Genomic DNA, 61,136 nt, shown 5'->3' on the forward strand with positions numbered 1-61,136 from the left:
CCAACCATCTGTCATCCCCTTCTCCTCCTGCCTTCAATCTTCCCAGCACTGGGGTCTTTTCAAATGAGTCAAGGCTTCTCATGAGGTGGCCAAAGTATTGGAGTTTCAGCTTCAGCATCTGTCCTTCCAATGAACACCCAGGACTGATTTCCTTTAGGATGCACTGGTTGGATGTCCTTGCAGTTCAAGGGACTCTCAAGAGTCTTCTCCAAAACCACAGTTCAGAAGCATCAATTCTTCAGTGCTCAGCTTTCTTTATAGTCCAACTCTCACATCCATAAGTGACTACTGGAAAAACCATAGCTCTGATTGGACGGACCTTTGTTGGCAAAGTAATGTCTCTGCTTTTTAGTACACTGTCCAGGTTGGTCACAGCTTTCCTCCTGAGGAGCAGGCGTCTTTTAATTTCATGGCCGCAATCACCATGCAGCCACAGGGTCTTTTCCAATGAGTCAGTTCTTCGCATCAGGCGGCCAAAGTATTGCAGCTTCAGCTTCAGCATCAGTCTTTCCAATGAATCTTCAGGACTGATTTCTTTTAGGATCACAGACGAGACAGAAATGCTTAAGAATTCTCCCACAAAAAAAAAAAAAAAAAGAATTCTCCCACAAGAGGGAGCAAGCAGAGTGGAGCAGGTGTAGGGAGAGAAAGACAGGAAACCCCAGGAATCACCACCACCGTCAAAGAGAATAATACTCCAGCTGGAGGGAACCACCACAGACTGAAGGACAAGTCTGCTCCTTCAAATGTGAGAGCACTGATGAAAGACTACAAAAACACCCATAAAAATCAGGCAGATGTGCCATCACAAATAAAAACACTGCGTTTCCAATAAGCTACAACCTGGATGAGCCTGGCGGCCATTATGCTAGTGAAGGCAGTTCCACAGGAAATGACGCAGACCGGAAGGTTCCACTGAGTGAAGCCCCTGGAGGGTCAGGTTAAGAGAGCAGAGTGGGGGTCGCCAGGAACTGCAGAGCAGCAAGGGGGAATTTCAGTCTAATGTGTACAGTTTCAGCTTTGTGAGATGAAAAAAAGGTCAAGAGATTGGTTATACAAACTATGAATGTGCTTAACACTTTTTTTTTGGTCCTTAACAGTTTTGAACTGGACACTTAAAATGGTTAAAGTGGTAAATTTTATATTGTGTGTATTTTAGCACAATAAAGGCCATCTCAGAACTACCCTTGAGGGGAACCACAGAAGAGTCAGGGCTGATAGCTGCACTGCAGGTGTTTCCTCCCGACCCCATCTCCACCCCAACAACCTGGGGTGAGGACTGTCTTCTGTGCTCAGGACTCCCCGCTTCAGTTCTTGGAGATGTCTCAGCTCCAGCCACGCACGGCTTAACCTCAGCCTCCCTGACTGCCCCAGTGCTCCAGGCTCTGCTCCAAGGATTCAGTAAGTCTCGGGTCACCCTCTTCTGTGGGAGACTGGGCGCTGAGTTCACATCCTCCCAAGGAGACCTCTGCAACCCCAGAGTGCAGGGGTTAGCCCAGCTCCAGCCTGAGGGTGGAGAGACTCGTTTTCTAGATGAAAGTGTCTGTACTCTGTGTGTGTGTGTGTGTGTGTGTGTGTGTGTGTGTGTAAGGGAAGGTGCGGGAGATTAGATCAGTGCTGTGAGACTCTAAGACAATTTTACTCATGTTCAAATAATATTAGAGATTAATTACCCTTCAGTATGGGTTATGATGTGGGCCACTGATTTCAGGCTCCTGTATTCTTCTGGCCTTTGGAATGTATGGGTTCCTCCTCTTCTGTAGATATTCAGGTAACTGTAAGGGACTGAACACCCACAGATTTAGGTTTGTGTGGAGGACCAATGCTTGCTGACTTATAGTCAGTCCCCTTTGGGTTTGCTACACCCAGTAACTGTGTGAAGCTTGTGCTATTACTTATGATGGGCAGCAATTTTTTAAATGGTGATAAAATACACATAACATAACATTAACCAACTTAACTGTTTTAAGTGTACAGTCCAAAAATGTTAAGTATATTTACACGGTTGTGCAGCCAGTCCCTGGAACACGTTCTCCTGTGTCCCCATTGAACGATAACTCCCCAGTTCCCCCTTTACCTCAGCCCCTGGCCAACCACCATTCCACATTTGTCTCCACGGCTTTGACTCTTTCAGTACTTCATAGAAGTGGAATCATGCGATATTTGTATTTTTGTGACTGGCTTATGTCATTCAGCATAATGTCCTCAAATTACCTCCACATGGTAGCATGCGTCAGAAGTTCCTGCCTTTTTAAGTCTTAGTAATATTCCACTTGGGTATAGACCACCTTGTGTTTATGCAGTCCTTCCTGGATGAATGTTTGTGATGCTTCCAGCTTTCAACTTTCCAACTTGCCAGAAGAATCCTGTGGTTAGAGGAGTCTGGCAGGCTACAGTCAATGGGGTCACAAAGAGTCGGATACAATATGGGTGACTTTAATTTTCAACTTTCAGCTCCTATGAATAATGCTGCTGTGACCCTGGGTGTACAAATATCTCTTTGAGAATCTATTTTCATTTCTTTTGGGTGTACTTACTGAAGTGGAATTGCTGGATTGTTGCAAATTATTTTTAACTTTGGAGCAACCACCATGTGTTATCCAGAGCAGGTGCACCATTTGACATGCACAAGGGCTCATCAGCAGAATTTAAACAAGAGGAAAACATGGGTCTAGAGAACTAAATGACTTCCTCAAGGGCACAAAGTGTTGGCAGAACTAAGATTCTAATCAGAGCTTCCTGGCTCTTTGAATGCTTGCTCTGAACCAAAGTGCTAAACTTGGACTTTGGAGTAACAGTGGTGGAAGCCACCTGGCAGGTGACTTCTGTTAATTGGGTCAGTCGAGCCTCGCAGAGCCCTGTGGTGAGGTGTATTTCATGCCTCAAAGAGCAGGAAACAGGGTCCTGCCATTGCTGATTCAGAATGGAGACTAGACCTCTCTCCCTCCAGGCAGGTTTTTTTTGGAGGGGAATATAATTGCTTTACAATGTTGTGTTGGTTTCTGCTTTACAACCACGTGAATTAGCCGTGTGTACACACACATCCCCTTCCTCCTGGACCGCCCCCTCCCTCCCACCCCCTCCCACCCTCTGGGTCCACACAGAGCCCCCAGCCGAGCCCCCTGTGCTAACAGCAGCTTCCCACCAGCTGTCTGTGGTACACGTGGTCGCGTATATGTCAATGCTACTATTTCAGTTTGTTCCCCACCCCTCCCCGCCCTGTGTCCACAAGTCCATTTTCTACATTTGCTTCTCCATTCCTAACCTGTAAATGGATTCATCACTATCATTTTTTCTAAGATTCAATATACTTGCATTAATATACACTCGGTCAGGTCACACAGAGTGAAGTAAATCAGAGACAGGCTGCTCTGGTTTGTGTGTGTGGGCATTGGGGGAGAATGGATACATGAATATGTATGGCTCAGTCCCTTCCCTTTTCACCTGAAACTGTCACAACATTCTTAATCGGCTCTACTCCAATACAAAATAAAAAGAGAAAAGAAAAAAAAGAGGCCACTCTGGTTTGATGATTTGACTGAGCCAGGCTAGAGTCTGTCCCTCCCTACAAATTCCATTTCATTCTGTCCCAAAGCAGAGTTCCAATTTCATGTCAGTCTGCAAACAGTGAAACAGAAAGCTACCAGGTTTCGGGATCCTTGGTGAAGATTGTGTGGAGTGTGAGTTCTCTGATCATCAAACCCCTTAAAGACACTTCGTCCCTATCCAAGAAGGCAGGGAATAATGACAATAATAACCTCCCCTGAATTACACAGGACAGCAGGACAGAGACGGTGTCCTGATTTTGTGCAAAATCAGACCAACTGAGAGGTGTGGGAGTTTGGATGGGAACCAGCAGAGCAGGTTGATTTCAATTAAAAAATCATCATTCTTATCCACTCAGCTTTTACCAATTAAGCAGCTACTGCGTGTGACTGGGACTGTACTGGAATCTTTTGCTTCTGAAGAAGCAGAAAGCTTTGCTTTCTACGTTCTTTTGCTGATCTAATAATTAATTTGACATGGCACAAATTAACAAATTTGATTTGTTAAGTGTGAGAGTCCCATAGAACTCTTTCTGCTTAATTTATTTTTTAATTGGAGGATAGTTACTTTACACTGTTGTGCTGTTTCTGCCATACAACAACTCAATTTAGTCATAATTATACATATATCAGAGAAGGCAATAGCACCTCACTCCAGTACTCTTGCCTGGAAAGTCGCATGGACGGAGGAGCCTGGTAGGCTGCAGTCCATGGGGTCGCTGAGTCGGACACGACTGAGAGACTTCACTTTGGCTTTTTACTTACATGCATTGGAGAAAGAAGTGGCAGCCCACTCCAATATTCTTGCCTGGAGAATCCCAGGGACAGGGGAGGCTGGTGGGCTGCTGTCTATGGGGTGGCACAGAGTCAGACACTGAAGCGACTTAGCAGCATACATATATCCTCCCCCTTGAGCCTCCCTCCCCTCCCCCAACCCACCCTTTAGGTCTCCACAGAGACGGGGCTGAGCCCCCTGTTACATAGCAATTTCTCATCAGCTCTAATTTACACCCGGAGGTGTATGAATGTCAGGGCGACTCTCAATTCGCCCCACCCTCTCCTTCCCCACTAGTCTGTTCTCTGCATCTGCCCCGGGGGGCTCCCAGGCACAGAGGCCTTTCTGTCTTCCGTTTCTTGCAGGCAAGACTCCGGCCGTGATGACCTTCCATGCGTTCCAAAGGGCAGATTTGCACAGTTGCTGATCAAGGGAGGAGCAGCCCCAGAACCAGATGAGATTAAAGGGACCAGAGAAGGTCATCAAGAGTGGGAGAGCTGACCACCACAGGCCCCGGGTCCCCCGAGATGAGATGAAGGGAGTGCAAGCCCTGCTTAGCCCGCAATCTTGTCAGGGACCCCGCCTTGGACCCACAGTTGTAAAAGCCCTGATTAAATTCCCTGCGGTTGAGACACATCACTCTTTTCAGGCAGAAGCCTGGTGTGTCTCCCTTTGCCCAGTAAATAAGAAAGCTGTCCTCTTCTATTTCCCCCAGAATTGGCCTGGGGGTTGATTTGGCATCTGTGTAGAGAGTCTGAGTCTTTGGTAACACTGGAACAGTCCAGTGTGGAAACAGAAACCAGAAAACCGGCCAAAGGCTAACATAGACCGGGAAGGACGGCCCCGTATGAATGATTTACCTGCATGTTTATGGAGCTCCTCCTCATGGGGTGGGGGACCCCACACCCTTTCCCTTTGGGTGTGTAATGGCCTTGCTTCTGTCTTAACTGAACAAACTGTGCTCGTCTGCTTGTTGGGCTGAGTATAATACACATTCTACCTGTTCCTGTTTTTGATTTTTACAGTTTTTGCCTCCGTGAGAAATGCATTTTTCAATGAGGGCAAAAGCTGGGGGGACCTTGTTCTGAGCCTCTAGCCCCTGGTGGACAAGCAGCTAGGATTCCTGGTTTACATCCAGGCCCCCCACCCTCACCCCAGGTCCAATTCCTGGGCAGAGAACGAGGCTCTGGCTTCAAACCACCGCTCACGGCTGACTCTCTCCAAGATCATTGGTGCTGAAACCCGGGATTTCAAGGTAAAGCCGGTCTCCCCAGACTGTTGGCTGGAGACTTCTGAGTCTCTCTCTCTCTCTCCATGAAAACTTGCTCTCACTGTCTGCTTTGTTCTCTTTCCAAGACCCACAGGTTTCGATCAAGATCCGCTCAGTGAAGGAGCCCAAGTTTTGGTTTTTCTCTCTCCCCTCCCCCTCTCTCTCACTCTGCCAAACCACACCCCCAGCATGTCCCTGCCTTCATCAATGTCGCGAGCAAGGCGCTAGGAGCCGTAGCTCACCTCCCACCACCTCCAAGAAATTGCTCCCTGCTACACCCACACTTTATCCCCTGGCCCCACTGCCTTTCTCTAATTTTTTTTTTTTCCCCTGTGATTTCCTTTCCTACTTTACTCAAGAAACAAGATTTCTTTTTCACCTAAACTTTATGTCCCCTTCAGTTTTACCCCAGATGCCAAACAGGGTGATAGACTTGCGGTGCTCCTGCTGTTTAATCTCCCACCGTGGCCGGTGCCCACAAATCCTCTGGGAATCCTCCTGCCTCCAGGCCCTCAGGCCCTCCAGCAAGTCCCCCCTCACTCCAGGCAAGGGACAGCCTGATGGACGGGCCACATTCCAGCAGACCTCATTGCTGCAAAAGACGCCTTTCAGGAAAGTCTTGGCAATGTCTCCCAGGAGGGACTGGCCCTCCAGAGATGTCAGGTCAGGGATCAAAGGTAGAGCAGAGGAAGCTCAAAATCCCACCAAGCACAGGATTTGAGGGAAATCCAGAAAACACTCTGAGCCGCCATCAGGTGCCCCCTAGGAATGCTTCTGGCTTCTCTGGTAGCTTGGACAGTAAAGAATCTCCCTGCGATGCAGAAGACCTGAGTTCAGTACCTGGATTGGGAAGATCCCCTGGAGAAGGGAATGGCAACCCCCTGCAGTATTCTTGCCTGGAGAATCCCATGGAGAGAGCAGCCTGGTGGGCTACAGTCCATGGGGCTGCAGAGAGTCAGACAAGACTGAGCGACTAACACCAACCCTACCAGGAATGCTTCTGGGATGCAGGACTTTATTTCCAAGAGTGCAGTTCTTGGTTGCAGGCTGCTCACCATGGAGAACCCCCTTTCTAATCCAGAGAGGCGGGAAAAGGAAAACTAGGCTTTGCTGTAATGTTGCCTGGCCTTTATTTAAGTTGGGGCATGAAAAAATTTGGTCTCTCACTTTTAATGCTGCTGCTAAGTTGCTTCAGTCGTGGCCGACTCTGTGCGACCCCATAGACGGCAGCCCACCAGGCTCCCCTGTCCCTGGGATTCTCCAGGCAAGAACACTGGAGTGGGTTGCCATTTCCTTCTCCAATGCATGAAAGTGAAAAGTGAAAGTGAAGTCATGTCCGATTCTTTGCGACCCCATGGATTGCAGCCAACCAGGCTCCTCTGTCCATGGGATTTTCCAGGCAAGAGTACTAGAGTGGGTTGCCTTTGCCTTCTCTGCTCGCTTATAATACTATCCTACAATTAGATATGCATTGCCAAAGTATGGGAACATGGATGGAGGTTAACCACCCTACATTATAAACGATCCCCTTTAATCTTCCCCCAAATCTCAGGGGAGAAATCAAGCTTTCCCCACTCCTGCAAGTTCGCTTACTTCTTCAGACTGTTCTGATCAGCCAAATGAAAACAATGGAATACACACACACAGACATATACACCCGTAAACAAAACCAAAACAGCAAAAAGCTAAATAAAGCACAAGAGATAGACCCGGCAAGCAAAGGGAACCAAAATTGATAGACACCAGTTACAAAGAAAATTAACTAAAGCACAAGCTAGAAAATAAAACCATATCAAGGTGCCAGCTGGGAAATAAAGCAACGGAAACAAAATAAACATGGTGAGAAAAAGAAAGAAAAGGAAGAAAAAATAGAAGAAACAAAGTTAAATAGAGGTAGATAAAGATTTATGTATATTAAAGAATAACTACAACAGGAAAATAGCAGTAAGAAAATCCAAAGAATAAATGTAGAAAAATAATAATAATAAAATTTAAAACTTTAAGAATTAAAAAGGAAAACCCCATAGAACCACAGAAGGCCAACACAGAGGCAGAAGTATAAATAGGAAATAAAAAGTGTGATTAAAAAAAACTCTCCCTGGAGGGTAAAAAAATTCTCAAAAGCTTAAGCAGATTTAATAGTACTAATAAAATCAACTACTATAGCAACACAGTCGGGGGTGGGGGGAAGGAAAAAATCCAGAAGTAACTAGAGAACAAAGTTAAAGTATAAGAATAATAAATGCTTTTCTTGGATCTCAGCTGTTAGCATATTTTCTGTTGCTGGGAGTCTCCATGCACCTCGCCTCCCCGGGATGCCCTCCAACACTGCGCTGGTCTCTGGCCCTGCTGCGTGGGCAGCTCAGACTCTAATCTGGTCCTACTCCTGCGTGTTCTTGCCTCCAAGGTCCACAGCTGCCAGAGCTGTGTGTTTTCTTCTTCGGGAGCGCTCGGTGTCCTTTCATATACTCCAGAGACACAGAGTCCGCTCCTTGATCGAGTGGATTCAATCTGCAACTTGTGCAGCAGGTGGGAAGGTTCTGAGTTCTCCTCCTCAGCCGCACTGCCCCTGGGTTTCAGCTGTGGCTTGGTCTCCACCTCTGCCTGTGAGTCGTCCACAGGGCTTTGCTGCTGAGGCTGCCCTGGAGGGCGTGGGTCTGCCCCAGGGAGGACGGGGTGCGGGGGGTGCAGCTGCTGGGGTGGCAGGGCCCGGGGCACCAGGTGCTCAGGGGAACTGGTGGCTAGGGCCGCAGGAAAGGGCTTTTTCTAGCCTCTGGCAGCTCAGCCCCAGTGAGGATCCAGCCTGGGGGTGGCACAGCTGCTTGCATCGTGGGAACTCTGGGGCCGCCGAGTGTGCAGGGACCCCAGCTGTCTCAGCCGAGGGAGCTCTGGTTCTCCCAGGGTCTCGTCCTGGCCTCTGGCAGCTGCAGTCAGAGCGCCTCTGTGGCCCGTCCTTCTCTATGCACCCGGCTCCCTCCCCAGTGAAGGCAGGGAAGGGCCAACCTCTCTCTGGGGACTTCCACTGTCCAGGGCTGACGTGTGGGGACAGAGAGGCTACAGCGATAGCTCCACCACCTGTGAGTGACTCAGCAGGATTGCCCTGCCTCCATCAGTTCAGTTCAGTTCAGTCGCTCAGTCATATCTGACTCTTTGTGACCCAATGAACCGCAGCACACCAGGTCTCCCTGTCCATCACCAACTCCTGGAGTCCACCCAAACCCGTGTCCATTGAGTCGGTGATGCCACCCAACCATCTCATCCTCTGTCATCCCCTTCTCCTCCCACCTTCAATCTTTCCCAGCATCAGGGTCTTTTCCAATGAGTCAGTTCTTCAAATCAGGTGGCCAAAGTATTGGAGTTTCAGCTTCAACATCAGTCCTTCCAATGACTATCCAGAACTGATTTCCTTTTGGGTGGACTGGTTGGATCTTGTTGCAGTCCAAGGAACTCTCAAGCGCTTTCTCCAACACCACAGTTCAAAAGCATCAATGCTTTGGCACTCAGCTTTCTTTATAGTCCAACTCTCACATCCATACATGACTACTGGAAAAACTATAGCCTTGACTGGACGGACCTTTGTTGGCAACGTAATGTCTCTGCTTTTTAGTATGTTGTCGAGGTTGGTCATAACAGGCATTTCCCATTGCCCCACGTCACCTCAGGCCCTCTCCCCACAGTCAACAGCAGACCTCGTCCTGGGATCGCTCCACAATCCCTCTGCTCCAGCTCCCAGCCCTGCACCTTCTAGGGGACTTGCGTCCCTGTCTGTGGTAGTATGGCTGCGGCTAGGATCGTCTGCATGATTCTCATTGCATTCAGACTTCACAGATCAGCTTCCCTCATAGCTCAGTCAGCAAAGAATCTGCCTGCAATACAGGAGAACTGGCTTTGATTCCTGGGTCATCAGGAAGATTCCCCTGGAGAAGGAAATGGCAACCTCCTCTAGTATTCTTGCCTGGGGAATCCCATGGACAGAGGAGCCTGGCAGGCTATAGCAAGAGTCATGCCTTAGTAACTGTACCCCCACCACCACCATCTCAGGTCAGCTGCTTCACCCTCAGCCTCAAGTGCTTCTCCCCTGTCCCCTGAACAGTTTCCTCACCCTCCAAGGGTGCCCACGTGGGGACTGGACCCCTGCTTCAGTCCCCCCACCTGCCAAGGGCATGTCCAGTCCTACTAACTCTCTTTCCCCCTACTTCCTTCACCCCACTGAGTTTTGTGTGGTTCTATATATTCTTCTCCAGTGGCCAGGTGCTCCTGCCTGCTCTCAGCTGCCATTCTGCAAGATCTCCTGTGTCTGAAGGTGTCTTCCTGATGTATCTCTGGAGAGAGACGAACTCCACATCCACCTGCTCCTCTGCCATCTCGTTCCCCCTCATCTGGTCAAACTAAGACCCCCATCTCCCCAGAGGGACGATTCCTGCTGGGACAGCATTTTATCAGCCAGTCTGCCATTCTTATCTGGGCCAATTTGAGCACTATCTGGTCTAAGTTTTAGCTATAAAACTTTCACTAGAGAAGAGAAAGATGACATTTTATTATGACATGGTGTGGCCACAAAATTCTCTGGACTCCAGAGAAAACTAGCTAAGATAAAACTTTTTGAAACTGGGGGCAGGGGAAACCCCAAACAACAAAAACAACCTCCCCAAACAAAAACAAACAAACAAAAACTGGTTCTTTTTGCATGTGCAATTAGAGAAAGCTAGCTTTTAAAATACTTTTATTATTATTTTTTTTTTTTCAGAATTCTGACACTGAGAGAACAAGTCCTGTAGAAGAACATGACTTTCCCTGTGCCTTAAGATCACACTCTCAGGTACATTTCTCTTATCTAGTCTAATAATCTCCAGTTCCTGAGACTGAGGGGGAAATGGAAAGGAAGTCTTTTTAAACTTATCCTTATTAAAACTGTTGTCTATAAACCAGTGAGTTTTATAATACCTGATTCATGACTAAGTTTAGAAAATGAACCCGTAAGATCCCTATCTGGATGTATGCATGTCTCAGTATTTGTCTTTGTTATGGATTTTTGAGATTAATTTGTAAAGGAGCTCTATTAAATTGGCTTAAAGAAAAGTAAGCACTTACAAATCAAACAGTTCTAAAAATAAGAGACATTAAACTTAATGAATTTCAGGTTCATGTGATCTGGGAAATATTCAGTGTTAAATATCAGATATGAAAGTTAAGTCTCAATATGGACTTTAGAGTCTTATTAATCCCTCTTAGTATGTCTTCAGAGGCATTTATATTAAATATAATACTTTTATTGTACCTGAATGGACTGAATGTCATTAAATTAATGCCATGTATGTTACAACTTTTGTCAGCAAAACCTAACTTGGTATAGGATAAAAGCGTTTGAGTGAACACTTTGGATATAATTATGTCTTAGGTTTTCCAGATTTTTGGTAACTTGGAACTACAGAGATTTACTAAATCAAGTCAAATAATAACTTATTAAATGTCTAAATTATTTTTAAGATAAAATACTAGAACATGGATCACTGAACAAATCTACATTTACCTACTTTTGTCTTCTTGGGAGAGCAAAACTAAAAACCTTGGGTTTATTGGACATGCTTTGTATTATGTTGGGAAAAGAAATTGCAAGTTGGGAAAATGCAACCAATGGAATATGCTCTTAAATTTCCCAAACAAAAATTGCTAATATGACCAGTGGTTCACAATTGCTTTCTTCTCTGTTTTCAATATAGGTTAAGGTTTTAAGAGCTGAGGATTCTACTTGAAAGGTACTTAAAGCTACTAGAAGCAATAAAGGAAATATTTTAGAATACAGTAGGAAAGTTGTGGTAAGGGAGATACTGCACATGTGCAGAAAGGCTCCATGGGCATCAAAAAGAGGGGGGCACCATTGCATAACAGGTGATGCCATGGACCCCCAGAGGCTGCTGGGCTGGTATCTGTCTTGGAAAAAAAGTTACACACACATGTTGGTGAGGGTCCTAGAGCAGGACAGGACCTAATTGGGTAACGGTAAAACAAAACTGGAAGAAATGCCCTGTATGAATGATTCAGCTGTCTCTTTTCAAAAACTTGTTTTATTTATCTGTTTATTTTGGCTCTGATGGGTCTTCCCTGCTCTGCAGACTGTTCTCTAGTTGCACAGAGCAGCGGCGAGTCTCCAGTTGCCGCGTTCTGACTTCTCACTGAGGTGACTTCTCTTGCTGTGGACCAGAGGCTCTAGGGCTCCCTGGCCTCCCTAGGTGCTGCGGTTCCTGGGTCTGAGAGCACAGGTTCGATTGTCATGACACATGAGCTTAGCTGCCACATGGCATGTGGGATCTTCCAGGACCAGGGATGGAACCTGTGTCTCTGCTATCGGCAGGTGGATATTTATCACTGAGCCACGAGGGAAGCTTTGATTTAACTGCCTCTTTAAGGGGCTCCACCACTTTAGGGAGGATGCCCACACCCTTTCTCTCCAGGTGTGTATCTCTGCCTTGCTTCTGTCTTAACGAAACAGCTTCTGTCTGTGCTTTCCTGTTTGTTGTGCTGTGTCTCCGATAATACAATTTTTAAAAAAAAAAAATCATTTTGCCTCCTTGAGAAATGCAGTTTTCAATGCAGGCAAGAGCCAGGGAAACCTTGTTTCTAGCCTCTAGCCCCTGGTGGATGGGCGGCTAGGATTCCTGGTTTTCGTCCAGGCCACCCAGGTCCAGTTACTGAGCAGAGAACTAAGACTTTGCTTCCAGCCCCCACTCATGGCTCTCTCTCTCTCTGTCTCTCTCTCTCTGCCTCTCTCTCTGAGATCAACCTCATTCAGTTTCAGAAGATGGGAACTGCAAATGATTGGCAAGCAAATCTTTGCCATTCCATGCTGACAAGTCTTTCAAAGGCAAGAAACTATGTCATAACAGCTCTTTTTTTCTGACATAGGTCCCGTAATCTAAACTATTATGAGCCATGAAGGGAGAGACAAAAGGCTTTTCTTCAGGAGGTAGCATCTTAATTGCCTTCAGTTCAAAACAATCTACAAGACAAAGTGGCACATTTTAGAGTGGAAATTCTGCCCCCCACCCCCACCACTTCTTTTTAAGCAATGCTTCCAGTATATAATAATAATATATTATTTGAAATATATTTAAAGATGCTGAAGCTCCAACACTTTGGGTACCTGATGTGAAGAGCTAACTCATTTGAAAAGACCCTGATGCTGGAAAGATTGAAGGCAGGAGGAGAAGAGGACGACAGAGGGTTGGATGGCATCAGCGACTCGATGGATATGAGTGTGAGCAAACTCTGGGAGATAGTGATGAACAGGAAAGCCTGGCATCCATGCAGTCCATGGAGTTGCAAAGAGTTGGACAAATGTTAGTGACTGAACTGAACTGAACAGATGTTTAAGAAACCATATCTCAGAGACAGGGAACTTGTCAATGTGTCTTTTTTCACCTGCTCCCCATCACTCCCCTGCTCCCTAGAACTGGACTCCCAGTGCCAAGGGCACATGGACTTTCTTGATGGTTTGCCGTGTCATTTTCTCAGCAGATCTGACCCTCCTCAACTTTATCTAGGATGTTGTGTCAGGATGTTCACCAATTTGGTCAAAAGCTGGTCCGCAGGCGGCTACTGGAACCCAGGGAGGGGTTTGAGAGGCCCAAGGCTGATCATCTGAACACTCTGGACCTGGTGGCCTTGGGTGTGGGCAGCACCCTGGGAGCTGGTGTGTACATCTTGGTTGGAGAAGTGGCTGTGTATGAGGCTGGACCAGCAACTGTCATCTGCTTCTTTGCGGCCGGAGTGTCGACTCTTTTGTCCGGGCTCTGCTACGCGGAGTTGGCAGCCTGGGTACCACGCCCCGGTTCTGCGTATCTCTACAGCTACATCACCATGGGTCAGCTGTGCGCCTTCATCATTGGCTGGAACCTCATCCTGTCCTTTGTCATGGGTGAGATGATGGGGTGGGGGAAGGTGGGGCTTAAGGTCAGAAAATTCAGAGGGGAATTGGAGTGTTGCTGATTCATGAGGTCTTTATTATCCACCTTGTGGAGTGAAGTGGGTAATGTTAGAGGAACTTTATAGCTAGAAACTTTATTCTACTTGGGTCTACGCTGCTTTCCTGAAATGATGGGAGCTAGAACCGAGAAGGAAAGGGACCTGTAGGGAGTGGGTGAGAGGAAGGCATGTCCCACAAGCTCCTCCCCTCAACGTAGTGATGTCTCTGCTCAGCTGTTTCCTCTTTTTTTTTTTTTTTTTCCAGCTGTTTCCTCTTATCTCCTCCCAACATATTAAATTGGAGAAGGAAATGGCAGCCCACTCCAGTATTCTTGCCTGGGGAATCCCATGGACAGAGGAGCCTGCCAGGCTACAGTCCATGGGGTCACAAAGAGTTGGACACGACTAAGTGACTAACAACAACAACATATTAAATAGTTGACCTGTTCTGTGAATCATCTGGGTCTACTCTCTCCACTGCATAAAAGGAAACATTCTGAGATTAGGGATTTTCTCTGTGTGTTTTCCCCCAAATACATTGCATTGTACAAGGTCGGGGTGCAATTTGTGTTTGTCAATGGGTCTTCATCTTTTGCTGCTGTAGCGACTGCCTGTGAGGCCAGAGCCTGGAGCTACGCCTTTGACAGCCTGATTGGGAACCACATCTCTCAGGCGTTACAGGAGATGTTCTCCCTGCATGTGCCCCACTTCCTGGCCACCTATGTCGACTTTTTTGCCTTCGTCCTGGTGCTGCTGCTCACAGGTGAGACAGAGGTCAGCTAAAATGGGATGTGGAAGGGGAGCTGGGTACAAAAGGCTTGGGGTTCCAGATGGTGGGAGGCATAGGGCTGGAATGAAGTGTCTGAGATAAGAGAGACAGGAAGGCAAGGCACAGGCCAATGTTTTCAACCCTTGGCAGTATTGACATTCTGGGTTGAATTATTCTTTAGTGTAGGGGGCTATCCTGTTCATTGCGTGTTTTGCTTTCAGTCGTTGTCAGATCCTGAGTGGCAGCCCTGGTCTTTGTTGTTTAGTTGGTAAGTCACTATCTGACTCTTTACCACCCCATGCAGTGTAGCCTACCAGGTCCCTCTGTCCACAGGATTTTCCAGGCAAGAATACTGGAGTGGGTTGCCATTTCCTTCTCCAGGGGATCTTCCCGACCCCAGGATCAAACCTGCATCTCCTGCATTGGCAGGTGGATTCTTTACCACTGAGCCACCAGGGAAGCCACCACTTGTCTTTACTCACTAGAGAAATTGATGCCCTCCACCCAAAGTATGACAATCAGAATGCCTCAAGATATTGCCAGAAGTCTCTTCAGAGACAAAGTCATCCCCATCTGACAATCATTACTTAGGCTTATAAGTTTCTTCCTTGTACTGACACTGAAGATGTTTGTTTAATTCAGAGGAAATTCACACAAAATAAAATTAACCATTTTATTGTACTCCCCCAGTTTACTGAGATATAATTGATATACAAGATTATATAATTTTAAGATGAGGAAAGTGATGATTTGATAGACCTGCCTACTATGAGATGACTGCCACAATAAGAAATTAGCCATTTGCAAGTGTACAATTCTGTGGGACTTTTATTACATTCACAGTGCTGTGTAACCGTAACCTCCATCTATTTCCAAACATTTTCATCACAACAAAAGTAAATCCTTAAAGATATAAACGTAAGACCAGAAACTATAAAACTCTTAGAGGAAAACATAGGCAAAACCTTCTCTGACATAAGTCACAGCAGAATCCTCTATGACCCACCTCCCAGAGTAATGGAAATAAAAGCAAAAGTAAACAAATGGGACCTGATTAAACTTAAAAGCTTTTGCACAATGAAGGAAATGATAAACAAAATGAAAAGATAGCCTTCAGAATGGGAGAAAATAATAGCAAACAAAGCAACTGACAAAGAATTAATCTCAAAAATATATAAGCAACCCCTGCAGCTCAATTTCAGAAAAATAAATGACCCAATCCAAACATGTGCCAAAGAACTAAACAGACAGTTCTCCAAAGAAGACATACAGATGGCTAACAAACACATGAAAAGATGCTCAACATCACTCATTATCAGAGAAATGCAAATCAAAACCACAATGAAGTACCATCTCACACCGGTCAGAATGGGTGCTATCAAAAAGTCTACAAACAGTAAATGCTGGAGAGGGTGCAGAGAAAAGGGAACCCTCTTACACTGTTGGTGGGAATGCAAACTAGTAGAGCTGCTATGGAGAACAATGTGGAGATTCCTCAAAAAACTGGAAATAGAACTGCCATATGACCTAGCAATCCCACTCCTGGTCATACACACCGAGGAAACCAGAATTGAAAGAGACACATATACCCCAGTGTTCATCGCAGCACTGTTTACAATAGCCAGGACATGGAAGCAGCCTAGATGTCCATTGGCAGACAAATGGATAAGAAAGATGTGGTATATATACACAATGGAATATTACTCAGCCACTAAAAAGAATGTATTTGAATCAGTTCTAATGAGGTGGATGAAACTGGAGCCTATTATACAGAGTGAAGTAAGCCAGAAAGAAAAACACCAATAGAGTACCAGTTCAGTTCAGTTCAGTCGCTCAGTCATGTCTGACCTTTTGCAACCCAATGAATCACAGTACGCCAGGCCTGTGTCCGTCACCAACTCCTGGAATTTACTCAAACTCATGTCCATTGAGTCAGTGATGCCATCCAGTCATCTCATCCTCTGTCGTCCCCTTCTCCTCCTGCCCCCAATTCCTCCCAGCATCAGCGTCTTCTCCAATGAGTCAACTCTTCACATGAGGTGGCCAAAGTATTGGAGTTTCAGCTTCAACATTAGTCCTTCCAATCAACACCCAGGACTGATCTCCTTTAGGATGGACTGGTTGGATCTCCTTGCAGTCCAAGGGGCTCTCGAGTCTTCTCCAACGTCACAGTTCAAAAGCATCAATTCTTCAGCACTCAGCTTTCTTCACAGTCCAACTCTCACATCTATACATGACCACTGGAAAAACTATAGCCTTGACTAGACAGACCTTTGTTGGCAAAGTAATGTCTCTGCTTTTTAATATGCTATCTAGGTTGGTCATAACTTTCCTTCCAAGGAGTAAGTGTCTTTTAATTTTATGGCTGCAATCACCATCTGCAGTGATTTTGGAGCCCGAAAGAATAAAGTCTGACACCGTTTCCACTGTTTCCCCATCTATTTCCCATGAAGTGATGGGACCAGATGCCATGGTCTTAGTTTTCTGAATGTCGAGCTTTAAGCGCATTTATATGGAATTTGGAAAGATGGTAACAATGACCCTCTACGCAAGATAGCAAAAGAGACACAGATGTATAGAACAGTCTTTCAGACTCTGTGGGAGAAGGCAAGGGTGGGATGATTTGAGGGAATAGCATTGAAACAGGTATATTACCATATGTGAAACAGATCGCCAGTCCAGGTTCAATGCATGAGACAGGGTGCTCAGGGCTGGTACACGGATGGGATGACCCTGGGGGATGGGATGGGGAGGGGGGTTCAGGATGGGGAACACATGTACACCCATGGCTGATTCATGTCAATGTATGGCGAAAACCACTACAATATTGTAAAGTAATTAGCCTCCAACTAAAATAAATAAATTAAAGAAACAAACAAAAGGAAACCCTGTACCTGCTGAGCAGTCACCGTCCACCTGCTACTAATGCCCAAACCCCAGCCCCTGTAACCACGAGTTTCCTTTCTGTGTCTATGGATTTGGTTATTTTGGATGTGTCATATTCTATCTTTCCCGCAGGACTGCTGGTTCTGGGAGTTCATGAGTCAGCCCTAGTTAGCAAAGTGTTCACAAGCTTGAACCTTTTGGTCCTCAGCTTCGTGATCCTCTCTGGCTTCATTAAGGGAGACCTGCACAACTGGAAGCTCACGAATCAGGACTACTCACTGAACACATTGAACACATCTGGATACAGTGACATCTCTAGGTTAGGAGGGTCCTCTTGGCCAACTCTTGCATGTGGATGGTGCAGAGCTGGGAATGTGGTGGAGACTAAAGAGACCTGGGCTGATGGATCCAGGAGATGGGAGTCCTGGAGGCCAGCACTTGTGGTATTGAAGGAGGAGCCCAGAAGAGGTGACTGAATTCACCTCACCCACCTTCTTTTTTGTTCCTTCTCTCACCGTAGTTTGGGCCCTCTGGGTTCTGGAGGGTTTGTGCCCTTTGGCTTTGAAGGGATTCTTCATGGAGCGGCGACATGTTTCTACGCCTTTGTTGGCTTTGATGTCATTGCCACTACAGGTAACGTGGTCACTGTGTGTCCTATCGAGGGTCTGGGCAGGTAGGGCTGTCCTTGGGTGTAGGGGTTGGAAGAAGGTTAGACTGCTTTTGGAGGTGCAAGAAGGAAGGGGATTTTGTGCTTTCATTCCAGTATCTTTCTGAACTCAATACTGCACCCATCTCGCAGGGGGTGAAGTCCCAAATCCTCATCGTTCCATCCCCTTGGGCATCGTGATTTCACTCTCCATCTGCTTTTTGGCATGTTTTGGTGTCTCGGCGGCACTCACCCTCAAGGGGCCCTACTACCAGATTCAGCTTGAGAGCCCCTTGCCGCAGGCTTTTCTCCACGTTGGGTGGGGCCCTGCCAGATATGCTGTGGCTGTTGGCGCCCTCTGTGCTCTTACATCCAGGTCAGTGTCTTTTTTTTTCTCCCCGTCTACTGTCAGATGCTCGGGTATCCCAGTCCTTGGGATTGAGAGACAAGAGGGAAGGGTATCTTGCCCCTTGTAGACTAAGGAGCAGAAGCCATTCTCTTCCGTGTTTCTCCACGTCCTCATGTGTGTTTCCATTTTCTTTTCCAGTCTCCTGGGTACTATGTTCCCCATGCCTCGGTTGATCTATGCAATGGCAGAGGATGGGCTCCTTTTCCAGGGCCTTGCTCGGATCTATACCCGCACAGGCACGCCCATCATGGCCATCATATTTGCTGGAAGTCTTACAGGTTAAGGAAAAAAAAAAATCCACTCTGTCCTTGATCAATTTTCTAGACTTGTATATTTCCTCTGGTTTCTCACTCTCTCCATCCATCTTGTTTGTTCCCTCATTCCAGGGGTCATGACTTTACTCTTTGAGCTCAGTGATCTTGTAGACCTCGTGTCAACTGCGATGTTACTCGCTTACTCCCTGGTAGCATTTTCTGTCCTTGTCCTCAGGTGAGACTCCAGTATAGTTTGACTGGGGTGAGGGGAGAGAGGTCTTTTATTTGTCCAAGGTTGATGGGGAGATAATCCTTTTCTGCCTCCCATGCTGCCTTCCAAATGTCCTGTTATTAAGTTGGGAAAGATTAGACTGTCTGTTGTTGGATGAGTAGGGGCTGCTATGAATATTGACTTAATATTTCTACTTCAGGTATCAGCCAGACCAAAACTTAAGCACCAATGAGGCAACAGAGGAGGAAATTGATATTTCTCTGCTAGAAGCTAGTCGTTTTGAACCTCGGCCTGAAGCAAGATCCTCAAACATTCTAAAGAGTCTCTGGTGCCCCAGTAACACCATCCCCACTGTGAAATCTGGGCAGACTGTCTATTGGTGTGCCTTCTTGCTTGGTTAGTGGTGGGATTTCTCATTGGTTGTATTCTGAAATTAACAGAACGGGGAGGGCAGATTGTGTCGGGAAGTTGAGGAAGAATCTTCCAGATAAGATGACCCTTCATGAGGTGGGCAGTTACAGAGATGGGTGTGACCCAAGGTCCTGACATCTTTGTCTTCTGGCTCCAGCCTGTTCTCCTCCTCCTTGACCCCTGCAGTTCTCCTGCTGACCATCCTGAGCCTGATCCTGGCCCAGTGGCCCAGCCAGGTGTTCTCTGGAGACCCCGTGCTCACAACAGTGGCTGTGCTGCTGCTGCTGCTCATCACTGGGGTCACGGTCATCATCTGGAGGCAGCCCCAGAGTCCCTCTTCTGTTTACTTCAAGGTAAGTGATCTTATGGGCTCAGAATGTCCACCTTGAGTGAATGAAGTCAGCCTCCTTTGAGGTCTAAACATCTTTGTCGGCCCAAGGAATAAGGCAAGTTGCTAAAAACCATCGACCCTTCTCTGATCCACACTCGGTGCTTCACATACACAGTGTCAGGAGGCACTGAACTCACAGTCTGAATAAGATTGTGGTCGCCCTATCCATACAGGGCAGCGTCTCCCTCTCAGACGTCTGGCCTGTGTTCAGGGATGAACTGACTCTGCCCACAGGTTCCTGCTCTGCCTGTCCTCCCACTGGTGAGCATCTTTGTGAACGTTTACCTGATGGTGCAGATGGACACTGGGACCTGGGTCCTATTTGGCATTTGGATGGGGATTGGTAAGTGGCTTCCTTGGAAAATAAGACCTGTTGAGAGACTGAATCAAATCATCTCCCTACTACTTCTCCCCTCCTGTCAGACATCATAAAAGGAGGCCTATTGGACATTTGTAAGTGAGAAGAGTGCCAACTTTTCTTTCTCACTGTCTCATTTGCCTACTAGGATTTGCCATATACTTTGGATACGGGATCAGACACAGCCTGGAGAACAGTGAGCCACAGCCACCAGCCTCCACCTCGCAGACTTGACAAAAACATTCCTAGTGATGAATGAATGATGAATCTGTTTCCACAAGAACAGATGTTGTGTGGAATCCTTCTATGCACTGGAGGTATCTTGTGGTTCAAGGGGCATTTTGAGCCTCTATGGAGCTTGAGGTTGGAATGCATTTAGAGCCCTGTGTTCATTGGTAGTGGACAAAACGGCTTCAGAGTTGTATAATTTTAAGTTTTCCAAGCTTAGTATGCATGTAGAAAAGTGCATGCTTCATAAGTGAGTAGCAAGATCAGTTTTCACAAAGAAAGTACAACAATGGAAACATGATCCTGAGGAACTAATAAAATATTAATGGGCACATGAGAAATAGTTTCTTGTGTCTCATTTCCAGTGCAAATACAGATTGTAATCTGGGAAGGAAATGCAGGTAACTATATATTGTGTCAAATGTTACACCTCAAATATTAGGACAGAAATATGTTGAAAGTAAGAAGAAGGGAACATATACACTATGCCAATAGTAACACAAGAAAGCTAAGATAGCTATATTAATATAGGAAAAAGTAGAATTTAAGAAAAAGATAATAACAGATAAAGTAGATCATTCAGTAATGATACAGGGAAAAATTTCTCATTTTTATTTTTTCCCCCAGCTTTATTGAGATATAGTGTAACATTGTGTAAATGATCATTTTTCTTTACTCTTGTTGCAGAACCTTAGAATTACACAGTAAAGTTGATGAGGAAAAGTTCTTAATTGACTAAAAAAAAAAAAAAAAACACAAAAACAACCAACCCACAACAGCAACACTTGCATTGCTAGAGGAAGGGAAATGGAATGAGAGATAACGGTTGGTTGATACATGCTTACAGTTGGGTGGAACTAAGAGATAGAAAGTGAACCTGGCAAGTCAAGATAAAAAGTGATCACTGCAGACAGAATGCTTGAAATTGGGATTACACACTTTGACAATGTTGGTAATAATGAAGCATAGGATTTTTTGTGGGAATGAAAAACTGGAGAAGAGTGAAGGGGAGATAAAGGTCAAGAAACTGAACAGCAAAATTGTTAGCTGAATTAAAATATAAATGTAGGAGGATTAACAGAAATAGAAATATCACTGTCTTGCAAGTTCTAATGAAATTACAGTCTTAGGACACAATTAAACCGGAGACTGACTTTGCTAGGTGAAACTTTGATGGAACAGGTTGACATCACCTGATTATCTGATTCTACCCTTCCTGATGTCGGACAACCAGACACCAATAAAGAACACTTTCTGGAACATAGCCCTGATGAAAAGTTGAATCAGAATATAATTACAGATGTATAGAACAGACTTTAGGACTCTGTGGGAGGAGAGGGTGGGATGATCTGAGAGAATAGCACTGAAACATGTATATTATCAATTGTGAAACAGATCACCAGTCCAGGTTTGATGCATGAGACAAGTGCTCAGGGCTGGTGCGCTAGGATGAGCCAGAGGGATGGGGTGGGGAGGGAGGTGGGAGGGGGGGTTCAGGATGGGGAACACATGTAAATCCATGGCTGATTCATGTCAATGTATGGCAAAAACCACTACAGTATTGTAAAGTAATTAGCCTCCAACTAATATAAATAAATTAAACATTAAAAAATTAATTAATTAAATATTTTTTTTAAAAAAAGAATATAATCAAATTTTGGATGAACTACCACCTCATAGCAGACATAAGGGACAGATTCACATTTCAGCTGAAAATGCAGTCAGCCAAAACTGGAATGTGGGCAGTTCTCCAGGAAATAAAACGGTGCACTCTTTGTAATATTAGTAGAGGGGATTCCTTGGTGGTCTAGTGATGAGGACTCTATGCTCCCACTTCTGGATACTCAGGTTCCATCCCTGGTCAGGGAACTAAGATCCAGTGAACTTCAAAGTACAGCCAATAAAATAAAATAAATGGTATGACCCAAACAGGAGATTCATTAATTAATTCAAAAAGATCACTCATACAGGCATATCTTGAAAATATTGCTGGTTGGGTCCAGACCACCTGAATAAAAAGAATTGGCAATGAAAAGAGACATAATTGCTTAAGTTTCCCTGTGCATGTGTAAGTTATGTTATATTACACTCTAAGTGAGAAATTGGTTCAGTTCAGTCGCTAGGTCATGTTCAACTCTTTGTCACCCCATGGACTGCAGCACACCAGGCATCCCTGTACATCACCAACTCCCAGAGTTTACTCAAACTCATGTCAATTGAGTGAGTGATGCTATCCAGCCATCTCATCCTCTGTTGTCCCCTTCTCCTCCGCCCTCAATCTTTCCCAGTATCAGGGTCTTTCCAAATGAATCAGCTCTTACATCAGGTGGCCAAATGATTGGAGTTTCAGCTTCAACATCAGTCCTTCCAATGAACACCCAGGACTGATCTCCTCTAGGATGGATTGGTTGGATCTCCTTGCAGTCCAAGGGACTCTCAAGAGTCTTCTCCAACACCACAGTTCAAAAGCATCTATTCTTTGGCGCTCAGCTTTCTTTATAGTCCAACTCTCACATCCATACATGGCTACTGGAAAACCATAGCCTTGACTAGACGGACCTTTGTTGGCAAAGCAATGTCTCTGCTTTTTAATATGCTGTCTAGGTTGGTCATAACTTTCCTTCCAAGGAGTAAGCATCTTTTAATTTTATGGCTGCAACCACCATCTGCAGTGATTTTGGAACCCAAAACAATAAAGTCAACCACTATTTGCCATGAAGTGATGGGACTGGATGCCATAATCTTAGTTTTTCAGAATGTTGAGCTTTAAGCCAACTTTTCCCTCTCCTCTTTCACTTTCATCAAGAGGCTTTTTAGTTCCTCTTCACTCTCTGCCATAAGTGTGGTGCCATCTGCATATCTGAGGTTATTGATATTTCTCCCAGCAATCTTGATTCCAGCTTGTGCTTCTTCCAGTCCAGCGTTTCTCATGATGTACTCTGCTTATAAGTTAAATAAGCAGGGTGATAATATACAGCCTTGATGTACTCCTTTTCCTATTTGGAACCAGTCTGTTGTTCCATGTCCAGTTCTAACGGTTGCTTCTTGACCTGCATACAGATTTCTCAAGAGGCAGGTCGGGAGGTCTGGTATGACCATCTCTTTCAGAATTTTCCACAGTTTATTGTGATCCATACAGTCAAAGGCTTTGGCATAGTCAGTAAAGCAGAAATAGATGTTTTTCTGGAACTCTCTTGCTTTTTCAATGATCCAGCAGATGTTGGCAATTTGATCTCTGGTTCCTCTGCCTTTTCTAAAACCAGCTTGAATATCTGGAAGTTCACAGTTCATGTATTGCTGAAGCCTGGCTTGCAGAATTTTGAGTATTACTTTGCTAGTGTGTGAGATGAGTGCAATTGTGCAGTAGTTTGATCATTCTTTGGCATTGCCTTTCTTAGGGATTGGAATGAAAACTGATCTTTTCCAGTCCCATGCCCACTGCTGAGTTTTCCAAATTTGCTGGCATATTGAGTGCAGCATTTTCATAGCATCATCTTTTAGGATTTGAAATAGCTCAACTGGAATTCTATCACCTCCACTAGCTTTGTTCATAGTGATGCTTCCTAAGGCCCACTTGACTTCACATTCCAGGATTTCTGGCTCTAGGTCACACCATCGTGATTATCTGGGTCATGAAGATCTATTTTATACAGTTTTTCTGTGTGTTCTTGCCACCTCTTCTTAATATCTTCTGATTCTGTTAGGTCCATTTCTAACATTTCTGTCCTTTATTGTGCCCATCTTTGCATGAAATGTTCCCTTGGTATCTCTAATTTTCTTAAAGAGATCTCTAGTCTTTCCCATTCTGTTGTTTTCCTCTATTTCTTTGCATTGATCACTGAGGAAGGCTTTCTTATTTCTCCTTGCTATTCTTTGGAACTCTGCATTCAAATGGGTATATCTTTCTTTTTCTCCTTTGCTTTTCGCTTCTCTTTTTTTCACAGCTATTTGTAAGGCCTCCTCAGACAGCCATTTTGCCTTTTTGCATTTCTTTTTCTTGGGGATGGTCTTCATCCCTGTCTCCTGTACAGTGTCATGAACCTCCATCCATAGTTCATCAGGCACTCTGTCTATCAGATCTAGTCCCTTAAATCTATTTGTCACTTCCACTGTCTAACCATAAGGGATTTGATTTAGGTCATACCTGAATGGTCTAGTGGTTTTCCCTACTTTCTTCAATTTCAGTCTGAATTTGGCAATAAGGAGTTCATGATCTGAGCCACAGTCAGCTTCTGGTCTTGTTTTTGCTGACTGTATAGAGCTTCTCCATCTTTGGCTGCAAAGAATATAATCAATCTGATTTCAGTGTGAGAAATAACAATCTGTAAAAAAAAAAAAAAATTACTGTGCATACCTTGATTTAAAAATATTCCTTTCTAAGATATGGTGAACATTAACTGACAACACAGTGGCCACAAATCCTCAATTTGTAAAAAGTGCAACATTGGTAAATAGTGAAGTAAGTGTATACATGTATAATCAATATGCATAAAATACCTGTATAAGATACATGGATTAAATGTACACTTTACTTGCTTCACACAAAAAAAGTTAAGACCTACTTAGTTAAAGGAGACAACTGGAGCCTGACTACACGTCTCTCCAAAGCATCACGTCCAGACCAGGTGTCAGGCAAATTCTCCTGAGAAGAAATGAGATCTAGGGGACTTGCCCGGTGGTTCAGTGGATAAGAATCCACCTGCCCATCCAGAAGGCATAGGTTCAATCCCAGAAAAGTTCCACATGCTTTGGAGCAGCTGAGCCTTTGTCCACAACTACTGAGCCTGCACTCAAGAGCTCAGAAGCCACTGAAACAGCAGCCCCTGCAAGCCAACCGGAGAGTAGCCCCCACTCCCCGCAAACAGAGAGAACTCGCACGCAGCAGTGAAGACCCAGCACAGCCAAAAAATTAATAAATAAAGGAATGATAGAAATGAGGTCTCCTTTGTCTACTAATGATCAGGTTGTCACCCCTCCAACTCCTTCTGTCTGGGCCATTACACCTGCATCAACAGGAAGTGATGCTGAAAGCTCAGCCTCTCTGGACACCAGTGTGGAGTCCAACCTCAGAGGCAGAGGTTTGGGTGGAGGAGGAAAGAACAGCTTTATTGCTTTGCTGGGCCCGGGGGACAGAGCAGGCTCCTGCCATTGAAACTGAGCCCCAGCCCAGGCAAGTTCAGTGAGGAGTTTTATGGCAACCGTCAAGGGAGGAGTTGCTGACAGATCAGGGTGTGTGCAGGATCCCAGGCAGTCGGTCTCCTAATCCTCAGGAAGATTAAACTTTAAAGGGTCTCTGGCCCCTTTAATTTTGCCTCAGGTAGTTTCTCAGCTGCTCCTTCCATGGTTCAGTTGAGTTCAGTGCAGTCACTCAGTCATGTCTGACTCTTTGCAACCCCATGGACTGCAGCACGCCAGGCCTCCCTGTCCATCACCAAATCACAGAGTTTACCCAAACTCATGCCCATTGAGTTGGTGATGCCATCCAACCATCTCATCTTCTGTTGTCCCCTTCTCCTCCCGCCTTCAATATTTCCCAGCATCAGGGTCTTTTCAAATGAGTCAGCTCTTCACAGCTGGTGGCCAAAGTATCGGAGTTTCAGATTCTGTGAGTAGCAACTGCTTGAAGCTGCCCTTTGGAACTCAGGGCAGGTCATGGAGGCTAGGGTCTAGATACAAGAAACAAGGGACAGAAATGAACTTACTTACAAATCAGAAAGAAACTCAGACTTAGGAAATGAATTTATGGTTGCCAGGGGAAGGGATAGTTAGAGACTTTGCAAAGGTCCTGTATACACTGCTGTATTTAAAATGGAAAACCAACCAGGACCTACTGTAGACAAAGGAATCTGCTAAGTGTTGGGTGCAGGCTGGATGGGAGGGCAGTTTGCTGGAGAATGGACACTTATGTGTGTATGACTGAGTCCCTTCGCTGTTGACCTGAAACTACCACAACATTATTACTTGGCTACACCCCAATACAAAATGTTTTTGGTATTAAAAAAAAATACTTTTAAAAAAGGAACAGGGGACAGAAAAAAAGCCTTCATTCTCAGGAGCCTATATGGTCCTGAGGTAGGAGCTAGTGGGCTCCAGGCTGGGCATTTACAATTAGACTTCTTTTTACATTTCCTGAGGAAGGAGGCAGGTGGGCTCTAGGCTAGACATTTACAACCAGCCTCCTGTTGGCACTTCAAGATGGAAATGACAAGAACAGAGTGAGTAGCTGGACTTTGTCTCCTGGACACTTTGAGGCAACAATTATGGCAGGGCTAAAACCTCTTTGATTTAAAGGTCAAGAGTGATAGATTTCCCAGCCTTGTGGCCAGGGAGACAGGGGCACATGTTGAGGGTCAGAGAGGAGGAGGGCATCCCCCCATAATAGGAGCTGCTGGGATCCCACCCCATCCCATGGCCTCCCAGCTGGAACCCATCTTGAAAAAAAATGGAACCCATCTTGAAAATGAGGATTCAAGGGCAGGGCAGCTGTGGAAAAAGAAACCAGATAATTCGCCAAAGGCTAACAAACGCAGAAGAACTGCCCTGTATGAATGGTTTTACTGACTTTTGTGGGTTATGGGGCTCCTCCTCCTCAGAGAACGCCCACACTCTTTCTCTCCAGGTGTGTATCTCTGCCTCGCTTCTGTGTTAACTGAACAAACTTCCTCTGTGTGCTCACTCACTTGTTGTGCTGAGTCTCTAATAATACACTTTGTACCTATTTTTGATTACAAAAAATTTTTTTTCCGCCTTGAGAAATGTATTTTTCAATGGAGGCAAGAGTCAGGGGAACCTTGTCTCTAGCCTCTGGCCCCTGGAGGACGAGCAGTTAGGAGTCCTGGTTTTCCCCCAGGCCACCCGGGCTCAATACCTGCACACAGAGCTAAGCCACCCCTCACGGCTGACTCTCTCCAAGAACACCTGATGCTGAAACCCAGGATTTTAAGGTAAACCCCAAACTGCTGGCTAGAGACCTCTGAGCTTCTCTCTCTTTCCCACGAGAATTTGCTTGCTCTCACTCTCTGTTTCCAAGACCCACAGGTTTCAATCTAGGTCTGCTCAGTGAAGGAGCCCAAATTCTGTTTCCTCTGTCTCTTGCTCTCCTTGAACTGCAACCCCCGCAGGTCCTCAGCCCAGCAGTGCTTCCTCATCAACAAAGCAGGGACTCATCATTGGCACCATCAGTAAATTTCTCCCTGCTACACACCACACTTTATTTCCTAGGGATGGTAGAAAAATTACATCCCCAGGTCCTCCAGTGTATTTCTTCTCAAGCAGCCCACCAGCACACACACTGCACTTTTCTCTTTTTATCCTGTGATTTTCTTTCCTACTTTACTTGAGAAGACCCAGATTCAATCCCTGGGTTGGAAGATCCCTGGAAAAGGGAAGGGCAACTCACTCTAGTGTTCTTGCCTGTAAAATTCCATGAATAGAGGAGCCTAGCAGGCTAGAGTCCATGGCGTCACAAAGAGTTGGACAAAACTGAGCAATTAAACTTTCACTTTCAAAGTTTCTTTTTCATCTAAGCTTTATGTTCCCTTCAACTTTACCTTAGATGCAACACAAACAAGTGCAGTGTTAGGCATAATTCCAGTTATTTTCTGAGAGTGTTTTAAGTCACAGCAGTAACCCAGCTACTTTGTCAATTGCATTGCAATCACATTTTTAATGTGAAAGCCTCTAGAAACTATTTAATTAATTTATTTAATATTTGGCTGTGTCTGGTCTTTGTCACTGTGAGCTGGCTTTCTCTAGTTGTCTGAGTGGGGGCAGCTCTCCAGTTACGACCTACAGGCTTCCCTTTGTGGTCACGTCTCTTTCTGCCGAACCCGGGCTCCAGGGTGCGGGCTTCCGTGGTTGTGGTGCATGGGCTTCGTTGCACGACAGCATGTGGAATCTTCTGGTTCAGGGATCCAACTGCATCCCCTGCATTGGCAGGTTGATTCTTTGCCACCGGACTCAGCAGGGAAGTCCATAGTCAGACTTTAAACATGCCTTCTTAAATCTTTTCTTTACATAATACACAGTTATGGTTTCACTTGGATGCCTTTGAAAAAGTGCTACCTCTTCAAGATCTATAGAGAGGGCTTTCCAAAATTGAATCAAAATTAATTAGGTAAATAAATGTTGTTATTAACAGTAAGCTGTTGCCAGACTGGAATATGATTTTCTCTGTCTGTTAAGAGAACAATGTTTTCTTGGAGCGCTGCTTTTGATAACAGACTGTGTAAACTCTTTGGGTCTAAGTGATTTGTTATTGCTTTTGAGATCTCTCGTTACTTTGGTTGAGAAAATAAGGAGCATTTCACGATCTCTGAAGATTATGGCACATGTAGATAAAGTTCATTCTTCTACAAAACTTAACCTTTATTGTCAGACTTTGGACACCCTGATATCCTTGTGGCATAGCAACTGAAAATGAATGTGTTAGTAACTCAGTAGTGTCCGACTCTTTGCAACGCTATGTCTGTAGCCCACCAGGCTCCTCTGTCCATGGAATTCTGCAGGCAAGAATACTGGAGTGGGTTGCCATTTCCTTCTCCAGGGGATCTTCTCAACCCAGGGATCGAATCCATGTCTCCTGCCTTGCAGGCAGATTCTTTACCATCTGGGCCACCAGAGAAGAGCGTGGCAGAGGTCTACTCCTAACTGAGGGAATTTAAAATGGGTACACAATAGCTGCTGATTAAATAGTCAGGGCTCTGGGACACCCAAGGCGACTGCCCGGCTTTTCCTGGCTCCCTGAAAAATCTCATTTTTATTTGATGGGTTAAAGACTTTCCTGGCTGCAAGACTGATGCCCTTGCAATGAATAGAAAATTGTAAAAATAAATATGCATTCCACTTGGAGTATGCCTTCCATAATCTCCAGTGATCAAGGTACTCACCTCACTGGACAAATCACACCAGCCTTAACAAAAACCTCACAGACTTCTTGAAACTCTCACTGTCACTGGCATCCTTAATCATCAGGCCAGGTCAACAGAACTAATAGAAAAACTGGACTCAAACGGAACAGAAGTGAATTACATGGCATTAAATGAACTGCTGGGCTTCCCTGGTGGCTCAGACAGTAAGAACCTGCCTGCAATGCAGGAGACTTGGGCTTGATCTCTGGGTCTGGATTATGCCCTAGGGAAGGAAATGGCAACTCATTCCAGTATTCTTGCCTGGGAAATCCCACGGACAGAGGAGCCTGGCAGGCTGCAGTCCATGGGGTTACAAAGATTTGGACACAACTGAGTGACTAATATCCACAAATGAAATGCTAAATATGATTATAATCTTTATGACTTTTTTTTTCTTTATGACTTTTGTATGGCAAATTATTGGCTTCTAATTATTGTTTTTTCAAACATAAGAAGACTGTTCTCCTCAAGCTACTTATGATGTACAGCAATCTGTTAATTTACACTTGTGGGTAAAATAAAACCTGTTTATTCTGTCTCTGGCTGGTCGCTCCAGAAATTGGAGACCCTTCGGTCATGAATAGCTTTAACAGGTGCAGAGAAACCACTATCTGTTGGCATTTCAAAAACATTCGGAGGATCTCTAGTCGAAAGAAATCTAGGGCACGGGGAGGATCCTAGGGCAGGTCAAGTGTGGAAAGAGAAACCAGACAGTTGGCCAAAGGCAAACACACCGAGAAGAACTGCCCTGCATGAATAATTTACTTGCATCTTTATGGGGATCCTACTCGTTATGAGGATGCCCACATCTTTTCTCTACAGGCATAAATTCTGCCTTGCTTCTGTCTTAAATAAAAAACAAAAAACTATTTCTCTGTGTGTTCTCCTGCTTGTTGTGTTGTGTCTCTAGTAATAAGCTGCTTTCTTAATTTTAAATTTTTTTTTTTTTCAGTTTTTTCCTCCCATTTTTCAGTGGGGGCAATAGCCAGGGAAACCTTGTTTCCAGCCTCTAGCCGGTCTTGGACAAGGAGGAGGATTCCTGGTTTTCATCCAGGCGGCCCAGGTCCAATTCCTGGTCAGAGAACTAAGACCTCGCTTCAAGCTGCCACTCACGGCTCTCTCTCTCTCTCTGAGATCAGCCCCGCTTGGTTACAGAAGATGAGAAGAGCAAATGATTGGTTAACAAATGTTTGCCCCTCCATGCTGACAAGCCTTTCTAAGACCAGAAGTTCTCTCTGATAATAGCTCTCTGGGGACATGGAGCTGTTAGGGGTCCCCTAATCTAAATTACTTTCAGCCACGAAGGGACAGGCAAAAGGCTTTTCTTTAGGCTGCAGTATCTTGATTGACTTCATCTCAAAACAGCCCAAAAACCAAAGTGGCACCCTCGGGAAGATGTATTCTGTGCCCCCCACCCCCCACTTCTCTTTAAGCAACCTTTCCAGCAAGTTTGAAGCATATTAAATGTCTGATTTATGTTTGAGGAAACCAAAGCGCAGAGGTGGAGAACTTGCCATTGTGTCCTTGTACAGCCTGCCCCTCATCACTCCATTGCTCCGTGTAATTGGACTCCCAGGGCCAAGGGCGGATGGACCTGCTTGATGACTTTGTGTCTTGTTTTCTCAGCAGATCGTAACCTCCTCAACTCCGTCTAGGATGCTGCGTCAGTATGTTCGCCAGTTTGTTCAGAAGCTGGTCCGCAGGCGGCCACTGGAGCCCCGGGAGGAGTCTGAGAGTCGCAGAGCTCCGCTGAGCACCCTCGGCCTGGTGCTCTTGGGCGTGGGCAGGACTCTGGGCGCTGGTGTGTACGTCCTGACAGGCGTCATGGCCATGTTCATCACTGGACCGGCGATCATCATCTCCTTTTCGGTGGTCGCCCTGTCTTCTGTGTTGTCTGGACTCTGCTATGCCGAACTTTGGGCTTGGGTACCACACTCCTGTTCTGCGTATCTCTACAGCTACGTCACCATGGGAGAACTCCACGCCTTCGTCATTGGTTGGAACCTCTTACTGTATTTAGTGGCTGGTGAGATGATGGGGAGGGGGACAAAGTGGGGTTTAAGCGTCAGTAAACTAGGAGGGTAACTGGGGTCTTCACTCATTCATAAAGACTTTGTTATGGAGCTTGTAGAGGGAAGTTCTAGAAAGCCCCACAGCTTCACTGTACTGAGCTATCCTGTTTTCTTTAAACATGGGCCAAAAAACCAGAAGAAAGGGAACTGTAGGGGGTGGGTGAGAGGGAGGCAGTTCCCACATGCTTCTCCCCTCACCATATGGAAGTCTTTGCTCAGCTGTTGCCTTCAAGGGATTTTCCTTTACTACTTGATTTAAAATTTCAACACTCATCTCCCAGCCATCCCAGGTCCCACTTCACTGTATTCTTTTCTTGCATAACATTGATCTCCTCACATATTAAATAGTGAATTAAATTTTGTGAATCATCTGATTCTTCTCTCCCCAATCTCATGAAAAGGAACTAGTTGGGAGTGAGAATTTTGTCTGTTTTCCCCCTAAATACATCCCAAGGTGCATTGTATGGGTTTAATTAATGTCTATTAATCTCCCTTCTTCTGCCACTGCAGCCGCTTCCTGTTTGACCAGGGCTTGGAGCTACACCTTTGACAGCCTCATTGGGAACCACATCTCTCAGGCATTAGAGAGAACTTTCTCTCCACATATGCCCTCTTTCCTGGCCCCGTACCCAGACTTTATTTCCCTGGGCCTGGTGCTGCTGATGACTGGTGAGAAGGGGTCAGACATTGGGTGGAAAGAGTGGGGTTTGGAGGGAGAATTGGTGTGGGAAAGGCTTGAGGTGGCAGAAGGTAGAATTAGGGCTGGAAAGAAGGATCAGGGTTATGAGTAAGGGAGGCAAGACATAGAGAATTGTTTCCCACCCTGGGTCTGTCCTGTGCTCCATATTGTAGGGTGGTGTTTTTGTTGTTGTTGTTGTTGATGTTTTTTAATCATAGTCAGATGTTGCATAGCATCCCCAGCCTTGCTCACTAGGTACTGGTGCTAAACTGTGATCATCAGAATGCCTCTGGGCATTGGCAACTGTCCCTTCAGTGATAAAATCATCCCAGCTCAGAATCATTTACTCAGCATGACAAGTTTCTTCCTCTGTATTGAGACCAAAGATTTTTTTTCAATTGAGAGGAAATTCTCATAGAATAAAACTAACACATTGTTTTTCCCAATTTTATTGAGATGTAATTGATATACAATATTGTGTAAGTTTAAGATGTACAGCCATGAAATTAAAAGACACTTACTCCTTGGAAGGAAAGTTATGACCAACCTAAATAGCATATTAAAAAGCAGAGACATTACTTTGCCAACAAAGGTCCATCTGGTCAAGGCTATGGTTTTTACAGTGGTCATCTATGGATGTGAGAGTTGGACTGTGAAGAAAGCTGAGCACCGAAAAATTGATGCTTTTGAACTGTGGTGTTGGAGAAGACTCTTGAGAGTCCCTTGGACTGCAAAGAGATCCAACCAGTTCATCCTAAAGGAGATCAGTCCTGGATGTTCACTGGAAGGACTGATGCTGAAGCTGAAACTCCAATACTTTGGCCACCTCATGCAAAGACTTGACTCATTGGAAAAGACCCTGATGCTGGGAGGGATTGGGGGCAGGAGGAGAAGGGGATGACAGAGGATGAGATGGCTAGATGGCATCACCAACTCGATGGGCATGAGTTTGAGTAAACTCCAGGAGTTGGTGATGGACAGGGAAGCCTGGCGTGCTGCAATTCATGGGATCACAAAGAGTCAGACATGACTGAGCGACTGAACTGAACTGAACTGAACTGACTGAAGGTGTACAAATTGATGATTTGATAGATATACCTTGTGAGATGATGGCCACAGTAAGAAATTAACCATCTTAAAGTGCACATGTGTGTCTGGGCACTAAGTCGATTCAGTCATGTACAACTCTTTGCAACCATATGGACTGCAGCCTGTCAAGCTCCTCTGTCCTTGTGATTCTCCAGGCAAGAATGCTGGAGTGGGTCACCATGCCCTCCTCCAGGAGATCTTCCTAACCCAGGGATTGAACCTGTGTCTCCTGTGACTCCTGCATTGCAGGCAGATTCTTTACCACTGAGCCACCAGGAAAGCACCTCAAAGCGTGCAACTCACTGATACTTAGTCCATTCACAGTGTTGTAACTATCACTCCATCTAGTTCCAAACATGATCATCTCCCCAAAAGGAAACCGTGTACCCACTGAGCTGCTGCTACTGCTGCTGCTGAGTTGCTTTAGTCGTGTCTGACTCTGTGCGACCCCATAGACGGCAGCCCACTAGGCTCCCCCGTCCCTGGGATTCAGCAGGCAAGAACACTGGAGTGGGTTGCTGTTTCCTTCTCCACTGCATGAAAGTGAAAAGTGAGAGTGAAGTCACCCAGTCGTGTCCAACTCTTAGTGACCCCACTGACTGCAGCCTACCAGGCTCCTCTGCCCATGGGATTTTCCAGGCAAGAGTACTGGAGTGGGCTGCCATTGCCTTCTCCACCCACTGAGCAGTCATGGTCTATCCCATACCACAGTCTGCCCCAAACCACCCCAACCCTCAAGCCCTGGCAACCACTGGTCTGCTTTCTGTGTCTCATATTCCATCTTTCCCACAGGACTACTGGTTCGGGGTGCTCATGTGACAACCCTGATTTTCAAAGTGTCCACAGGCTTGAACCTTTTTGTTCCCATCTTCATGATCCTCTCTGGCTTCATTAAGGGAGACCTGCACAACTGGCAGCTCACAGAACAGGACTACAGAGCTAACATATCTGGATCCAGCAGCACCTTTAGGTCAGGAGGGTCCTCTTGGTAATACATGGGTGGTGTTGGTACAGAGCTGGGAACATGGTGGGGACTAAAGATATCTGGGCTGGTGGATCCAGGTGATGGGGGTCCTGGAGCCCAGGACTTGTGATATGAGGGGAGGAGCCCTGTAGAAGTGGTTGAACACACCTCACCCATGTTCTTCCTCTTTCCTTCTCTCACCATAGCTTGGGCCCTCTGGGTTCTGGAGGGTTTGTGCCGTTTGGCTTTGAAGGGATTCTCCAAGGAGCAGCTATACTTTTCACCTCATATTTTGATGTTCATGCTATTGTCACTGCAGGTAACATGGTCATTGTGTGTCCCATCAGGGATGTGGGCAATGATTAGGCTGCCCCTGGGCACAGGGGTTGGTAGAAGGTTAGACCCTGATGCTGAGAAAGATTGAGGACATAGGAGAAGGGGGCAACAGAGGATGAGATGGTTGGATGGCTTCACCGACTCAATGGACATGAGTTTGAGGAAACTCAGGGAGATGGCGACGACAGGGACATCTGGCGTGCTGCAGTCCATGGGGTCACAAAGAGTTAGACACAGCTGAGTGACTGAACAGCAGCAACAAAAGCCTGCTTTTGGATGTGCAACAGAGAAGGGGATTTTCTGTTTTCACAGCAGCATGCTTTCCTGACCCAGTACTTCCTCCTGTCCTGCAGGAAAACAAGCCCCAAATCCTCAGTGTTCCATCCCCTTGAGCATGGTGATCTCCATCTTCATCGGCTTTCTGGCGTACTCTGGTGTCTCAGCAGCGCTCACCCTCATGGTGCCCTACTACCAGATTTACCCTTACAGCCCCTTACTGCAGGCTTTTCTCCATGTAGGATGGGCTTCTGCCAAATATGCCATGGCTGTTGTCTTCCTGTGTACCCTTTTATACAGGTCAGTGTCCTCGTTTTCTCTTCATCTACTGTCAGATTCTCAGATATCCCAGCCCTTGGGATTGAGAGACAAGAAGGAAGGATACCTTAACCCATGTAGACTAGGGAACACATGCTCTGGTCGCTCCTGCATCTCCACATCCTCACATGTGTTTCCATTTTCTCTCCCAGCCTCCTGGGCTCCATGTTCCCCATGTTTCAGTTGATCTGCACAATGGCAGATGATGGGTTCCTTTTCCGGAGACTTACTCAGATCAACGCCTGCATACACCCCCCCATCATGGCCATCATGGCTTCTGGAATTCTTACAGGTGAATAAAGGAAGTCCATTCTTTCCTATGACCAATTTCTTTAACATGAATGCTTCCAGGGACTTCTCACTCCCTCCCCCCACCCTCATTCTAGGGTTCATGGCATCACTCCTCAGGATCCTCGATCTGGTGAAACTCATGTCAACCGGGGTCCTGCCTGCTTACACTCTTATGGCTGTTTCCATACTTGTCCTCAGGTGAGACCCACTAACCTTGGCTGAGAGCCTTGGACTCTAGGGGGTGATGGGGAGGTAATCCTCTGCTGTCTTCTTGCTGCCTTCTATATGTTTCACTAGGCTTAAGGCAAGAAAGAGGTGAATTATACTGTCTGATGTTTGAATGAGTAGGGGGCTGCTGTGAATACTGCTTTGATATCTCTCCTTCAGGTACCAACCAGACCAAAATTTAAGCAAGAATGAGAAAGTAGAGGAGGAAATTGAGATTTCTGATCATGAAGCAAGTCCTTCAGAACCTGTACCTGAAGCTGGAACCTCAAGCATTCTGAAGACTCTGTGGTACCCTACCAGCCCCATTCCCACCCGGAAATCTAGCCAGATTGTCTGTGGATGTGCCTTCCTGCTCGGTGAGCAGTGGGGTTTCTCTTTGGTGGTATTTTGAAATTGACAAGATAGGTTGGCAGCCTGTGTCTTTGGCTGTTGAGAAGGAGTCTTGGAGATATGATGGTTCTTCCTGATGTGGACTATTTCAGGGGTGTGACCCAAGGTCCTGACGTCTTTGGCTTCTGGGTTCAGCCTTTTCTCCTCTACCTTGACCCTTGCAGTTCTCCTGCTGACTATCCTGAGCCTGATCCTGGCCCAGTGGCCCAGCCACGTGTTCTCTGGAGACCCCGTGCTCACAACAGTGGCTGTGCTGCTGCTGCTGCTCATCACTGGGGCCACGGTCATCATCTGGAGGCAGCCCCAGAGCCCCTCTCCTCTTCACTTCAGGGTAGGTGACCTTATGTGCCCAGAGTGTCCACCTTGAGTGAATTAATTCTGTGTACTTTGAGGTCTACACATCTTTGTTGGGCCAGGGAGTAAAGGGAACTTCTAAAACCAATGGACCCTTCCCAGATCCACACTCAGTGATTCACAAACCCAGTCTCAGTAGTCACTGAACACACAGCCTGAGTAGAACTGGCGTCTTCCTGCTCTTCCTGGGGGTGGAGTCTCTAATTCAGACATCTGGTGTGTGTTCAGGGATGAACTGACTCTGCCCACAGGTCTCTGCTTTGCCTGTCTTCCCTCTGGTGAGCATTTTTGTGAACATTTACCTGATGATGCACTTGGACACTGGGACCTGGGTCCAATTTGGCATCTGGATGGGGATTGGTGAGTAGCTTTTTGGGGGTGAAGAGTCCCCTCGAGTGACAGAAACCAATCCTCTTCCTAGAAGCCCTCCCCAAATATGTCAGATGCCGTAATAAGAGACCTATTGGGCATTGTAAGTAGGGAGAGCACCTACTTTCCCTTCTCACTGTCTCATGCCCCTACTAGGATCTGTCATATACTTTGGATATGGGATCCGACACAGCTTCGAGGAGAAAAATGAACAACAGCCACCAGCCTCCACCTCCCAGATGCTGGACAAAAACATTCCCAGTGTTGAATCGTCTTAACCATGGGAAATAGATGTTGTGTGGAATCCCTCCATACACTGGAGGGATCTTCTGCTTCAAGAGACAATTTTAGCCTCAGCGGGCTGTGACTGTGGAATGCACTTAGAAGCTTGCATTTATTTTTAGTGGACAAAGTGACTGTAATATTGTATAGTTTTTATATACACTTTTCAAAACATAATATGAATGCAGAAAATTGCGTGGTTCATAAGTAAGCAGCAAGATCAGTTTTCACAGAAATGTACAACAATGTAACTATCATTTAAAGGGAGTAATGAAAGATTAATGGGCATATGAGAAATACCCTCTCATGCCTATTTCTGGTGGAAACACAGAAAATGTGAACTGGGAAGGAAATGAAGGTAACCATATTTCATGTCTAGTGTTACACTTCAAATATTAGGACACAAATGGATCAAAAGGGAAAAGAAAGGAACAAATACATTGTGCAAACAGTAACTCAAGAAAGCTAGGATAGCTATATCAATGTAGTAAAAAATAGAATTTAAGAAAAAGAGAACAGAAAAACTGCATTATTGAAGAATGACAAAGAGAAATGCACGTTTTAATCTCTTCCCCCAGCTTACTGAGATATACTGTAACATCGTGTGAGTGATTATTTTCCTTACATTTCTGTCACCAAAACACTGTTACACAATAAATATAAGTGTGTGATGAGGGAACATTCTTAACTGGAAAAAAAAAAAAAAAACCCACATTAACAACAAGTGCATTGGTAGAAAAAGGGGGATGGGATGGGAAGTAATGGTTAATAAATGCTTACAGTTGGGTAGAACGGAAAGAAAGTGAAACTGAAAAGTCAGGATAAAAAGTGGTTACTGAAGAAGAGAATGATGGAAATGGAGATCATGAACTTTCACGATGTTGGTAAAAATGAAGTTAAACATTGTGGGAAGGAACAACTGAAGAAGAAGACTGAAGCGGGGATAGAGGTCAAGAAACTAACAGCACAATTATTAGATGAATTTAAAAGTAAATGGAAGAGGATTAACTGAATTAGGAATATCACCAGGCTGTGAGTTCTAATGAAATTACAGACTTACGACACAATTATGGAGACTGACAATGCCAAACAAAACATGTTGAAATGACCACATAGTTGCGCTCATCTCACACACTAGCAAAGTAATGCTCAATATTCTCCAAGTTAGGCTTCAACAGTACGTGAACTGAGAAATTCCAGATGTTCAAGCTGGATTTAGAAAAGGCAGAGGAAGCAGAGATCAAATTGCCAACATCTGTTGGATCATAGAAAAAGCAAGAGAGTTCCAGAAAAACTTCTACATCTGCTTTATTGACTACCCCCAAAGCCTTTGATTGTGTGGATCACAAAAACTGGAAAATTATTCAAGTGATGTGAATACCAGACCACCGAACCTGCCTCCTGAGAAATCTGTATGCAAGTCAGGAAGCAACAGTTAGAACTGGACATGGAACAACAGACTGGTTCCAAATTGGGAAAGGAGTTCATCAAGGCTGTATACTGTCACCCTGCTTATTTAACTTATATACAGAGTACATAATGCTAGGCTGATGAAGCACAAGCTGGAATCAAGATTGCCAGGGGAAAAATCAATAACCTCAGATATGCAGATGATACCACCCTTGTGGCAGAAAGAAAAGGAGAACTAAACAGCCTCTTGATGAAAGTGAAAGGTGAGAGTGAAAAAGCTGGCTTACAACTGGATATTCAAAAAAGGAACATCGTGGCATCCAGTCCCATTACTGCATGGCAAATAGATGGGGAAACAATGGAAACAGTGACAGACTTCATTTTCTTGGACTCCAAAATCACTGCAGATGGTGACTGCAAACATGAGATTAAAAGATGCTTGCTCCTTGGAAGAAAAGGTATGACAATCCTAGACAGCATACTAAAAAGCAGAGACATTACTTAGCTGAAAGATCTGTCTACAAAACTGTGGTCTTTCCGTAATCATGGGGGGTGTGAGACTTGGATCATAAACAAAGCTGAGCACCAAAGAACTGATGCTTTTGAACTGTGGTGTTGGAGAAGACTCTTGACAGTCCTTTGGACTGTCCAACCAGTCCATCGTAAAGGAAATCAGTCCTGAAGATTCACTGGAAGGGCTGATGCTGAAGTTGAAACTCCAATCCTTTGGCCACCTGATGCAAAGAGCTGACTCCTTTGGAAAGACCCTGATGCTGGGAAAGATTGAAGGCAGGAGGAGAAGCGGACGACAGAGGATGAGATGGTTGGATGGCATCACCGACTCAAAGGACAGGAGTTTGAGTAAACTCCAGGAGTTGGAGATGGACAGGGAAGCCTGGCGTGCTGCAGTCCATGGGGTTGGAAAGAACTAGACACAAATGAGTGACTGAACTGAACTGAACTGACACTGCCAGGTGGAACTTTGATGGAACAGGTTGACATCACCTAATTAACACTCTACCCTTCCTGATGTGGGACAACCAGACACCAATAAAGAACACTTTCTGGAGCATAGCCTTGATGAGAAGTTGAATCAGAATAAAATCAAGTTTCGGACCAACTACCACCTCATAGCAGACATAAGGGACATATTCACCTTTCAACTGAAAACACAATCGGCCAAAACTGGAGTGTGGGCAGTTCTCCAGGAAAGAAAATGGTGCACTCTCTCTAATATAAATAGAGGGAATTCCTTGGTGGTCCAGTGGTGAGAACTCCGTGCTTCCACTGCCTGGGGCTCAGGTTCCATCCCTGGTCAGGGAACTAAGATCCAGTGAGCTTCAAACTGCAGCCTATAAAATAAAATAAATGGTATGACCCAAACAGGAGATTTATTAATTAATTTAAAAAGATCACTCATACAGGAATACCTTAGAAATATAGCTGGCTGGGTCCAGACCACCTGAATAAAAGGAAGTGGCAATGAAAGGAGGAATAATTTTCTTAATTTCTTTATTTATTTTAACTGGAGGCTAATTACTTTACAATATTGTGGTAGCTTTTGTCATACATTGACATGAATCAGCCATGGGTGTACATGTGTTCCCCATACTGAACCCCCCTCCCACCTCCCTCCCCGTCCCATCCCTCAGGATCATCCCAGTGCACCAGCCCTGAGCACGCTGTTCCATGCCTCGAACCTGGACTGGCGACCTATTTCACATATGATAATATCCATGTTTCAATGCTATTCTCTCAAATCATCCAACCCTCGCCTTCTCCCACAGAGTTCAAAAGTCTGTTCATTCCATCTGTGTCTCTTTTGCTGTCTTGCATATAGGTTCATCGTTACCATCTTTCTAAATTCCATATATATGTGTGTGTTAATATACTGTATTGGTGTTTTTCTTTCTGACTTACTTCGCTCTGTATAATAGGCTCCAGTAATCCACCTCATTAGAACTGATTCAAATGCATTCTTTTCAATGGCTGAGTAATATTCCATTGTGTATATGTACCACAGCTTTCTTATCCATTTGTCTGCCGATGGACATCTAGGTTGCTTCCATGTCCTGGCTATTGTAAACAGTGCTGTGATGAACACTGCGGTACATGTGTCTCTTTCAATTCTGGTTTCCTTGGTGTGCATGCCCAGCAGTGGGATTGTTGGGTCATATGCCAATTCTACTTCCAGTTTTTAAAGGAAGCTCCACACTGTTCTCCATAGTGGCTGTACTAGTATGCATCCCCACCAACAGTGTAAGAGGGTTCCTTTTTCTCCACACCCTCTCTGGCATTTATTGTTTGTAGACTTTTTGATAGCACCCATTCAGACTGGCGTGAGATGGCACCTCATTGTGGTTTTGATATGCATTTCTCTAATAATGAGTGATGTTGAGCATCTTTTCATGTGCTTGTTGGCCATCTGTATGTCTTCTTTGGAGAAATGTCTGTTTAGTTCTCTGGCCCATTTTTTGATTGGGTAGTTTATTTTTCTGGAATTGAGTTGCAGGAGTTGCTTGTATATTTTTGAGACTAGTTCTTTGTCAGTTGCTTTGTTTGCTATTATTTTCTCCCATTCTGAGGGCTGTCTTTTCACCTTGCTTACAGTTTCCTTCTTTGTGCAAAAGCTTTTAATTTAAATTAGGTCCAATTTGTTTATTTTTGCTTTTATTTCCATTACTCTGGGAGGTGTCATAGAGGATCCTGATATGATTTATGTCAGAGAGTGCTTTGCTTATGCTTTCCTCTAGAAGTTTTATAGTTTCTGGTCTTACATTTAGATCTTTAATACATTTTGAGTTTACTTTTGTGTATGGTGTTAGAAAGTGTTCCAGTTTCATTCTTTTACAAGTGGCTGACCAGTTTTCCCAGCACCACTTGTTAAAAAGATTGTCTTTTCTCCATTGTATATTCTTGCCTCCTTTGTCAAAGATAAGTTGTCCATAGGTGCATGGATTTATCTCTGGATTTTCTAATTTATTCCACTGATCTATATGTCTGTCTTTGTGCCAGTACCATACTGTCTTGATGACTGTAACTTTGTAGTATAGTCTGAAGATATGTAGGTTGATTCCTCCAGTTCCATTCTTCTTTCTCAATATTGCTTTGGCTATTCAAGGTTTTTTGTATCTCCATACAAATTGTGAACTTATTTGTTCTAGTTCTCTGAAAAATACCATTGGTAGCTATATTGCATTGAATCTATAGATTGCTTTGTTTTGTATACTCACTTTCACTATATTGACTCTTCCAATCCATGAACATGGTATATTTCTCCATCTCTTTGTGTCCTCTTTGATTTCCTTCATCAGTGTTTAATAGTTTTCTATCTATAGGCCTTTTGTTTCTTTAGGTAGATTTATTCCTAAGTATTTTATTCTTTTTGTTGCAATGGTGAATGGAATTATTTCCTTAATTTCTCTTTCAGTTTTCTCATTGTTCATTTATAGAAATGCAAGGGATTTCTGTGTGTTAGTTTTATATCCTGCAACTTTACTATATTCATAGATTAGCTCTAGTAATTTTCTGGTGGAGTCTCTAGGGTTTTCTATGTAGAGGCTCATGTCATCTGCAAACAGTGAGAGTTTTACTTCTTCTTTTCCAATCTGGAGTCTTTTTATTTCATTTTCTTGTCTGATTGCTGTGGCTAAAACTTCCAAAACTATGTTGAATAGTAGTGGTGAGAGTGGGCACCCTGGTCTTATTACTGACTTTAAGGGAAATGCTTTCAATTTTTCACCATTGAGGATAATGTTTTCTGTGGGTTTATTGCCGGGGTCCAGCCTCGGCAGGATCCAGGGGATACCCTCAGGATGAACGGCGTCAGCAAGAGAGAGAGAAGACACGTGAGACCAGCCTTGATAGGGCCAAGTCTGCGAGGGAGAGAGAGAGAAAGACAGAGGGAGAGAGAATGACCAGATGGGGGTGTTTGCAGGGTCTGGCAGAGTCTGGCAATGCTTTATTTTTTACTGTGGCTTTTATACCCTAAATTAGTACATTTCTAAGGGGAAGATACTTTAACATTACATCAACTTATTCTTCACGAAACCAGGGTGTTTTCTGCATACTTCTTTGTTTATGAGGGTCTTGTACATTATCTTCTGGCCTTGGGGCCTATTAATATTTTATGCAAGTCAGGTGAATGTAAACCTATTTTCTGTTTCTATGGTGACCTTAACTGAAAGGTAGCAGTCTCATAGGGCAACAGTACAGAGTAGAAGTATAACTTTGTTAACACAAAAATTAATCCTTCTGCAGAAGTTGTCAGTTGCATTTGTCTAAGAAGTTTACCCCACACTGACTCTGCGACTTTGGTGAGGCAGCCTCTGCCTGGCACTCCTGGCTGACAATTAACAACCACTTCATTGTTACCACACTAGGGCTAAGTTCTTATTTCTCTAGATCTTTAACTATATTAACAGTGGTTTCTATAACACAACCTTAGCACATTAAAAGCAAAAACACAGCAAGCAAAACACAGCAAGCAAACGTCAACCCAATAACCACCTTTAGAATAATTTTTCTTATGTTTTCTAATAGGACTCTTTCACCCCTCAAAAATGCTCTATGTCTCTTAGGGCTTTTAAATAATCAGGTTCTTTATGCTATTTTATGATTAGGATATTATAAGCAATCATGCATATTAGTACCAAGGGCATAAATGCATTTGGCTAACAAACTACCAGCAAAGGAGTTTAAATTAAAACACTCCTTTCACCCTGGATAATCTCATAAAATACCACCACCCGGGAAACTTATTGATTAAAATTCTAAATTGATTCTTATTTGGGATGATATCAGGGAAGGCCTTCTGCCTGTGTCACAGAAATTAGGGAGTAGTCTATTGAGGCAGGCATCAGAAAGACAGATATCATCTTTAAGGTGAGCACTGGGGGCAGCTTTTCAAAACCCCTGAAAACCTGATCCGCCTTGCCTGTCAGGTTTTCTCCCTCATGACCTTGTCATGGGTGGGATCTCGTGTGCCGGCTCCCGGCAGTTTATCACATATGGCTTTTATTATGTTGAGGTATGTTCCTTCTATGCCTGGTTTCTAGAGAGTTTATATCATAAATGGATGTTGAATTTTGTCAAAGGCTTTCTCTGCATCTATTGAGATAATCATATGGCTTTTATCTTTCCATTTGCTAATGTGGTGTATCACATTGACTGATTTGCAGTTATTAAAGACACGGCAGGAGTTCAGTTCATGTCTGTTGATGAGCGTTTCTTCCTCTGCTGCTGCAGGCACCACCTCCAGGGCCTGGAGCACTGCCTTTGACAGCCTGATTGGGAACCACATCTCTCGGGCATTCCAGGGAACTTTCTCTGTGAACGTGCCCTACTTCCTGGCCACATATGCAGATTTTTTTTGCAATGGGCCTGGTGCTGCTTCTTACAGGTGAGACAGGGTTCAGTGATGGAACAGGCAGAGTAGGGTATAAAAGAGGGGAGCTGAGGTGCAGACGGCTAGGGGCTCCAGAATGGTGGGCGGATTAAGCCTGGAATGAAGTGTCTGGGACAGGAGAGACAGGAAGGCAAGAGAGACATAGACCATGGTTTTCCACCTTTGGTACTATTGATATTCTGCGTAAAATCATTCTTTGGTGTGTGTGTGGAGTACTGCCCTATTCATTGTAGGTTTTGTTTTCAATCATTGTAAAATATTGAGTAGCAACCCTGGTTTCTCCCTCATAGCTCAGACAGTAAAGAATCTACCTGTAGTGCAGGAGACCCAGATTCGATCCCTGGATCGGGGAGATCCCCTGGAAAAGGAAATGGCAACCCCCTCCAGTATTCTTGCCTGGAGAATCCCATGGATAGAGGAGCCTGGTGGACTACAGTCCACGGGCTCACAAGAGTCGGACATGATTCACGACTAAACCACCACAACCCTGGTTTTTACTCACTAGAAAATAGTGAAGCCCACCTCCTGAATTACAGCAATCAGAATGTCTCCAGACTTTACCAAGAGTCTCTTGAGAGATAAAAATCACCCCCACCTGATAATCGTTTACTTAGACTTATAAGTTTCTTCCGTGTACTGAGACTGAAGATGTTTGAGAGGAAATTCACACAAAATTAACCTTTATTATTTTATTATTATTATTATTTTACTATATTGCCCCAGATTTATTGGGATATAATTGAGACTGCAATATTATATAATTTTAAGATAGGCAAAGTGTGATTTGATTGATTGGTTTATTGTGGGATGGTTGCCACAGTAAGAAATTAACCATCTCCAAGTGGACAATTCAGTGGCACTGAGTACCTTCAAGACTCCAGTTCAATTCCTGGGTCAGGAAGATCCACTAGAGAAGGGATAGGCACCCGCTCCAGTATTATTGGGCTTTCCTTGTAACTCAGCTGGTAAAGAATCTGCCTGCAATGAGACCTGGGTTTGCTCTCTGGGTTGGGAAAATCCCCTGGAGAAGGGAAAGGCTACCCACTCCAGTATTCTGTCCTGGAGAATTCCATGGACTAAGTCCATGGGATCACAAAGAGTCAGACACGACTGAGCGACTTTCACTTTCAGTACCTTCACATTGTTGTATGACCATTACCTGCTTCTAGTTCCAAATTTTTTTCATTGCAAGTAAAGGGGAACCTATACACACTGAGCGATGACTGTCCACCTTCCACTCACCCACAAACACCAGCCTCTGACAACCACTCGTCCATTTTCTGTCTCTGTGGATTTAGTTATTTTGGATGTCTCTTATTCCATGTTCCCCCACAGGACTACTGTTTCTGGGAGCTCGTGAGTTGACCCTGGTTAACAAAGTGTTCACTGGCTTGAACCTTTTGGTTCTCAGCTTCACCATCCTCTCTGGCTTCATTAAGGGAGACCTGCACAACTGGAAGCTCATGGAAGAGGACTACAGAGTAGCCATGTCTGGATCCAGTGACACCTATAGGTTAGGATGGTGCTCTTGGTCACAGTAATGCCTGTGTGTTTGATGCAGAGCTGGGAATACAGTGGGGACTAACGACTTTGGGGCTGACGGATCTAGATGATACGAATCCTGGGGCCCAGGGCTTGTGAAGTTAACTGAGAAGTCCAGTGGAGATGGGTGAACACACCTCACTCACGTTCTTTCTTACTCCTCTCAACACAGCTTGAGCCCTCTGGGTTCTGGAGGGTTTCTGCCTTTTTGGCTTTGAAGGGATTCTCCAGGGAGCAGCAACGTGTGTCTATGCCTTCGTTGGCTTTGATGTCATTGCTACAACAGTTAACACGGTCGCTGGGTGTCTTATCGAGGGTCTGGGCAGGTTGGGCTGCCCTTGAGTGCAGGGGTTGGGAGAAGGTTAGACTGCGTTTGGAGGTGCAAAGGGAAATTGGATTTTGTGCTTTCATTCTAGTGCGTTTACTGACCCTGTATGCCACCCGTCTTGCAGGGAAAGAGGCCCAAGATCCGCGTTGCTCCATCCCCTTGGGCATCGTGATCACGATCTTTATTGGCTTTTTGGCGTATTTTGGTGTCTCAGTGGCCCTCACCCTCATCGTGCCCTACTACTGCAGGCTTTCCTCTATGTCGGGTGGAACTCTGCCCGATACGTCGTGGCTGTTGGCACCCTCTGTGCTCTTACATCCAGATCAGTGTCACAGTTTTTAATCTACCCCCTGTGGGATTATCAGGGATCATAGCCCTTGGATTGAGAGACAACAGGAAAAGACATCTGACCCCAGGAAGACAGGGAACAGAAGCTCTGGTCTCTCCTGCTTCTCCACGTTCTCACATGTTTCCGTTTCCTCTCCCAGCCTCCTGGGTACCATGTTCACCTTGCCTCGGTTGATCTACGCAATGGCAGAGGATGGGCTCCTTTTCTGGGGACTTGCCCGACTCCATGGCCGCAGAGGAACCCCCATCTGGGCCATTTTGATTTCTAGAATGCTTGCAGGTGTATAAACAAAATCCACTCCTTCTTTGATCAATTTTCTTAACTTGTTTGTATCCACAGTCTCACTCTCTTCTCCCACCTCGTTTGTGCCCTGATTTTAGCGGTCCTGGCTCTACTCTTGGAGTTGATCGATCTTGTGTACGTTGTGTCAATTGGGACCCTGCTTGCTTACTCCTGGTGGTCTTTTCAGTCCTTGTCCTCAGGTAAGGCTTCTCTCCACCTTGGCTGCGGGTCTTTGACTCATGGGAATTGAGGCTGAGACAATTCTCTTCTTCCTTCCTGCTATCTTCTAAATGTCCTGCTATCATTAAGTTGAGAAATGACGGATTAGTCTGGGTGATGTTGGATGAGTAGGGGCTACCATTATTACTGCCTTGATATTTCTAATTCAGGTATCAACCAGGACAGAATTACAGCAAGAATGAGAAAAAAGATGATGAAATTGATATTTCACAATGGGAAGCAAGTCCTTGGGAACCTGCATCAGAAGCAGGAACTTCAAGGACTCTAAAGACTCTGTGGTTCCCTACCAGCACCATCCCCACTCTGAAATCTGGCCACATTGTCTATGGATGTGCCTCCCTGCTTGGTGAGCAGTGGGACTTCTCTTTGGCTGTATTCTGCAATTGGCACCATGGAGAAGGCAGTGTTTTGAGCAATTGAGGAGGAGTCTTGGAGATACAATGGCCCTTCCTGATGTGGGCAGCCTGGGGGAAGGGGGTGTGATCCGAGGTCCTGACATCTTTGTCTTCTGGAGTCCAGCCTGTTCTCCACCTTGACCCCTGCAGTTCTCCTGTTGATAATCCTGAGCCTGATCCTGGCCCAGTGGCCCAGCCAGGTGTTCTCTGGAGACCCCGTGCTCACAACAGTGGCTGTGCTGCTGCTGCTGCTCATCACTGGGGTCACAGTCATCATCTGGAGCAGCCTCAGGACCCCAATGCTCTTCACTTCAAGGTAGGTGACCTCATGTGCCCACAGTGTCCACCTTAAGTGAAGGAGGTCTGCATGCTTTGAGGTCTAAGCATCCTTCGCTGGACCAGGAATGACAGGAGTTGCTAAAACCACTAGTCTCTTCCCTGATCCACACTCAGTGCTTTATGTACACAATCTCAGTAGTCACTGAACACTCAGCCTGAGTAGAATGGGAGTCTTCTGACACATATGGGTTGGGGTCTCCTTCTCAGACATCTGGGGTAGGTCCAGGGATGCACTGACTTTGCCCGCAGGTCCCTGCTCTGCCTGTCGTCCCACTGGTGAGCATCTTTGTGAATGTCTACTTGTTGATGCAGATGAACACTGGGACCTGGGTCCTACTTGGCATCTGGATGGCGATTGGTAAGTGCCTTCCTTGGAAAATGAGTGAAGTGACTGAACCCAAGTGTCTTCCTTCTACCTCTCCCAGAAACTGTGTCAGACACTGTAATAGGAGGGCTAATGGGATTTTTAAGTGAGGAGAGCACCTATTTTTCCTTCTCATCATCTCATTTCCCTACTAGGATTTGCCATATACTTTGGCTATGGGATCCAACACAGCTTGCAGATCAATGATCAACTGTCACCAGCCTCCACCTCCCAAATGCTGGACCAAAACATGTCCAATGATGAATGAGGTTAACCATAAGAAACTGATACTGTGTGGAATCCTTCACACACTGGCGGCATCTTCCCGTTCAAGGGTGACTTTGAGCCTCTGTGGAGCCTGAAGGTGAAATGCAGTGACAGCCGTGTGCTTATTGCCAGCAGATAAAATGACTTTACTGTTGAATAATTTTTAAGTAAACTTTTCAAAACATAATATGTATACAGAAAAGCACATGCTGCGTAAGTGGGTAGCAAGATCAATTTTCACAAAGAAAGCACTATTAACTATTAAAAGTGAAAGTTAAGTCACTCAGTCGTGTCTGACTCTTTGCGATTTTCCAGGCAAGAATATTGGAGTGGGTTGCCATTTCCGTCTCCAGGAGATCTTCCCGACCCAGGGCTTGAACCCGGGTCTCCCGTGTTGTAGGCAGATGCTTTACCATATGAGCCACCAGAGCTCAGTTAATAGTTCCTATTAGCTAAAGGAAGTAATAAAATATCAATGGGCGTATAAGAAGCACCTTCTTAGGCCTATTTCCAGTGAAAACACAGAGATTGTGACCTGGAAGGAAATGCAGGTAACCATACTTTGTGTAAGAGTTGTGGGAATGACCAGCTAAAGTAGAGTGAAATATCTGAAATACCATGTGTTCGGTTATAGGAGATGAGACATATAATCAAAGAATTGCATGTATATGTAATGTTTTATGTGCCCCAAGAGGGAGAAAATTTTATTTAGCAGATGTTATCACAGTCAATGTACAGTATTTATATGGAAAAAAAAATTTTTTGCTCAACTAATTAAAATGGAAAATTGGACTTTAAAGCCATGTCTGATCTATAAGTGGTGCATACTGTATCGTGTTGCATACTGTATCGTGTTGCAGGAGATGATAAATACAGAGAGAAATTGGGAAGAGGAGAGAGAAGAGGGGAGGTGGTGAAAGGGTTCTGTGAGATGAGAAGGGGTTCCCTTGATCGGATCTCACTTTCATATGAAAATCATGAAGTGATGGATGTAGGTGGGCATCTCATGGAAAGCCGTGAAGGATTTTTAAAATGATTATTCTTGGTGTAGATTAGCTAGGAGGATAAAGCAGTTGGCTGAAGCAGGGCAGGAGACAGAGAAAATCATTAACAGGTTATTCCCCTAATATTCATAAAATGGGAGGGTCCCCCAGGGAGTCAGTGAGTGGTTGTGAGTAGGGCAGCTACGTGAGGAAGGGGTTTGGGGAGATGACTGAAGATCTGTTGTCTTTCCAGGGACAGGGGTACAACGTGGACACCCTCCAGGCTTCACACATTCCTCTCCCCCCACCTCATGCCTCCCCACCTTACTGGCCACGTGAGCCTGGAAAAGTCACCTAACCTTCCCTCTAACCCTCTAAAGGCTTGGCAAAGAAGTGGAGAAATAAGACACGGGATGAGTCCCTACATAACCTATGTAAGATGGGAATTTCAGAGCTGAGGTGTTTGGCTCTGTTGATGGAAAATTAAATAACAACCATGGTAAGAAAAAAGAAAAGAGAATTTTGGTTATTTCCATAACACAGAATTTTAAGATAATATATTAAATTTTAAGATAACTTATGACTGATAACAATTTACTAGGATATATCAAATCACTGTGGGCTGTGACTGCAGCCATGAAATTAAAAGATGCTTGCTTCTTGGAAGAAAGGCTATGACAAACCCAGACAGTATATTAAAAAACAGAGACATTACTTTGCCAACAAAAGTCCATCTAGTCAAAGCTATGCTTGGCAAAGAAGTAGAGAAATAAAACGCAGGATGAGTCCTTACATAACCTATGTAAGATGGTAACTACAGAAGTGAGGTGTTTGGCTCTGTTGATGGAAAATTAAATGGCAATTGAGGTAAGAAAAATGAGATTTTGAGCTATTTTTATAACAATTAATATTTCAAGATAATAATTAGAATTATGACTGGTAACAATATGCTGGGACATATTAGTCTTTTTACAATTTCATACAGTTTTTTAGAAAAAACATTGATAATGTTTATCCTTCCAATATCACCTTATAGTGTTTATCATTACTTACTTGACCGTGATAGCCACATAATGATATTTGCCAATTTTCCTAATTATAATAAGCTCAATATCTTTCTCTGAGATGTTTTAGGGGCTCACTGAAAAATCCCCAAATTAGCTAGAGGTCAAAAAAATACTTCACTTATTATTTGGGAGCAACTTCCCTGGTGGTCCAATGTCTAAGACTCCATGCTTCCAAAGCACAGGGCCCAAGTTCCATCCCTGGTCAGGAAACTGGATCCCACATCATAATGCAATTAAGATTTGCCATGGCCAAATAATTTGTGTGTGTGGGAGTAAAGGAATTTGATTTGGGGAAAATTTTCAAAGATAGCACAACTTCTTCTTCTTCTTTTTTTTTTTTTACCTTGTCTGCAACTTGCAGAATCTTAGTTCCCAGACCAGGGATATTTAACCCAGGCCCCTTGCAGTGAAAGCCCAGAGTCTTAACCCCTGAACCACCAGGGAAATCCTCCACAAGTTTTCTATAACTTCCTTTATTACACTCAGATTTTCAGTGTTCTGCTTCTCCCCTCTCCCACTTTAATGTCACTTTAGGACAATATTACTTCCTTTCCCTTTAACAAAATACACGTTCATCCTTATAACTTTTAAAAAATTTCCTTGAACACAAAGATATTTTCCTTATTAATTTCAGTAGTTTTAATGATAACATATTAATCAGACTTCTTAACATGTGTGCTTAGTTGTTCAGTTGTGTCCGACTGTTTGCAACCCCATGGACGGTAGCCCACCAGGCTCCTCTGTCTCTGGGATTCCCAGGCAAGAATACTGGAGTGGTTGCCATTTCCTTACCCAGAGGATCATTCTCGACCCAGGGATCAAACCCTCATCTCCAGTGTCTCCTGCATTGCAGGCAGATTCCTTATTCAGTGAGCCATTGGTGAAATCCCATAGCAATTCTAATTACTAGTGAAAACTAAGTAAGTAATTGTGAATTGTTGGTTATACCAGTAATATTTTTTAGTTGAAGTAGATTTGTTTTACAAATATTATATTATTATAATATATTATATTATTATTATAATTTTTACAGTATTATATTATTACAGTATTATATTGTTTTACAGTATTATATTGTTTTACAGTATTATATTATTAATTTTTTCAGGTGTACACCATAGCTACTGCATAGTTTCACTGATTATACTCCATCAAAAGTTATTACACAGTAAGGGTGACAATTCTGTGTACTCTACAATCTATCCTTGCTGCCTATCTATTGTATACATGGTATAATAGTTTGTATCTCTGAATCCCATATCCCTAATTTGATCCTGCCTCCTTCCCTCTCTTTGGCCACCTGATGTGAAGAGCTGACTCACTGGAAAAGACCCTGATGCTGGGAGAGATTGATGGCAAAAGGAGAAGGGGGTGACAGAGGATGAGACGGTTAGATAGCATCACCAACTCAATAGACACGAATTGGGAGCAAACTCCAGGAAATAGTGGAGAACAGGGATAGGGCTGCAGTCCATGGGGTCGCAAAGAGTCAGATGCGACTCGGTGACTGAACAAAAACAACCTTCCCTCGCACCACCGTTAACCACTAGTTTGTCTTCTGGATCTGTGAGTCTGTTTCTCCTTTGATACATTTACTTGTATTATTTTTTTTATATTCCACATACAAATGATGTCATACAGGAACTGTAAGAATATTGAATCACTATGCTATACACCTGAAACTAATATTATAAACCAACTGTATTTCAATAAACAAAGAACAAATAGGTATCCATTCAGGAGGAAAAGCACCTTTTGGAAAAGTTGGGGTAATTTTTCTGCCATACAAAGAAGTGAACCAGCTACATGTATACATATGTCCCCTCCATCTTGAACTTTCCTCTCCTCCCCATCCCACCCTCTAGGTCATCACAGAGCACTGAGCTTAGCTCCCTGAGCTAGACAGCAGCTTCCCATTAGGTATCAGCTTTACACACACTAGTGTATATATGTCAATGCTACGCTCTCAGTTCATCTCACCCTCCCCTTCCCCAACCTGGTTCACATGTCTGTCCTCTCGCCCTAATTCTCTGTTCCTGCCCTGCATACAGGCTCATCTGTACCGTTTTTCTTGATTCCATCCATTTACATTAATGTATGATATTTGTGTTTCTCTTCTCACTTCACTCTGTATGACAGACTCTAGGTCCATCCATATCATTACCAATAACCCAATCTCTTTTCTTTTTGTGGCTGAGTGATAGTCCATTGTACACATATACCACATCTTCTCTACCCATCACAGTTAGGTAGCTTCTATGTGCTGGTGACCGCAAACAGTGCTGCAGTAAACTTTGAGGTACTCGTGTCTTTCTGAATTATTTTTCTTATGTCATACGCTCAGTAGTGGGATTGCTGAATCATATGGTAGTTTTGTTTTTTAAAGAACTTCCGTGCTGTTCTCTGTCATGGCTGTATCAGTTTAGATTCCCACCAACAGTGCGAGAGGATTCCCTTTTCTCCACATCCTCTCCAGCATTTATTGTTTGCAGACTTATGATGATGGCCATTCTGACTGGTGTGAGGTGATACCTAGTTGTAGTTTTGATTTCCATTTCTCTGATAATGAGCAGTGTTGAGCATCTTTTTTTTCATGTCTTTGTTGGCCATCTGTGTGTCTTCTTTGGAGAAATGTCCGTTTAGGTCTTCTGCCCATTTTCTGGATTGGGTTGGAAAAGCACCTCTGTGAGTGTGGTAGGACCAGCTCCGTGTACCCAAGGAGCCCTGGAGGAGTCTTGTCCATCTCTGTATCTGGGTCACAGGCTGGCAGACCTCGCTATGGGTTGCAGAACCTGCAGAGCCAGGGAACCTGCCCAGACCCCTCTGGGGGTGGAGGTGTAACCTGGAGAATAGTAACCTGGGAAGATTCACATCACAAGAGAAAATTCACAGAAGGTCAGCCTTCACTATGGAAGAGTCTGACACTCCAAAAAAGGATCAAAGCAAAAGTAGCAGAAACTTCCCCCCAGCCCCCCAAATACACACACCAGGAAACATCTCACGGGGCTGATCTCCCATCACAGAAAAGGAAAGAGCCCAGTGAGAGTCCAGTTAGCCTAGTTCTGCAGGACACCGCTGGTGATATCTGTGTCTCTACAGCAGCCTCTACAGTGCTGAGATGGGACCTCCATTGGCAAAGAGGCCAATCAACATTTCAAAGGGCAGGAAAGGGATTGCTCTCAACAGGGAACCCAACCACATGCCTCCTTGAGCACCAGAGCTGGGAATCTACCTCCTGCATCCATGGGCACCTTCAGTGCCCCAAATGCTGGACCCACACCTCCCTCTGCTCTCTAGGGTTTCCTTGTGGGACCCTCCCCCTGCAGTGCCCAGGGGAGCTCAGGTAGACAAGAAACCGGCTCAGAAAACCGGCCCCCGCTCTGGGTGAGGGTGTCCGCAGACTGGAGCCCTAGAGCCACCTTCTGGAATTCCAGAGACAGGTTTCCAGGAGGTAGCCTGGTGGGTTGTCAGAGCAGAGAGACAGAAAAGCATTATAGGATAAACATTTTATGTAAGCAAACATCTTATATTAAAGTACCCAAGGCTTATTCTCAATGAAAACAGGGGACCACTTTTCTTCTGTTAACAAATCTTTAGATTCTCTATTTGAATATGTGTCTGGCTCAAGCTTGAAGATAAGAGCATGTTGCCTCTGTTCAACACGACAAGAGAAAAATCATTAAATTCTGATATATTACTTTTTTTCTCATTTTGTTTGTTGATTGTGTTTGCTGTTATTAATCCTGAAGATTGTATCAAATAGTTTTGTGTGTATATGATTGTGATGGACATAAATATTAATAAACAAATAACAAAATATAACTTTATCAACAGGAAAAAAAGAATTCTCCCACAAGAGGGAGCAAGAAAAGTGTAGCAGGTGTAGGGATAGAAAGACAAAGTCCCAGATAATAGCACCACCATCCTTGAATACCCCAGCTGAAGGTAACTAGCAAAGATTGATGATGTCTGCTACTTCAAATGGGAGAGCGTCAGTGGAAAACTACAAAAACAGCATGAAACATTAAAGAAACATGCCATCACAAAAAGAATATAACCTGTTTCCAATAAGCTACAACATGGATGAACCTGTGGACAATTTACTAGATGAAACAAGCCTGACAGAAAATGACAAATATTGAAGGATTCCCCTGAAGTACCTAGAGTGGTCAGACTGATAGAGACAGAAAGTAGAATGGCCATTGCCAACAACTGTGGAGGAGAAAGGGGGAATTTTTGTTGAATGTGTACAGTTTTGGTTTTGCAAGATGAAAAAAAGTTCTGGAGTTTGGTTGCCCAAAATGTGAATGTTCTTAACACTTCTGACCTGGACACTTGAAATGGTTAAAATGGTACATTATACATTATGTGTATTTTTACTACAATAAACACCATCTCGGAACCACCCCCTGGGGGTAACCACAGAAGAGTCAGGGCTGATAACAACACGGCAGGTGTTTCCCACCCCACCAACCCAGGGGTTCAAGGACTGTCTTCTGTGCTCAGGACTCCCGGCTTCAGTTTTTAAAGATGTCTCAACTCCAGCCCCACATGGCTTAACCTCAGCCTCCCTGACTGACCCAGGGCTCCAGGCTCTGCTCCAAGGATCCAGTAAGTCTCAGGTCACCCTCTTCTGTGGGAGACTGGGCGCTGAGCTCACATCCTCCCAAAGAGACCTCTGCAACCCCAGAGTGCAGGGGTGTCAGCCTGGCTCCTGACTGAGGCTGGAGGGGCCTGTTTTACAGATGAAAGCAGGAGCTGGTGTCTGTGATGTGTGTGTGTGTGTGTGTGTGTGTGTGTGTGTGTGTGTAAGGAAGGGTGGGGGGAGATTGGATCAGTGCCTTGAGGCTCTAAGACAACTTTTACTGTTATTCATATAATATTAGAGATCACCCTTATATAAGGTTTATGATGTAGGGTTGGGGATCATGCCCTAGTATAGGTTTTATTATTTCAATCTCTTTTTACTGTGGGCCCTTTGAATCAATGGGTTCCTCCTCTTCTGCAGCTACTGGGGTAACTGTAAGGGACTTGGACACCCACAGATTTAGGTATGTGTGGAGAACAAACGCATGATAACTTACATTCAGTCGCTTTTGGGTTTGCTACACCTGCGTTCTATTATTTATCATGGGAAGTAATTTTTTTTTTTTTTTTTTAATGATGGTAAAATACACAGAAGTCTTCCCAGGAGGCTCAGTGCTAAAGAATCTGCCTGCCAATGCAGGGGAGGCAGGTTTAAGATCCTTGGTCTGGGAACTAAGGTCCTACATGCCCGGGGCTCCTGAGGCCACAAGGCCTGGAGCCTGCAGGCCACCACTGGAGGGAAGCCCACAGGGAGCCTGCCTCAAACAGTCCGCATGCTGCAACTAGGATCAGGGCCTGCATGCTAGCTTGCTGCAGTAGTGTCCGACTCTTTGCGACCCTGTGGACTCTAACTCTCCAGGCTCCTCTGTCCATGTGATTCTCCAGGCAAGAATACTGGAGTGGGTAGCCATTCCCTTCCTGAGCGGATCTTCCCCACCCAGGGATGGAACCCGGGTCTCCTACATTGCAGGCGGGGTCTTTACTGACTGTGCCACCAGGGAAGCCCCTAGGCTCAGAGACAGTCTGGCAATTGAGGCTCACATGCTCCCCTGAGCTAAGGAGAAGGGGGTAGGGATCTGAGGCCTCAAGGAGGAGGAAGACAACTTACAGGAGGTGAGGAGAGCAAGTGGTCAGTGAACAGCTGCTTGCTCCTCCAGGTAGACAAGTCCTTTTGAGATTGAAAGCTGTTCTCTGGTAATAGCTCTATTCCTGGCATAGGTTCCCTAATGTAATTATTTTGAGCAGTTAAAGGAGAGACAAAGAGCTTCTCCTGAGTCTGCTGGGTCTGAATTGCCTTCAGTTAAAAACAACCCATATCCAAAGTGGGACATTTTTGGGAGATGTATTCTCCTCCTCCTCATGTCTCTTCAAGTAAGTCTCCCAGTAACTTTGAAATACATTAAAAGTGTTATTTATGTGTGAAGAAACTGAAGCTCAGAGACGGACAACTTGCCCAATGTGTCCTTATATCACCTACTTCCCCTCATTCCGTTGCTTCATGGAATTGGACTCCAAAGGCCAAGGGTGAATGGATTTTTTTTTCTTTTATTTAAGTAAAGTTGATTTCTAATGTTGTGTTAATGTCAGCTGTATAGCAGAGTGATTCAGTTATGTATACAGTTTTCACATTTTTAAAAAATATTTATTTGTCTGAGCCAACTCTTCTTGTGGCGTGTGGAATCTAGCTCCCTGACCAGGGATGGGACCTGGGCCCCTTGATTTGGAGCGTGGAGTCTTAGCTCCTGGTCCACCAGGGAAGTCCCTCTTTTTCATATTCTTTTCCTATGATTTATCACAGGATATTGAGTAGAGTTTCCTATGCTCCACAGTAGGACCATGTTGTTTAGGATGGACATTCCTGATGACTTTGTGTCTCGCTTTCTCAGCAGGTTGTACCCTCCTCAACTGTGTCTAGGATGCTTCGTCTGTATGTTCACCAGTTTGGTCAGAAGCTGGTTGCAGGCGGCCGCTGGAGCCCATAGAGAAATCTGACACTCCCTTGGCTTATCAGAGCACTCCATATTTTCAATATAGGATCCTACACAGCTTGGAGAACAATGAGAGGGCTGGTGCCTGATGGATGGTGCCAATAAATAGTTTCTCTGAGAGATAAGGACTGATACAGAATGTATTGAGTCAGATGACCTGAAATCTACTGGGCCACACCAAATGGAAGTTCTCATTAATTCTCACTTATGACCTTATGAATACTGCCAGCTTTGTTATTTGTGTTTCTCCTGTTTCGCAAAACTGTTCCATCTTCCACTACTGTTGCTGCTGCTGCTAAGTCGCTTCAGTCATGTCCGACTCTGTGTGACCCCATAGATGGCAACCCATCAGGCTGTGCCATCCCTGGGATTCTCCAGGCAAGAACACTGGAGTGGGGTGCCATTGGCTTCTCCGTACTGAACCTCAGATAAAATGATGACCTATAGTTTCATATGAGATCAGTGCCAGTAACCGTGTAACTCTGTTGGGAGAAGCAACAAGAGAGAGTATTTTCCTGGACCATAATGGTCATGGATTGCCTCCCAAACCGTGGTTGAATTTACGACCATACAGGAGCCCTACCAACTGGAAACTGGCACTTGTCATCTACCTCTGCAAGGATTAAATCAGGAGCTGCTGCAGCTGCTGACTTTCAACACTGCCCTGAAAGGAGTTTAGGGTGATCGGGAATGAAGCAATCTGTGCACTGGGGGAAACCGGCAAAACGGGCCGTTAGAGAGTTAGATACTCTCAGAAGATTTTGTAAAATTTATTTCTAATCAGAGGATAATTTCTTTACAATGTTCTGTTGGTTTCTGCCATACAACAACGTGAATCAGCCATAGGTATACATGTGTCCCCTCCCTTTTGAACCTCCGTCTCACCCACCCCCCCATCCCACCCTTATAGGTTGTCACAGAGCGCTGGGTTGAGCTCCCTCTGTTGCAAAGCAACTTCCCATTAGCTGTCTATTTTGCACATGGTAATGTGTATGTTTTGGGGGCTTCCCTGGTGGCTCAGATGGTAAAAATCTGCCTGCAATGCAGGAGACCGGATTTCATCTCTAGGTCGGGAAGATCCCCTGGAGAAGAGAATCGCAGTCCAGTATTCTTGCCTGGAGAATTCCATGGACAGAGGAGCCAGGAGGGCTACAGTCCACGGGGTCACAAAGATTTGGACACGACTGAAGTGACTTAGTGCACACAGTGTATATGTTTCAATGTTACTCTATCAATTTGTCCCACCCTCTCCTTCCTCCACTGTGTCCACAAGTCAGGAGGAGATCTTCTGAGCCCCAGTTCTTTCATCTTCACATACATAGACAAACACTGACATCACTAATGGTAGCACCTGCTTTGGCTCTTAGGGAGAAAACTACAGTTAAAAGTCAAAATAAAGTAGCTGTGGTGCAGACATCCAAGGAAATAGCTAGGTGACGCTGGGTGTGATCTCAGACAAGTCCTTGCATTGGCAAAAATGAGTTTTCTGAGTTGCATCAGACTCGGATGCCACATTCATTCACAGAACAATGTCTGCTGGCAGCTAGTAACTACAACCTAACTTTTTAAAAGTCTCTTCTTGTAGGTAGAACATTTTTAGGCAGTGAAATTGCTTCGGCCCCTTTAATTTTGTCTCAGGTGGTTTCTTGGCAGGTCCATGATTAGCAACTGCTTGAAGCTGCCCTTTGGAACTCAGGGAAGGTCACGGAGGCTGGCGTCTGCCTACAAGAAACAGAGGACAGAAATAACACCTTGGAGCCCCATATGGCCCTGAGGTAGGATCTAGGTAAGCTCCAGGCTGGGCATTCACAGTTGGGCTCCTGTTTACATTTCCTGAGGAAGGAGCCAGGTGGGCTCTAGGCTAGACATTTACAACCAGCCTCCTGTTAGCAACTTCAAGATGGAAATGACAAGAACAGCGTAAGTAGTTGGACTTTGTTCCCGTGGACACTTAAGATAACAATCACGGCAGGGCTAAACTCCATTTGCTTAAAAGATCAAGAGGTCACATACTTCCCACCCCTGGGACTGGGGAGATGCTGCACATGCCCAGAAAGGCTCCTTGGAGGTCAAAAAGAAGGGGGTGCCATCCCGCAATAGGTGATGCCAAGGACCCCCTCACAGGGCTCTGGACTAGAATCTATCTTGGAAAGAAGTTGCACATGTGTTTTGGGGAGGATCCTAGGGCAGGGCAGGTGTGGAAAAAGAAACCAGACAATTGGCCAAAGGTGAACAAATCTGGAAGAAGTGCCCTGTGTGAATGACTTAACTGCCATTTTATGGGGCTCCTCCTCCTCAGGGGAAGGCCCACATCTCTTCTCTCCAGGTGTGTAATTCTGCCTCACTCTGGTCTGAACTGAACAAGCAGTTTCTCTGTGCCTCTGGCTTGTTGGGTTGTATCTGTACGTCGTATACTTTTTTTTTTCTTTTCTTTCTTTTTTTTTTAACAGGTTTTGACTTCTTGAGTAATGAATTTATCAACGGGGATGAGAGCCAGAGGAACCTTGTCTCTAGCCTCTAGCCCCTGGTAGACAAGCAGCTAGGATTGCTGGTTTTCACCCAGGCCACCCAGGTCCAATTCCTGGGCAGAGAACTAAGCCACCGTTCACGGCTGACTCTCTCCGAGAACGTCTGATGCTGAGACCCAGGATTTCAAGGTAAACTGCAGGTGTCCCCAGACTGCTGGCTGGAGACCTCTGAGTTTCTCTCTCTCCCATGAGAACTTGCTTGCTCTCACTCTCTGCTTTGTTCTCCTTCCAAGATCCGCAGGGCTACAGGTCCGCTCAGTGAAAGAGGCCAAGTCATGTTCTTCTCTCTCCTCTCTGTCTTTCGCTGGCTCTGCAGGAACTACAACTCCCAGCGTGCCCTGGACCCACCGCGTCAACACTGAGAGCAATGCCCCGGAAATCATAGCTTGGCACCTGCCACTGCCTCCAACAAATTGCTCCCTGCTACACACTGCACTTTTATTTCCCAGGAGTAGAAAAATGACAATCCCCAGGCCTCACAGTCAGTCTTCCATGTCTTTCTCCCCAAGCAACCCACCAGCAGGCAAATTCTTCTTGTCCTGTGATTTTCTTTACTTGAGAAGTACAGAATTTACTTGCTTTTACTAATTTACTAATTAGAATTTACTAATCTACTTGGGAAGCAAGGTTTCACCTAAGCCTCGTGTCCCCTTCAGTTTTACCTTAGACACCTGGGGTGACAGACCTGGGGCTACTTCTGCTGTTTTATCTCCTGCTGTAGTCTGTGTCCACAAATCCCCTGTGAGACTATTCCCACCACTTGGCCCTCAGGTCCTGACCCCCGTGGCCTTCTCCCTTGTGGCCAACGCCAGTTCCTCCAGCAGTTCTCCGCCACTCCAGGCTGCGACAGCAAGGGGCACAGCCTACTGGGCTGGCCTCGATCACGCAGACCTCACAGCTATGACAGACCCTCCTCGAGGGGAACCCCGGTGACACCTGCACTGGTTCAGATGTTCCCTCAACCCCCCCACCCCACCCCCGCGCCTGGGCACCCCTCATGGGAGGCCCTGGGTCAACTACAGACTCCTGGTCAGTGAGCAGTGGGAGATTAGAGGACTCTCAAAATTCCACCATGCACAGGATTCGAAGGAAATTCAGAGGACAGTGTGAGTCTCCCTCAGGGGCCCCCAAATCCTGTTTCTGGGAGGCTGGACTTCATTTCTAGGAGTGCTGTTCTTGGTTGCAGGTTGTTCAACCTGGGACATTTCCCTTTTTAAGCTAGATGGGCCAAGAAAGAGAAAACTTAGATTTGCTTTAATGATCGCTGGTGTTTATTTACATAGAGGGATGGAAAATGACCTAAAAAATTGGGTCTCTGGATTGTAATATTATACTATCTTATAATATTATAGTGTCTTACAATTAAATCTGTATTGCCATAGATGGGAAAATAAACTGAGGTTAAATGTCCTATTTATTCTAAATGATCCCCTTCTAATTTTTCCCAGTTCTCAGGGGGGAACCAAGCTTCCCCAGCTCCTGCAAGTTTCCTTACTGCTTCAGATTCTTCAGATCAAAAAAAGACCCCCTTCTCTCCAGAGAAACAGTCTTTGCTGGTACAACATTTTATCAGCCACTTTCCCCCTGTTAGCAGGGCCAGTTTGAGAACTCTCTGGTCTAGAATTAACCTATGAAACTATGACTACAGAAATGAAAGAAGATATTTTATTCTAACATTGTGTGGCCACAATAGTCTCTGGACTCTGGAGAAAATTTGTTAAGATTAAAAACTCTTTTGAAATGAAGAAAAAATACTGGTTCTTTTTGCATGTGCAAATAGAGAAAATTAGCTTTTTAAATATATGTATTTTTTTTTTTTTTTTCAGAATTCTGACCCTTAAAGAACAAGTCCTATTAGGAGAACATGATTTTCTCTGCCTATGCCTTGAGACCAGGGCTCTTAGGAACACTTATCTAAGCCATGCCTAATTTCTGAGACTGAGGTTAAAAACATGGAAGAATCATTTAAAAAGTTTATTTATTACCTATTTAAATTTTTTATAAAAATTTTATATAAATATATTTATTTTAAAGAGTAACTGTATTTTATTGTTACAGTTGTTTACAAACTAGTGAATTTCATATTGTAATAGCTGATTCAGGGCTAAGTTTAGAAAATGAAACTATGAGGTCTCTGTCTGGATTTATGTCTGTCTCAGTATGTGTCTTTGCTTTTGGATGGTGCTGCTGATTTGTAAAGGAGCGCTATTAAATTGGCTTAAAGAAAAGAAAGGAAATAATTCTAAATACAAGAATGAAGCTAAATGAATTTAAGGTTCACACACTCTGGGAAATATTCAGTGTTAAACTGATATTTGATCTTAAAGTCAGTTTAAGTTTGTTAATATAGACATATCTTCAGAGTCA

General features: G+C 44.8%; 3 protein-coding genes across 10 annotated transcripts in view; all 3 read left to right on the plus strand.

The window, feature by feature from the left end:
• The first annotated feature begins 5,280 nt into the window (after nucleotides 1-5,280).
• LOC122692498 (cationic amino acid transporter 3-like) lies at nucleotides 5,281-36,748 on the plus strand. 2 transcript variants are annotated; one of them, XM_043900112.1, is made up of 13 exons: nucleotides 5,281-5,575; nucleotides 10,338-10,400; nucleotides 30,662-31,071; nucleotides 31,628-31,786; nucleotides 33,678-33,855; nucleotides 34,056-34,168; nucleotides 34,539-34,761; nucleotides 34,932-35,071; nucleotides 35,166-35,268; nucleotides 35,458-35,654; nucleotides 35,853-36,019; nucleotides 36,294-36,402; nucleotides 36,568-36,748. In XM_043900112.1, the coding sequence occupies exons 3-13, from the start codon at nucleotides 30,702-30,704 to the stop codon at nucleotides 36,687-36,689; spliced, it is 1,881 nt and encodes a 626-aa protein (XP_043756047.1). In that variant the 5' UTR covers nucleotides 5,281-5,575; nucleotides 10,338-10,400; nucleotides 30,662-30,701; the 3' UTR covers nucleotides 36,690-36,748. The 2 variants fall into 2 exon arrangements, 1 of the variants encoding a protein (XP_043756047.1); XR_006340675.1 differs by lacking the exons at nucleotides 5,281-5,575; nucleotides 30,662-31,071; nucleotides 31,628-31,786; ... (7 more) ...; nucleotides 36,294-36,402; nucleotides 36,568-36,748 and adding exons at nucleotides 9,221-9,360; nucleotides 29,998-30,212 and having other exon boundaries at nucleotides 10,338-10,409.
• LOC122692495 (cationic amino acid transporter 3-like) lies at nucleotides 12,833-20,569 on the plus strand. The gene is made up of 11 exons (XM_043900105.1): nucleotides 12,833-13,505; nucleotides 14,157-14,315; nucleotides 17,340-17,526; nucleotides 17,728-17,840; nucleotides 18,007-18,229; nucleotides 18,401-18,540; nucleotides 18,649-18,751; nucleotides 18,948-19,144; nucleotides 19,346-19,512; nucleotides 19,785-19,893; nucleotides 20,057-20,569. Exons 1-11 carry the CDS (start codon nucleotides 13,133-13,135, stop codon nucleotides 20,140-20,142), a joined length of 1,857 nt encoding a protein of 618 aa, XP_043756040.1. The 5' UTR covers nucleotides 12,833-13,132; the 3' UTR covers nucleotides 20,143-20,569.
• A 21,867-nt stretch (nucleotides 36,749-58,615) lies between the features above and the next one.
• Nucleotides 58,616-61,136, plus strand: part of LOC122692493 (cationic amino acid transporter 3-like) — a 9,878-nt gene continuing 7,357 nt past the window's right edge. For all 7 annotated transcript variants that reach the window (XM_043900095.1, XM_043900097.1, XM_043900100.1 and 4 more), the window contains exon 1: nucleotides 58,616-58,898. In XM_043900095.1, coding sequence (XP_043756030.1) covers nucleotides 58,876-58,898 — 23 coding nt within the window. In that variant the 5' untranslated portion in view covers nucleotides 58,616-58,875. The remainder of the gene's footprint in view (nucleotides 58,899-61,136) is intronic.

The sequence above is a fragment of the Cervus elaphus genome, chromosome 4 (assembly GCF_910594005.1).
Source record: "Cervus elaphus chromosome 4, mCerEla1.1, whole genome shotgun sequence".
Lineage (NCBI taxonomy): Eukaryota > Metazoa > Chordata > Mammalia > Artiodactyla > Cervidae > Cervus > Cervus elaphus.

Excerpts from the sequence above, each read along its gene's own strand:
- LOC122692498 (XM_043900112.1), top strand. The coding sequence starts at position 30,702 with ATGCTGCGTCAGTATGTTCGCCAGTTTGTTCAGAAGCTGGTCCGCAGG. Across the intron at positions 34,762-34,931 it reads CTGTGTACCCTTTTATACAG|CCTCCTGGGCTCCATGTTCC; the intron begins GTCAGTGTCCTC and ends TTTCTCTCCCAG. Across the intron at positions 35,072-35,165 it reads GGCTTCTGGAATTCTTACAG|GGTTCATGGCATCACTCCTC; the intron begins GTGAATAAAGGA and ends CCCTCATTCTAG.
- LOC122692495 (XM_043900105.1), top strand. The coding sequence starts at position 13,133 with ATGTTGTGTCAGGATGTTCACCAATTTGGTCAAAAGCTGGTCCGCAGG. Across the intron at positions 13,506-14,156 it reads CATCCTGTCCTTTGTCATGG|CGACTGCCTGTGAGGCCAGA; the intron begins GTGAGATGATGG and ends TTGCTGCTGTAG. Across the intron at positions 17,841-18,006 it reads TGATGTCATTGCCACTACAG|GGGGTGAAGTCCCAAATCCT; the intron begins GTAACGTGGTCA and ends CCCATCTCGCAG.